The 72,089-nt window shown below is 37.9% G+C and overlaps 1 pseudogene; it reads right to left on the reverse strand.

Annotated features, from left to right (window-relative positions):
* Positions 1-43,414: 43,414 nt before the first annotated feature.
* Positions 43,415-47,115, reverse strand: LOC100344916 (ZZ-type zinc finger-containing protein 3 pseudogene; annotated as a pseudogene).
* Positions 47,116-72,089: the final 24,974 nt, after the last annotated feature.

The following is a 72,089-nucleotide window of genomic DNA, read 5'->3' on the forward strand; positions in this document are numbered from 1 at the left end:
ATTGGGACTTATCTCTCCATCTCTTCGCTCCATGCCATGAACACTGAAGCCAGCAACACAAGTAGTGGGAGTAGACATTTGGACACATTACTATAACAGATTTCCACATGTCCCACTGGTAAATTTCAAAGTCTCATTTTCTCATTTACAAATTCTCATAGCCTTGATTTTCCTTGACTTCTATTCAGCTTCACCATTGAAAGATTCCTCTTTGTATCTAATTAACAACTTGTATTGTGGTTCTTTGAATTCTCTTATCATTCTTCTCCTTCATAACTGTTTTGCTACCCATTCCTTAATTGTGGTCATATCATAAACCCCTAATATTCTTTATCTTCTTAGCTATTCTTCCTGAGTTAGGCAACAAAACTCTCACATATTTGTTACCTCTCTTCATTAACCTTAAATATTTCTCTAGACTTGTCTCGATAGCTGGAATTTCACCAGTCTGTCTACTCTGAGGATATTTAGGGTGCCATTATTACTATTGTTGCATTTACTTCAAAACATACTGTGTAGGATATTTAGTGGTATTTGTCTTTTAGGTTTGTATTACTGTCATCTTAATGTCACAAATGGATAAAGGCATTAAATGAATCAGATTTCCTTTTCCCCAAATCCAAATACTAGTGCTATTGACAACAGGTACAGATTCTACATTTTGTATGAAAATATTTTTATCCATTGCAATCTGGATTTTTAAAGCAAATTATTCTAATAAGTATACTATCAGTTTGAAATAAAATACAAATTTTTAGATTTTTTATCATTTCTTTTCTGTACTAACTCTCCTCTCCATGCTCCAAAGAACTCCTAAGGGGTAGCTATTTATTCTAACTACTGTTGTGCCCATATTGTTTGCCCTATTTGTGTAATATTGTTCTTGTAACAATGTTATCAACATTTCTTAGGTAATTAAGAGTATGATTCATTCTTGACCTTTTGACTAAGATCAAATGTAGTGTGCAAATACTCAGTTATATCTTCTGCTTCATTTGTTGAAAATCCAAATTTTCATGGTTATCAATAAGGATATACATAGGTATATATATGTATATATACATAATTATATATATGATAAACCAATAATATATTTAAATAGTAAACTCTTTTTATTTCTATTAACTAACTTTAAAATTTTTCTTACACCATACAACACAATGTAATATAAAACAATTCTATAATATACTGGCAAATCAGGAAAATGTCTTTTTCTCAATATGGCCCACTTAACAAATTAGCGAAGGTAAAATTCAGGATGAAGGAGGTTAAGGAAGGCTAGTAAGAATGGTACAGGTGCAAGGATTAATATTGTCAAGGACATTGCATGTCTCTTTTTAAGAATGGGGGAAAGATAGATTTGTCATTTTTATGCTGTTTGAGATAGCTTCATTAGTAGAACTGAATTGTGACTTCAAACTCCATTCTTCTAACTATTATCCAACATAGAGAAGAATTAGGTCTTCTTGATTCAGAGCTTTAGTTAAAACCTTTACTTTTCACATCATGTTTCTTTCAGAAGACTTCATTTGGGGCACAATGTGACTGTTTCCATGCTTCCAACATAGACTTATTTTGTGATTAATTTAGCCATAACCCCTATTAACTCTGAAGACATCTAAATGTGATAATAAAAAAGAATCTGCCTTTTAGGGCTTTTATGGGGACTATACCATAAAACAAAGCACGTAATGGCAAACAATAAATTGTGATTCTAAAAGCAGTAATTCATTAGGAAGGTAATGAAGTCATTAAACAACAGGGAAGTAATATTCTTTTCAATTGCAGCATGACTATTTCATCATTTTTAATCAGTAAATGATTTTGGGATTCCTGAAAGAAAATCCATTGCTGCCTTTTTTTGTGGAATTGTCTGTGAAGATTTTTTTCCATCTCTCCAATCAGGATAACAGACATCATTCTTTTATGCTGTTTTTCTGTTCCTTCCTGAAATCTGGCAAAATCAAATTTTCCAGACTTTCATCTGAAAGGAATTTCTTTCACTCAGTTTGTCCATCATGAAATTGGAATCTAGAACTTTCTAACCAAGGGCAAGGGTGTAATTTGCTTATCAGAAAGTTTCTTCTATGGGAGCACCATGAACCAGAAAAAAAGATAAAATCCTTGTCCCCTGGGTTAGGTGACCTGGCTTTCGGCATCTGGTTGAAATCCCCAGTGAGGGGTTGGCACCGAAAAGGCTAAGAGGATAAAACTGGAAAGATCATAGTAGTGCATGAAGGGGCATGAAAAGCAATAACATCCTGACATTCTCAAACTTTTTAGCAATTATCTCATGGCGAAGGACAAATTCACCTTTCTCTCCAAATACTCATGTTTCAGTTTCTCTGAATGACATCATCTTCTTCCCTGTCATTTAGGCTTATAATGTGTACCAACGGCTGTTGATTTTACCTCTGATATGTCTCTGGCTTCTATCAGTTCTCCTTTACTTCTATAGCTACTCTCCTAGAATTTCAGAGTTGATAACCTCATCTCTGAACTGTAGCTTCCAGCCCTATGTCCATTGACATTAATTGCTCCCAACTGGGGTACCTTTAGTATCTCCTCCAGCCAATATATATTCCACACTTGCAGTAAATAATTTTTGTTACTGCAAATGTGTTCAGTTTGAAAACTTCCAGTGTCTCCCTATTGCCATCAGAAAACAAAAAAATCCCTTAGCAAGCACTTAAAGCCATTCATAGTCTGGCTTCAATTTAATAGTGTGAACATTTTTGTTTCCCAAAACAGATAAACTCCACTTTTCTACACTGAGCTATTGTCTGTGCTCTTATTGTCCTCTCCTCCCAAGAAAGTTTTTTTTTTTTTTCTGATGAAATTAAACACACTCATGAGGTTTAGCACAAATGACATGTTTTCTATGAAATATTCTGTAATTCCTCAGGTTAAATGCAATCTCCCTTTGCATGGTTTTGTCAAAGTTTTTCGAAGTTCTGTTACAGCAGTGCTTCTCGGACTTCATTGTGCATCAGTTCCCCGAGGGTTCTTGTTAAAGTGTAGATTTGGATTCAGTCATTCTTGGATGGAGCTGAGATTGCAGTAAGTTATAATGTTGGATCCACTTTAAGGAGCAAGATAGCAGCATTTATTGAGGTGGAGCTTTTACCACCATTCTACCTTGTTTTGAAGTCTGCTATTAACACAGTTTCCTCTATAAAGAATTCACTATCTCAGGGCAAGCCTATTTTTGCTATATTTGTGTCTTACATGCTTCCCACTCCAGTTCTTTGTTGGTAAACTTGGTTCAGGCAAGGAAGCAGTGGAAATTAAACTAAATTAAAATCAAGATTGTGACTTAGTTAAGAATTTATGTCCCATTCTCCAGATGGGAGGAAACTCTCTAATAATACAAAGATTATATGCCTTTGCTGGGTAAGCTCTTTTTTTTTTTTTTTTTTTTTCACCAACTGATCTGTGGGCTTACCATTCAGAAGACAAGCTAAGAAATTCATTCACCTATGGTATCAAGGTTTTGTCCCTGAGGGATTCCATGCAGCAGCTTAATGCTATTTGATAATTTTTCTATTTGTTTCGACAGAGCCCTGTAGAAATAGCATTTGCTAATTGAAGAAATCTCTGGTATTTGCTCAAGTGCCACCAGCTAACTGTGCCCAATATATCAACTTTTACTTTATTCTCTCTAACATTTTTAATTTGTTGTCTTTTATAACTAGACATGCAGTTTTCTCAGGAAGATTACTTAAGCTTGTAAAATAAGTTTTACCATTTTTTTAAAAAAGGCATGCATTTAAAAGGCAGAGTTACAAAGACAGACAGGGAGGGATGGATGGGTGGAGGGAGGGAGAGAAAGAGAAGGAGAGGGAGACGGGGAGAGAGAGTAAGAGAGAGAGAGAGAGAGAGATATCTCCTATCCATCTGCTGGTATACTCCCACATTAGATATTTTTGTCACAACTTTCATAGATAAGTCTGGTGAGATTCCAGTATGGATGTGGTAGGCAGCTTCTACATTGTTCCCAGTGATCTCCAGTTCATGGTATTGATGCCCTTGTATGATCCCTCCCTTTAGTATGCCTGGACCTAGTGACCTGCTTCTAAGGAATGGAATATGAGTGGCAAAATTGATGGGATGTAGCTTCATATTTGCTTTATAGTCCCTGTGTTTATCTACTACTTAATTTCAATTCTTATGCTGTTTCTTATTCATCGAAAATTTTGATTTATTTTAGCAACAGAGAAAGACACACAGATTCACATACACACACACACACACACAGAGAGAGAGAGAGAGAGAGAGAGAGAAAGGGACAAAGGAAAAAAGAGACATACAAAGAGAACTCTTTTCTGCTAATTCAGTCTCCAAATGCCACATCAGTAAAGGGTCGAAGCAGTGAGCTAGGACTTCAATGTAGTTCTTCCACAATAGTGGCAAGAACTGCATTACTTGGCACATCGCTGCTGCCATTTAAGGTCTGCATTAACAGAAAACTGGAATCAGAAGCCAGAGCTCAGAACTAAACCCAGGCATTCCAGTGTCAGACCAAAGCTTCCTAGCAGCATCTTAACTGTTAGACAATTGCCAAGCCTGCTTGCACACTTTGATGAAGCAAGTTGTCATGCCGGAGATGCCTCCTGGCAAGGAAGTGGCCAACACTCAGTGAAGAACTGAAACCTACAACTCATGAGAAACTGAATCTTGATGACAACTGCATGAGTGGGCCTGGAAGAAAATCTGTACTCAGTCAAGCCATGAATAGAATGTGGCCAAAATATCAACTTGACTGTACCGTATAAGACACTCTGATCATCATCTAGGATGTGGCTGGCTTCCTGGCCCACAGAAACTGTGAGATAATAAATGTTGTTTTCAACCACTAGGTTTTTTTTTTATTTGACAGGTGGTTATAGACAGAGAGAGAGAGCAACCATTAGGTTTTGAGATGATTTGTAACCCAACAGTGAATTACTAATACAGTGGGTCTGATTTTGTATGTATAAAAAGATTTATTGTTTGTAGGAATAAAAAGATTTATTTATCTAGTTATTTGAAAGGTAGATTGACATAGAAAGAGCCACAAATGACCTAGGCTGAAGGCAAGATTCAAAAATTCAATCTGGGTCTCCCACATGGGTGGCAGGGGCCCAAGTACGTGGGCCATCAACTTCTGCCTTCCTAGTGCGTTAGCAGTGAGCTAGCTTGGACACAGAATAACTGGACTTGAACTGGCACTCTGACATGGGATTCCAGCTTCACAAGTGGTAATTAAACCCACTGCACAACATTGGCCCCTCTTTATATATTTATATAAGATCTCCTTACCTCAACATCATAATTTTCACTAGTATTCCCAATTTTTACATAGGAAACCATGGATACTAATACATAGTTAACAAACTGTTCTGCCAAATATGATTTGTTGGAAGTTTAAAGGGATGTAAACAGATTAAATACACAAAAGATTGTGGTTTCAAGTCTCTGTTAGGCCAAGGGAATCAGAAAGAAAAATAAGAATGTGTACCTGTGGGCCTAGAGACACATGTAGACAAATGAAACAACAGGTGTAAGAAGAGGGATGGGTGCTTAGAGAGCAGTGAAGGCTAAGATGAATGAATAACACTTTCCATGAGACTGATGCATAGGGAGGCTGACATTTGAAATTGATATACAAACTACCAGGCCTTGTTTCCCCCTCAAGGATTCTATTTTTGCTAAATAAACTCCCACTTCTTAGAACACTATGATGTCTCTTCAGTATAACTGAGATCAATTTCCTTGAAATTTCTATTAAAATGCAAACTACTGCTAATATAGCCCAGACTTCTGAACAATGTTATTCAGCTGAAGTCTTTTCATATCAGATTCTAATCCATTCAGAATACTTGACTACCAGCTATGTCCCAGGGAAATTTTATTCAAGTAAATGCTAAATAAGAATAGAAGTCACTGCCAAATCTGAACGGAACATTCAGTGTGTTTCAAGAATGCTAAAATACCTCCATTCTGGGGTTCTAGTACAACTGAAGAAATTGACATGGTAACATTTAAACAAATAATTGTCTTTTTATTCCAGTCTACAAATCTCAAAGTTGCTTAGGTAATATTAATACTGCGTGTGAAAAAAAGAGACAATTAGAGGCATTCTTAGAATCACTTAAGTCAACTTCAAAGTGATATGTTTACTGATGGGAGTTCAAAATCTAGGTTTATAGAAGTTAGCATCTCAGACTTTGAGAGATCATCTTCTCAGCTTGCTGGCACTGCAGTCTTTCCTTTTTTATTTATTTGTTGACATTTAATAAGACTTGTTGTTTTATTTGGACACATGTAGACTTTCTTATAAATCTTGATTTAGGTGCTATAAATCTTACATATTTGTTGCAGTATAATTCTTTTCTTTCTGATTTTTATTTGGTCTGGAGATATCGTTTTCATATGGACCATGCCTAGAACTTACATGTACTTTTGACCTTGTCATGGTTTTTCTCAAATTAATATTTTGCTTATTATTTTTAGATGACATATTTTAACTTACTTTATAGTTAAAGTCTTAATGGTCCACCAAATAAAGAGTTCAGCAAATAAAAAGTAGAAAGACTGTAGTTCAGGAGTAGAGGTAAGGGTTATAAACAATAATCAAATGAAAAGATGTTCAACTTCACTCATACAAAGTAAGTTTGCAAATAGTTACATATCATTAAAACTATAGTAGTATATACTTATTAAAAACTGTTGAGCAGAGGTTTAAAATAAAGTTTGACAAAATGCCATATTTGTAGCAAAATATGATATAGACATTTCTTTTTGTTGTTGCTTTTTGCTTTTTCATTTAAATTATTTTTAGGGAATGTATTAATGCATTAGATTCTTAAGATCATGGTAAAATGCATGATAATTACAGAAAACAATTCTCATCAATACTCATGTTACTGTGATGCTAATACAAATAGAACAGATTCAATGTAGTTCATTGAACAATACTAAGAATATGATACTTCCTGTCTTGGTTTTTTGACTTTAAATATGTTAGCTCTCACATATAAGGGAGAAAATTTAGTATTTGTTTTTCTGTGTTTGGCTTTTTTCACTGGTAGGATCAAGTCTTGGGGTGAAACTCAGAATAAGGCACATGTGAAGAACAGCACAGTTAAAGAGAAGTAGGTCAGCAATATCAGCACAAATGTAACTCTTTAAAGAAATTTAGATGCTATAATGAAACCAGTAAGGGCAACAGGCTTCGTGAGCTTAGAGCTTTCCTAAGAACTGAAGGCTCTGTGTGCATAAATGATCTAAAAGACGTGTTGGTTTCACATTCTAATAAATCAACTCTACATACATTTAAAATGGTCTCTATTATAAGTTTTCTTTTGAAGGTATAGAAGTAAGAGTGTACTATACAAGAGAATCCTCAGTGTACTCTTCTATCTACCTTTGCAATCTCTTTTCACCATGATAACCTTATCAGAGCTGAGCTGGTAGATAATGTACAACACAAATTTCATCCTCATCTTGTGAAGGACAAGACTGAAATCACTCAAATAATCTCACAACTCACCCAAACTAGTTGATATCCAGAGTTCCTCACATTGAGCTTGATGTGATTTCGACAGGCTGATCTCACAGTATGGGCCATTGCCTTCCATATCTTAGAGTGGTGTTTGAATGACAGGAGATTCAACCTTGTAAGGAAGGCTTCTTGCAGTCTGGACAAAAACACAATAGAGGACTGTGTGGCAGGCACACTGGACATGTTTTGACTTTGCCAATATAGCAGAGAACCTCAAGCCAGTCACTTAAACTCTTTGGGTCTATAAAATAACCTGGATGATTATAAAATTGTTGCTAGTTCTAAGGACCTTCAATATCTGTTCCATAAAACTTGTCTGCACACTAAACAGTAGTATATTGAAAAGTGTGGACAAATCACAAAATTTTTTCAGGGAAAAATTGATGGATCTCATTTTCTGAACAAACAGAAAGCCCTAAATAGTTCCTGGAGGAGAGAAAAAATGGAGACTCCAGCAGATACATTATCACAAATCTATGAAGATCTGTAACATTCTTGTGGCTTATCTGGTCTCCTACCAACATTGCAACATTATTTTTTTGCATGAGAGAGAGTGAGAGAGAGCTAGAGTGAGAGCAAGAGAGAGAGAGAGATAAAAGTACAATCACAAATTGATGCTCCATGCCAATATTTCTTACCAAGAAACAGAGCTAAATAAATTCTTATTGGTAGCAAAAACAATTTCTTGAATTAATTACAAAATGGAAATTGTATTTACTCATTTCTGGATACATATAAGCAATTGAGTGAAAAAATCATTAGTCATAGAGGAGATACATTTTCATTCTTTTCTTGGTTGCAGAAAGTTGCAAGGAAGAACAGTTCTGTAACTTCTGTTTTTCCCGTTTGGATACACACAGTGCAATAGAGAAATGAATGCCTCATAGCTGTTTATAATGAAATGTGACTTAGAAATTACTGATCCCACTCCTGCCCTATCTCTCAGGATGTGTTGTCCTCATTAACCTTACACTGAGTTCTTGACCAGCAGGGCTCAGTCAGGAAGATTTTTAACTGGTCCCTATGGGTGGTATGAGAGAAATGTGATGATTTAGTACTAGACAATTGAAATGACAAGAGAGTGACCATCTCTATAGGTGATACTAAAAAGCCATGAAAATGGAGGTACTGAGTTATGATAATTTATGAAATTGTGCCTAATTTGAAATAATTATCCATCATTGAATTTGTTACTCTGGGATATAATGTTGAAATAAAAAGCCAAGGAACCCAAAGAAGGTGTCCTTCACAAATTCTATATAGAAAATGTCTCAGGAAATTAGATAAGAAGAAGCTGACAATTTTCCCTCACTTTGGTGAATTTGAATAAGTGTCTGTGAGCCAGTTAGGCCAAAATATGTGTTTAATGTAACATTTTGATCTTGGGTTGGACAGCAGGATTGGTTCATTTGAATATTTTTGCCCACACAATCCAGGAGCCTTCTGTGATCATCTGACATTAAGGGAGGAAAAATGGACACATTTATTTTGTTCAGACAGTAGATTAGGTCAAAGGGAAAGGTAATTTTATGGGCTATATGGGGACCACAATGTCAGCAAGTTAATCTGTACCTTGGAAGAAGAATTATTGTAAAAGTTTCAAAAAAAGCTAAGTAGTAGTTAAAAAAATCCTTAACAATGATTTTGTTTGTTTAAATCACCAGTCTTTTTAAGGCATATGGTCTTCATGTTTCAGATCCTCTGTAATGTACCATGGAGATCAAATATGTGTGACTGAACCACGTTGAGACAAAGCCACACTGATGTACAAGTGGAATAGCAAAATAAAAGAAAGTGTAAAATTAAAGCAACCCATGCTCACTCGGACTTACCCCTAATGGTAGAGCTTGAAATTTACCAAGGGATCCAATTCAATCCCATCAAGGTTGCATGTACCAATGCCATTTTACTTGTTAAAGTGATAAATTTAAGTTCATAACTGATCAAAAAGATAGGATTAAGTGTCAAAGGGATTACATAAATAAGACCAGTGTCTGCAAATAATTGATAGAATTAAAAAGAAGAGAATGATCCTACATGGGAAGCAGGATACACAGCAGACTGCTAGAATGGCAAAAGCCTTGAACAGCGCTCTGGGCTCAGAATCAGCCCTTAAGGCATTTGGTTCTGGCTAAAAAGCCCATGAGAGTTTTGCCGGCATGGAAAGCCAAGACATTCCAGCAAAAAAAAAAAAAAAAAAAAAAAAAAAAAAAAAAAAAAAAAACACCTAAACGAAAGATCTCTGTGAGAGAAATCCCAGCGGAAACAATGGGCCATCAAAGAAGGCAGTACCTTTCTCTGAAGGGACGAGAGAACTTTCACTTTGACTATGGCCTTGTCTAAGTTAAGGTCAGAGTTGGTGAACTCAGGGGGCTTCCATAGCCTTGGCAGCTCATGACAAGAGCCTAGGGTGATTACTGACCTCATAAATAAGAGTGTCAATTGTTAAATCAACAGTGGGAGTCACTGTGCACCTACTCCCCATGTAGTATCTCTGTCCTTAATGTGTTGTACTATGAGAATTAACGGTAAAATTACTAGTCGAACAGTACTCTATACTCTGTGTGTCTGTGTGGGTGCAATCTGTTGAAATTTTTACTTAGTATATACTAAGTTGATCTTCTGTGTATAAAGATAATTGAAAATGAATCATGATGAAGAATGGGATGGGAGAGGGATTGGGAGATGGGATGGTTGCGGGTAGGAAGGAGGTTATGGGGGGAAAATCTGCTATAATTCAAAGTTGTACTTTGGAAATTTATATATATTAAATAAAAGTTGAAAAGAAAAAAAAAACAGTTGTTTGTCACAATTGTCCATGAAGAAATGAATTGCACCTATGGAATGCTATTCACCCCACAAAAAATAAAAATAATGCCACCATAGAAACTTCGACAGACTAAGCAGGAGACCATCAACAATCCAGAAAGGATGAAATGGTAACCATCACATAGAAGCTCAAAGAACAGCTTCATGTACCCAGGGAGAACACTCTTTAGGGATGTCTGGAATTTCAGGCGGCTGGAGTCTCAGAAATGCTGTTTGGGTTTCATTAAACACAATCAGATTTTTACTCTAAGCTACTGTGGTTATATAACAAAGAGAAGATAAACTTTATGCAAGTTCATGAATGATTTCCTCCATAATGCCATAATCCTGTTGCCTTTTTTTAGCAAAGTAACAAAACAGCTTTTATGAAACTAATAAAAATGATTTTCCTGCAAAAGGTTGTTAATCTTCAGCTTGTGACATCAGGTCCTTGCAAGTTCTGAGTTACTGAGTAAGGGAATTAATTAGTATTATGTTAGATACAAGGGGGATTCTCCAGGGTTCTGTAATAGTGGCAGAAGCATATTAAAAACCACAAACAAAAATAGCAGCATAATTAAAGTATAATGCAAAAGCTATCAAGTTCAAACTCAGCCTGTTCCATTGCTCATGCTCAAGAGTGACAGTGAGTGTCAGAGATTTTGCTTTTTGAAGAAATCTCATTTTAACCTTTTATAATAGTCATTTTTGTGGAATTGGAACAATGTTGGAATAATAAATATCCTAGTTTGATTTACGTTTCCCTGAATGTTTTCTTTTGACCTGGTAGATTGACATTATGTTACCAGAACTAGGTCATTCACTGAGTTCCAGTGGCTGGGAGAGACCCCGGGTAATGTAAAAGGATACAGAAACCTCTATGTATATCATGTATGTATAACATATCCTGTACTTGTTTGAATCACACAGTATCTATTTTTCTGCTGAATGTATTCCAGACCCTCATTCAAACCTGTCTTGCAAATTTCACAAAATCATATTATCTCTGACATTAGAATATCCCCCTTTATCTCATCAGTTTTATTTCCATCTTCATTGTCACACATACACAATGAAAGGGGAGAAATGAAAAGACTTGAATTCTTCCCTGGTGTGGAGTCTTGCCACCTTTGATGTGCCATGATTTCTATAGCCTCTACTAAGTGCAGTGTTCTACATTTTCCTCCATGTTTACTGAAGCATAACATGCATAAAGTGAAATACCTAAATCTGAAATGTGTATAGCTTAATGAATTTTTATATACATTTATAATTGGGTTAACAATATATATCTTATATACATAACATTTCCCATAAGATCTCTTTATACCTATTTTCATTTAATACAACTGTCTCAGAGCTAAGCATTATTTGGACTTCTGTACAAATAAAACCTATTATTGGCCAGCGCCGTGGCTCAATAGGCTAATCCTCCACCTGCAGCGCAGGCACACGGGGTTCTAGTCCTGGTCAGGGCACCGGATTCTGTCCCGGTTGCCCCTCTTCCAGGCCAGCTCTCTGCTGTGGCCCGGGAGTGCAGTGGAGGATGGCCCAAGTCCTTGGGCCCTGCACCCCATGGGAGACCAGGAGAAGCACCTGGCTCCTGCCTTCAGATCAGCGCGGTGCACTGGCCGCGGCAGCCATTGGAGGGTGAACCAATGGCCAAAGGAAGACCTTTCTCTCTCTCTCTCTCTCTCTCTCTCTCTCACTGTCCACTCTGCCTGTCAAAAAAAAAAAAAATATTATTGTGAGATTCATCTAAACTGTTACATATATATGTTTGATATTTTTCTTTTTTTTTTAACTTTTATTTAATGAATATAAATTTCCAAAGTACGATTTATGGATTACAATGGCTTCCCCCCCATACCGTCCCTCCCACCCACAACCCTCCCCTTTCCCACTCCCTCTCCCCTTCCATTCACATCAAGATTCATTTTCGATTATCTTAATATACAGAAGATCAGCTTAGTATACATTAAGTAAGGATTTCAACAGTTTGCTCCCACACAGAAACATAAAGTGAAAAATAATAGATGATTTTTTTTAAATGATGATGAAATCAGAGCAGACCTATTGTCATGTTTAATCCCAGTAAGAGTCAAGTTGGGAGTTGATAATTTCTTTTTTTTTTTTTTTACAGAGGATCAGTTTAGTATACATTAAGTAAAGATTTCAACAGTTTGCACCCCCATAGAAACACAAAGTGAAATATATTCTTTGAGTACTCGTTATAGCATTAAATCTCAATGCACAGCACATTAAGGATAGAGATCCTACATGAGGAGTAAGTGCACAGTGACTCCTGTTGTTGACTTTACCAATTGACACTCCTGTCTATGGCATCAGTAATCTCCCCATGCTCCAGTCATGAGTTTCCAAGGCTATGGAAGCCCTCTGAGTTCTCCGACTCTTATCTTGTTTAGACAAGGTCATAGTCAAAGTGGAGGTTCTCTCCTCCCTTCACAGAAAGGTACCTCCTTCTTTGAAGACCTGTTCTTCGTTTGATATTTTTCTAAGTGCTATGCCATATTCCACAGTATGAAATTACATGTATTATTTATTCATTCTCTAGTTGATGTATATTTGGATTGTTTGCATTTTGTAGGTCTTCTCTGAACAAGACTAGATAATAGATACCAAAACACAGTTAGAGGGAATGTGTTCTAGTGTTCCACAGTAGAGTGAGGGGACTACAGCTTACAATAACCTATTACATGTTTTGTGAATAAGTAGAGGAGAGACATTCAAAGCCTTCAAGCACAAAGTAATGGTAAAGAAGTGGAAATATTAATTGCTATGATTCGACCAGAACATACTGTAAAATGTTTCAAAATATCAGATTGTATCCCATAAATATATATAATTATTATATTTTAATTGAACTTAATTGAAACATATTTAAAATATTTGTGAAATGTAAACAAAATAAATTAATATAAAAAATAAAATTAGTTCAAGTTTAAAAAATCTTTTCTGAATATTCTCATTTTTATCTTTTGCTGGACATATCATTCACTTGTTTTCAGTATTTAACTAAGACTGGGATTGCAAGATCATAAGGCAGATGTAAGTTTAGTTAAGTAGTTACTGATAATCTCCAAAGTGTTTTAAACAATTAAATGCTCCTCATTTTCTGAAATATATATTATTTTCCTTTTTAAAATTTTTAAAGATTTATTTACTTATTTGAAAGTCAGAGTTACACAGAGAGAGGAGAGGCAGAGAGAGAGAGAGGTCTTCCATTTGATGATTTACTCTCCAATTGGCTGCAACGGCCGGAGCCGAACTGATCAGAAGCCAGGAGCCAGGAGTTTCTTCAAGGTTACCCATGCGGGTGCAGGGGCCCAAGGACCTGGGCCATCTTCCATTGCTTTCCAAGGCCATGGCAGAGAGCTGGATCGGAAGTAGAGCAGCTGGGTCTCTAACTGATGCCCATATGGGATGCCAGCACTTCAGGCCAGGGCGTTAGCCCACTGGGCATTAACCCACTGAACTACAGCGCTGGCCTCTCCTTTTTAAATTTTAAAATAATTATGGATTCACTGTTAGTTGTAAAAATAGTACAAGGGCATTCTTTGTCAATTTAATGAGTTTCTCTCAATATATACATGTTATATGGCAGTAATGCAATATTATAAACATGAAATTGATATTAATAGTCATATATACTTATAGTTCTAGGGCATCTTACCATACATGTAGATTTTCATAACCTATGTCCCAGTCAAGATACAGAACTCTCTTATCACCATGAAGATCTCCTTTGTGTCATCTCTTTGTAGCTGTGCTCACCTCTTTTCCCCACCAACTCTATGCTTTTGCCATTTCAAGAATGTAATGTAAATGTACTCATACATAGTGATCTTTCGAGAATAGTTTATTTCACTCAGCATAATGTCCCTGAGATGCATTGAACTTGTTGCATGTACCAGTATTTCATTCCTTTTTATTGCGGAGTAGTATTTTACGATATGACATGGCCTCAGGTTCTAGGGCCTTTGTCCAGTGGATGAGAGAAGCTGTGGCTGTCTATGATAAATATACTTTGTGTAGTTTTCATCAAAAACTTACAGAAGTCGTGACAGATGAACAAGACAAATGATGACTGTGGCGATGACAATGACAATCATAACATGTTCACGTGAAGAAAAATCTATAACAAAGTTCCATGGAATTGTTGTCAATGTTTTCAAGGAGTCTATATGACATGTCAGTCCCATCAATCACAATACTAGATATTTTCTAGAAATAAAGATGAAGATGACCCTGAAGAGTTTCTCACATGAGCTATTAGGTGTGAGAATGCTTCTTAGCATATATTGAATTGCTGACATAAAAACAATGTAGAAATGACAAGTTTATATACAAGTTTGATGAAACTTGATCTGTTAAATAATTATTTTAGATTTTTTTCCTTTTTTCAAGAGCAACTCAATAAGCACAATATTATTGCTATAGTTTAAAAATTAAGAAATTGTGGGGTAGGCATTTGCTGTAGAGGTTGTTTCCTATATCCCAGGTTGGAGTGTCTGGTTTGAACAGCAGCTCTGCTGCTTCCAACCCAAATTTCTGTTACTGTACACTCCAGAAGGCAGAAAGTAATGGCTCGAGTATTTGGGTCCCTGATACCAAATCTGAGACCTGTATTGAGTTCTAGGTTCTGGCTTCAGCCTTGACCAACACTGGGTGTTACAAGCATTTGAAAAATGAATCAATATATGAAAGATCCCTCTCCATCTCTGTTTCTCTCTCTCTCTCTTTCTGTTTTTCAAATAAAATGAATGCATAAGTAAATAAATGTTTTTAAATGAGAAAACTGAAGCTTGGAGGATTAAATAGTTGGCCCAAGAAATGTAGCTAGTAAGTAGCAGCGTCAAGTTATTTTCTATGAGTTTCAGCTGAGGCTGCAGTTATTGGGAGGCTCTATGAGCCTGGATCACCCATGAAGAATAATCATTTCGTGTTGGCATCGAGGAAGTGTTCAGTTGGGATTGATTACCAGAGTGTCTTGATTCTCCTCCAAATGGCTGGTGCTTAGGGCTAGGGTTTTGAGTAGTATGGGAGCAAAGGAAATGTTTTAAGCATGAAAGCAGAAGCTGCAGATTCTTAAAGCTCAACCTCTAAGATTCTACAGCATCACATCTGCTGTATCCTATTGGTCAAAGTAAAATTCAGATGGAAGGGTTATTGGAAGGACTAGGAATTCATCACTGTCTTTAGTCAACCTTGAGTACAGTAAAGAATGATTCAGACAAGCATAATTATCTATAATGACAGTTGCTTTAGTTATCCAGAACAGTTTCGGCTTCTTGTATATCACTATACATTTCATATCACTTTATGTTGCTTTAGCTGACAAAGTCTGAAATTTAAAACGGATATTAAATTAATCACTAAAATATAATTAATAGGATTAATATTTCCAAATATAAGATGATTTTGGGAGAATCACAGTATCACGGCTCCCAGTTTAAATAGCTTTAGGTATAGACCTCAGTACATATCTATGAGAACTTGAGGTTATGAGAGATTTCGTTTTGTTAAAGCAGCACTGCTAAGCATTAGAACTAATTTTTTTTAAAAATAATCATAATTTAGTAACATAAATGCTACCATTCCTATCTAATAATTTTCTTGGAAAGTTATACTTTTGTTACAATGATATAGCTTCATTACAAAGAACTTATGAAACTATGACAAGCATAATTGCAACTGAATTGCTTTCAGTGACTGTAATAGTCACTTTGAAAAACCTGGAGTTATCTGATTTTAGTGTCACAATTTTTTTATGTGATATGAGACAAATTTTTTAAATAATATGAATAGACCTAAGTCCAATGAATGTGTTGGAAGATCAAATGAGGAATACTGGTTTGGGTACTAAACAAGATTTAGTGGCAAACTAATAGGATTCATTTCCTTGTTCCCAGTAGGTTGCTTTTTTTAGTAGCAGTACCACATATCCAATTTTAAACATGCTTTGAACAGTAGCATCCTATTCAGTAAGTGTGCCTCTTCAGGTGTCTACTGTGAAACTGTGAAGAAGAAAGAAAGCACACATTTGGATATAAGCTATGATTTATTTATGCAAAAAATATCTTAATTACTTCATCATTACCTTGTATCACTTCTAGATTAATTGTATGTTTTTTTATGTTCAGAGTTAATATACCATATATGTATATATGTATATGTATACATATATGTATATTACGTATATACATTATATATTACTTATATACATATATGTAATATATCATATATGTATATATGTACATATGTATATATGTACACCTTAAATGGTGCTTTTAACTTTTTAAAATGTTTCACTCTTACTAACTTTTAAATATTCTCAATAATATCTTCATGAAGTTGTTATTTGGCTTAGAAATGAGTAAATTAGGGACTGGCACTGTGTTGTGGTGGTTAAAGCTGCCACCCTCAAAATCAGTATCCCATGTGGACACCCATTCAAGTCCTGGCTGCTTTTCTTCTTGTCCAACTCCCTGCTAATGCACCTGGGAAAGCAGCATAAGATGTCCCAGGTGTTTTGTCCCCTGCCACCTGCATGGAAGACCAGGAAAAAGCCCCTGGCTTTTGGCTTTTGTCTGGTCAAGACCTGGAAATTGCAGCAATTTGGGAGCGTGAACCAATAGATTGAAGATCACTGCCTCTCTTTTTCTCTCCCTCCTACTCTGTAACTCTGCATATCAAATACAAAAGAACAGAAAAGAAAGAAATGAGGAAATCAGTTTACAGAAGATTTAAGGGACATTTTAAAAGGCATATTTGGTGACAAATACCAGAACTATAATAAAACCAGTATTGTTTTGTGTTATATTACAGAACTACTAATGTATTGCATAATGAAACAGGTTACTTCACATGGTGTAAGGAATAGAAGAAGGTAGCTGTTTCATGAAGATGTTTGAATCTGGAAGAATTAAAGCAAAATAATATTTCTGTGGGATAAAGTTTAAAAATATGTGCAAGGCTGATCTAAACAACTAAATTTTCTCACAGCAATTTTAATTTATTCAATGTATAATTGTATTTTTATCACTTAAAAAGTGTTTTGAAAATAAATCCATTTTCAAAATCCACTTTTATAAAGTGAATTTTTTGCTTTTTCTGATTTCGTAGGATTCTGAACCAATACCTTAATGGCACTATAAACCAGGGCATTTGATTTTTCAAAACACTACTCCCAGAATCAATAGTACCTGCACTCTATGGCTTCCGTGAACATAGCTGTTGTTCAATAAATGCCTATGGAAAGAGAAATCTACAGATGCACCAGAAACGGTCTGTCCTTTTATCAGAAGAAAAAATTGCTATTTAACATGAATGTCTGTGCCACTGTATTTTATAATCATTGAGTCTGTCTTAAGCACTTCAACTACTCTCTAATATTTTACCATATGTTTCCCAGTGTGCTAAAGGATATGGATCATTACACTAAACCTTAGCTCAGAAGTTGTTGTGTTCATCAAGGACATAGCTATTCTCTTTACTTTGTCTGCAATTGCCTGTGTTAACTGAAGTATTAGAATTTGTTAAAAACATTAGCCCCAAACTGTAATCAGACAACTTTAAGGCTCTCTTTCTTAACTCATGTTGGCTATACTTAAAACTTATAGGTAAAACAAAACTGATATCTTTAAATTATGCATGACCTTAATTTTGTTTCTGGTATGACTCAACAATTTCTACCTTTAATTCTGAGTTTATCAATGAGTCTCTGTCTTTCTCTTTAATCCAGAAAGTTATTGGGTTCTAGGTATAGTGAGTGAGGAAGGGTGGAGTACGTGGTCCTTTATACCCCCTTGAAAATATTCTGCAGGTGGGGAATTTGCAGAATTACAAGACAAAAACCAAAATTCTCATATTGTGATAGGTTCTGGTTTATAAGTTGTAAATAATAGCACAAATTTGTTAGTTTGCCTGACAGCACAAACAAATGCAGACTTCTGTATGAGGAAAAATGGAAAGATTCTGAAAGAGGAAAATATCTATAAACTGTGTATCAAACTGGGTTCATATTTCTCAAAATTCTGTTCTTAAGCTAATGGTTTAAAACTTTTCTTTGGTGAAAACTCTCAACTATTTAAACCATAGTTTGGAAGGGTCAAGTTTTCCTAAAATCATCATTTTGTGTTTATCAGGGGATACTTGTTCTCCAAATTACATCACATTTTAAAGTGTATATGTCTGGGATGTATGACTAAAAGATAAAGTTTATAAAAGTATAATAATTTTCTCTGAGTTCTAAGTTGATCATATAAAAATGAAATTAGTGGGGAGTAGAGTATTTGTATGTGTCAAATAAGGAAGAGTAGGAGTTGAAACAAAAATGAAATAGGGCTAAGAAATAGGTCTTTCTTTTTGCCAAAGAACAAATACAGACAGCCAACAAATACATTAAAAAAAATCATCAGTGTCACTAGCCATTGGGAAAATGCAAATCAAAACCACAATAAAGTATCATATCACTCCAAATTAGAATGAGCCTTGGTAGCTCATGACAAGAGCCTTGGGTGATTACTGACCTCATAAATAAGAGTGTCAATTGTTAAATCAACAACAGGAGTCACTATGTACTTACTCCCAATGTAGGATTTCTGTCCTTCATGTGTTGTACTATGTGAATTAATGGTATAACTAGTACTCAAACAGTACTTTATACTTTGTGTTTCTGTGTGGGTGCAAACTGTTGAAATCTTTACTTAATATATACTAAATTGACCTTCTGTATATAAAGATAATTGAAAATGAATCTGGGAGCCGGCGCCGCGGCTCACTAGGCTAATCCTCCGCCTAGCGGCGCCGGCACACCAGGTTCTAGTCCCGGTCGGGGCGCCAGATTCTGTCCCGGTTGCCCCTCTTCCAGGCCAGCTCTCTGCTGTGGCCAGGGAGTGCAGTGGAGGATGGCCCAGGTGCTTGGGCCCTGCACCTCATGGGAGACCAGGAAAAGCACCTGGCTCCTGGCTCCTGCCATCGGATCAGCGCGGTGCGCCGGCCGCAGCGCGCCGGCCGCGGCGGCCATTGGAGGGTGAACCAACGGCAAAGGAAGACCTTTCTCTCTGTCTCTCTCTCTCACTGTCCACTCTGCCTGTCAAAAATAAAAAAATAAATAAATAAAATAAATAAATAAATAAAAAAATAAAAACAAACAAACAAACAAAAAAAAAAACAAAATGAATCTGGGCCGGCGCTGCGGCTCAATAGGCTAATCCTCCACCTAGCGGCGCTGGCACACCGGGTTCTAGTCCCAGTCGGGGCGCCGGATTCTTTCCCGGTTGCCCCTCTTCCAGGCCAGCTCTCTGCTGTGGCCCGGGAGTGCAGTGGAGGATGGCCCAAGTCCTTGGGCCCTGCACCCCATGGGAGACCAGGAGAAGCACCGGGCTCCTGCCTTCGGATCAGCGAGGTGCGCCGGCCGCAGTGCACCAGCCGTGGCGGCCATTGGAGGGTGAACCAACGGCAAAGGAAGACCTTTCTCTCTGTCTCTCTCTCTCACTATCCACTCTGCCTGTCAAAAAGAAAAAGACAAAAAAAAGAAAGAAAATGAATCTTGATGTGAATAGGATGGGAGAGGGAGTGGGAGATGGGATGGTTGTGGGTGGGAAGAAGGTTATGGGGGGAAAAAGCCGCTATAATCCATAAGCTGTACTTTGGAAATTTATATTTATTAAATAAAACTTAAAAAATAAATAAATTAAAAAATAAAATCTAAATTGCAAAAAAAAACACAAATTAGAATGGTTATTATCAAAAGGACAAAAATAACAAGTGCTGGCAAGATGTGGACAAAAGGGAATTTAAATACACTTTTGGTGGAAATGCAAATTCATACAGCTATTATGGAGAACAGTGTGGCCTGGGAAAAAGCAGCAGAACACTGCTGGAGTGCTTGGACCCTTACTTCCCACAGGGAAGGCATGAATGAAACTTTTGGATCCTGCCTTCACACTGGCACATCACTGGCCATTGCGGCTATCTGGGGAGTAAACCAGAGGATGGAAGATCTTTATCTCTACCCCTCTCTGTAAATCTGAATTTCAAATAAATAAACACATACATTTAAAAAATAAATGTATTGTCCCTGGAACAGGTGTTTTGTGTACTGGTTAAGTCTCCCCTTGTAGTACTTGCATCCCAGTAGCAGAGTCCAGGGTTTGAGTTCTGACTCTGCTCCCAATTCCAGTTTCCAACTAATATGCACCTTGGGAGACAACAAGTGATCAAATACTTGGGTCTCTGCCATATGAGATACTCAGATTGAGTTCCTTGTTCCTGACCTCAGGCTGGTCTAGCTCTGGATAGTATGCCCAACTGGGGAGTGAATCAGTGGATGGAAATATCCCTCTGTCTCTCAGTCTGTGTGTGTGTATGTGTGTGTGTGTGTGTGTCCCTCTCTTTCTGTAACTCTGACTTTCAAATAAATAAATAAATCTTTAAAAGAGCATGCATGAATTTTCAAGGCATAGTGTCAAACAGAAGAATTTGGTCACAGAAAATGTTATTTGCTTATAGGACTTCAAAATCCTGCAAAACTAACCAATTTGGTTTGAGAATGCTTGACCAGAGAGTAAAACAAGTTTTAGAAAAAGGATTATTATTAAACATAATTACATATTAATTAATGATTAATAAAAACCAGGACTGTACATCCCAGCGAAGGGGCAGTGGGACAGCACTAATAGAGAGGACCTGTGAAGTGGATCTCTAAGGTGCAGCCTTCTATTTCTTTTTTTTTTTTTTTTATGCTTCAAAGGCATGTTTGTTGTGCGTTAACACTTAGAACAGAGCTAGTCCTTACCTGGAGGACAATGATTTTTTTTTCTTTTTTAACTTTTATTTAATGAATATAAATTTTCAAAGTACAGCTTATGGATTACAATGGCAGCCTTGTATTTCTTTAGTGAGATTATGCTACTTACATGGACGGTCCCTTGGTATAATGTATTAACCTGTTAAGTTTTTGCTTTAGCACTTTTCCAGGTGTTATGTTTCACAATAAAAAGTACTAAAGGATAAAAACTATGCACACTTCCTTATGGATTTTTCTTTCTTCTGGCTGTCATAGAAAAGCAATAAGCTGAATAGAAGGGAAAAAGTCCAAGCAACTCCATTTTCAGCACTCTCATAAAACAGATATAATCCTGTCTCTTCAAGTGTTGAGGAGCTTCTAAAAGAAGTGAAGAAAGGCTCCAAGAATTGTGCAGGTCACCTCCTGGGAGTCACAAAGCGGGGAGGAAGTGCTGGTTTCATTTTAAACCTCAGAGAACTCATTGACTTTTTTTTTTTTTTTTTTTTTTGACAGGCAGAGTGGACAGTGAGAGAGAGAGACAGAGAGAAAGGTCTTCCTTTGCCGTTGGTTCACCCTCCAATGGCCGCTGCTGCCGGCGCACTGTGGCCGGCGCACCGCGCTGATCCGATGGCAGGAGCCAGGAGTCAGGTGCTTTTCCTGGTCTCCCATGGGGTGCAGGGCCCAAGCACTTGGGCCATCCTCCACTGCACTCCTGGGCCACAGTAGAGAGCTGGCCTGGAAGAGGGGCAACCGGGACAGAATCTGGCGCCCTGACCGGGACTAGAACCTGGTGTGCCGGCGCCGCTAGGTGGAGGATTAGCCTAGTGAGCCACGGCGCCGGCCCGAACTCATTGACTTTTAAAATGTGTATTAAAATGTGTGTGTGAGAGAGATATCACTGACACAATTTTTAAAGGATTAAAAATAAATAAAAATGTAAAAACATCAATCAAACACAGGATACTCAGAAAATCCTTAAATGTAGTGGCTTAGTCAAACTCATTGCTGGCTTTATTTTTCAGCTGTGGGTGTCTCCAGGGAGAATGAAAGCCCACTCCTCCCACAGAACTTTAAGTTCTCTCCTCCTAGGATCTTCTGGAAGCTTCATGAATGGCTTCATTTCATTCATGAATAATTCCATTTAGTGACTGTCTAAATTGAAATAGAAGAGACATCTTTTCTTAGAATAGGAATATAGTAATTCTGAGAAAAATAGCTATGAATTTTAAGAAATAAAGATACCCCTCAGCCCTGAAAGCTGTATCCCACTACAGGGCTTTCGAGAAGTCAAAGACACATCAGACTGTGTACACTCAACTCTTGAGGATGATCTCTAACCCTCACCTCTTACCGGGTGCACGGAGTGCTGTGTGGCTTTTCAGCAAGAACTTAGGTAAAAGAGATCTTAGCAGCTAGAAACTTCGAAATTGTGTTTTATTTCTCCTAATCAATCCCTCCCTGGAGTAAGGGGAAATAAGAAATTTTCAGGGCCTGAATTGTGGCAGAATAGGCTAAGCCAATGCCTACAGCACCAGCATCTTATATGGGCCCCAGTTCATGTCTTGGCTGCTCCTCTTCCAATCCAGCTCTCTGCTGTGGCCTGGGAAAGCACTGGAAGATGGTGCAAGTGCTTGGGCCCCTGCACCTGCGTGGGAGACCCAGAAGAAACTCCTAGCTCCTGGCTTCAGATCGGCTCAGCTCCAGCTGTTGAAGCCATTTGGGGAGTGAACCAGCAGATGGAAGACCTCTCTCTGTCTCTCCCTCTTTCTGTCTGTAACTCTACCATTCAAATAAGTACATAAAATCTTAAAAAAAAAGAAATTTTCTGCATGGAGAGGGGTTGGTAGTAGGCAGAAAACCTATATAATACATCTTTCGTCAAAGACCAGAATACTTTGCAGAAGTGCTAAAACCCCTAGAACCTGCCTGAATGATGCTGGATTGTTTTGCCACCTGGATCTACTTCCTAAGAAGTAGGAAAAGAAAGGGAGAGATGAAAGACAAAGAGAAGAAGACCAAAAACCCTTTTTTGGGTTCACAGTCTTGCCTTCCTATAGCCTGTCAGAAATACAAAGGCTTTTGTTCACAGTAAGGATGTTAACAATTAATATTACTCATAATTTCAAAGGGGAAAATGTTTTTCTCTAAATTCCCTTTTAACCTTTAAGCATCAAGATTTGTTTGCATTCCTAGATACACTTGGCTGATGACAAAAATTTAGGCTCATGTTATTAGATAACAAGTGTGCAATGCAATTGATTATTCTGCTCAAGATCTAAAATTCAAGCAACATTTTGTACACATTTAAGCTATTCAAGCAAAACAGACTTTGAAAGGAAAAAAGGTTCTGCTAGGAAAAGTTTAATGTTGTTCATGACGGGTTCTGTTGCTACATGAAACATCTTTTCCTGTAATTGCTATTATCAGAAGATATTACTCATTTTATTTCTGAACAAAGACAGTAAGGGAAAGTGGCAAAATGTATTTTAGAGTCATACATTGAACCCTTTAAAACTAGATATAAATTCATTTAAATGAAGCAAAATTAAGCCCATGCTGATTGTTGCCTTTAAGTTCAAAGGGAGAATATACATGATATTTCAAAAAAATGTAATCCTACTAATTATGCCACATTTTATATCTAGTTGAATTAAAACAGTGAAGTTGGAGCCAGTACTGTGATGCAGCAAGTTAAGCCACTGTTGATAATGTTGGCATCCCACATCAGAGCTCCAGGTGGAGTACAGGATGTTCCACTTTTGATCCAGCTCCCTGCTAATATGCCTGGGAAGGCAGCTGCTACCCACTTGGAGACCTGGATGACATTCCTGCCTCCTTGTTTTGGCCTGGTCCAGCTCTGGGAATTGTGGCCATTCAGTGGGTGAACCAGCAGATGACAGATTCGTTCATTCGTTCATTCTCTCTCCCCCACACCCTCACTTTTAGCTCTGCTTTTCATATAAATAAATAAGTAAATCTTAGAAAAACAAAACCAAACAATGAACTCTTTACCAGGCAGGGAAAGCTATTTCAAATGGGATGAGTTTCAGATTATATTGCTATGAGAATACAAAATTTCTACCAAAAAAAAAGGGGGAGGGCTCAAAGCAAAATAAAATCACAAACTCTTACCAAATTATGTAAATTCTTTATTCCATGCTTCACTGCTTATGAAATTCAGCATCCATCTACCTCTTTCTGCCCATCTTTAATTTTCAGGGTTTCTGTAGACATCCTGAAATGTATTTTCCTACTCTCAAAACTGAATTCCTGGGTCCCAGTGTTCACTGAGTGTTTTAGGCTCATGTCTGACTCATGTTGAACTTCTGAGAAGTGATTTGGCTTTCACCCTCAGCATATGACATTGAATTATCTAATGACATTTTTTCACAAAATTATCCACTGTTTTGAGCTTTTATGGCTTACTGCCATTCTTAAAGACACCAAACTGTTTTCATGAATGCAAATGCTATTTTAAAAATGTGTTTAAATGTGATTTTCCATTTCTTGCTCATTTGATCTGTGTCCTACTTTTTAACCTCTTTCTTTTCTTTCCTGAACTGAGTTAAACTTTGTGCAATCCCTTTAGAGCTGTGGTTCTCAAGCAGCTACAATTTTGCTCCCACAGAGCAGTTTATTTGGCAACATCTAGAGATACTTTTGAAGGCTCCAGGAGGAGAGAGGGAGTACTACTGGCTCCTGGTGAGAATAATTAGGATGTTGTTAAACATCCTAAAATGCACAGGACAGCCTTTGCCCCCCGGAAAATGTGGCTCAAAATGGCCCTCATGCCATAAGGCCTAGGTGGATAACATGGGAGAAAAGAAGATAAGGATTCTATTCAAGGTGATCAAAATAAAACTCAGGCCATTAGTACAATATGCAATCAAGACAACCAGAAAAGCTCCTCTTGGACTACTGGGAACAAAATATTACTGGAAATTCATTGGTGCTAAAGCTTCCTCAGTATCCATCAAAAATCCTAAACAAGAACAGATGCCTCAATGGAAAAAAGAAAATTGAAAAAAAAAATGAGATTTAAAAATTGCAATGAGTTGAAAATTTGAGAAATTTAAGGATTAGGAGGAAGTGAAGCAGCAACAGGAGAATTTGTTTGCATTAAAAGTGAGAGATTTGGCAGTATGAATGAAAAACAAAAACCTTAACTAGTAAAGGACAGACATGAGATGATATTTATGAATGTGAAGGAGGAAACCCTTGGTGGGTGAGTAAGAGGCTCTGGCAATTCCCTCCCCATAGAAATACCATTGCAAACAGCTATACACACACCAAGTCATCTTGACAAGAGCTATGGAAGGCAGGTGAGAGATTCAACTTGCTATAGTCAAAAGAAAAGTTACATTGAAGAAAGCAAGAAGGAAGGAGTTGCTCATGTCACTCCTCCCCTGGTTCCATAGAGTACAGCCTGGAGAGACACCTCTTGCTTGAGAGAGGGCATGCAAACTGAATCCAGTGCCAAGTTTACTGTGAAAAAATGCAGAGATCTTCCATCTGCTCATTCACTCCCCATATTCCCACAGTAGCTAGGGTTGAACCAGTCTGAAGTCAAGAGCCAGGACTTGTATCCAGGGCTACCACATTGTCAGGAACCCAAGTACTTGGGGCATCATCCACTGCCCCTAGGCACATTAGCAGGAAGCTGGATGAGAAGCAGAGGCAGGACTCCATCCCAGATACTCCAATATGGAATTCAGCCAAGTGATAGCTTAACCTGATGCCTCACGACACCCATCTCAGCAATATGGCCTTCATTTAAAAAAATGTATTTAGATGTACTTCAATTTAATGAAATTGGTCAAAATGATGACAGTGATAATGTCTGCCATTTTTTAATTACTGACATAGAAAAAGTATACATATTTATGAAATACCAGATGTTTTGATACATGCATGCATTGTGAGATATTTAAATAAAGTTAAATGTACCTATCTTTTCAAATGTTGATCTTTGCTTTATAGTGAAAACATTCAAAACCTTTTCTTCCAGCTTTGCTAATGAATAATATGCAATACATTATCAGTATCTATGCTCACTCTATTATGCAACAGAATCTCAGGATTTCTTACTCCTGTCAGTTTGGTCAATTTTTGTGTTTTTGGTATTCCTATGCATTTTCCAAATGTTCTACAAGAATGGTTCTTTATTTGACTTAATTGATTTTTGATTTTGCTGAAATTGCTTAAGCATATTAATGACCTGTCATGACACTTTGGGAAAATTAACATACAACAATAAATTGAAGTTCTCAGGGACCCATGCCCATGAGCATAGAAATTAGTACAGTAATTTTGCACATTTTTAAATCCAGACTAATACTATTAATATTGTTATTATTGTTGTTGCTATCTCTTTCTGATTACTAATTACTAGGAAAATCCCTGGAATTCCTTTCTGTTGATATTCCTGCATTTCCACCAAGTCCTGGTGTTGCTTCAGTTAGCAGCAGCCGAATCTTCTTTGATGCTCAAGTTAATTACCAACAGTATAGTAAATGTATTGGAAGAATTAACATGAACACAGGAAGGGTCTTCTGGAAAGAAGACATATCAGTGAATTTTATTACATTAAAAATTGTGTGGGGTGGAACATTTAGAAAGGTGGTTAAGACACTGCCAGTCTTCCATGTTGGAATACATAGGTTCACATCCTGGCTCTAGCATAGGCTCTGATTCAACCTGGCTCCTACCCTGGTTCCCCATTCCAGCTTCCTGCTAATGCACTTTGGGAAGCAGAAATCATGGCTGAAGTAGTTGGATCTCAGCCAACCACATGGGAGACAGGGTTCCTAGCTCCCAAGTTTGCCCTGGCCACAGCAGACATTTGGAGAGTGAATTAGCAGATGGGAGTTCTCTCTTTTTCTGGTATTCTCTATATGTCTATTGTACTCAATTTCTCTCTCTCTCTCTATCTCTCTCTCTGTTTCTTCTCTCTCTCTTTCTCTCTCTCTCTCTTTGCCTAACAAATAATTCAGTAACAGACTTTTTAAAAAGATAAAGAAAATCTATATGGGAAAATTCAAAAGCATAGGAAGTGATGACTAATAAAGCATAAGAAAAGAAACCTAGAATTCAGAATATATATATATATATATACATATATATATACATGAAAGTAAGTAACAGAGGTAGAATGAAAACTGAGGGAGAATTTTGCAGGTCACACTGACTTTCAGTCTGGCCTGGAGTCCCAGCAGGGGGAAGAGTACCCACCTAGTCCAGTGAAGGAAAAACATATTTCTTTCTCCCTAACCCCCACCAAGGGTGCCTGGTGACCAGCAGGAGAAAGCACCATCTCAGCACCAATAGAGGCTGCAGTGGCTCTCACGCACATGAGATCAGAGGATTTTACCACTGGGAAAATTCCACATTTCGCACTGACTTTGAGTCTGGCCAAGAGGGTTGGTAGCAGGCTATGCAGCCACTTAGGGCTGTGAGGTAATATCCCCTCAAGTTTTCACAGGCTATGGGACTCAAACTTCAAAGTTGGAGTACAAATATGCAGCTGGCTTTGGGAACATCCTGCTTTCTCCATGGGAGGGACAGGCTTGCAGCGCCGAGTGGATCTTCTGCGCTCTGTGACTATGAGAGCCTTGTGTGCTGTGACTGTGGGAATTCTGTGATTCCATGATAGAGCATGGGGTATAGCTGGGTCTCTGGACAATCACAATCTCAGGCTTCAGAGATTCAGCACCCCCTGCCTCCCGGGGGTGTGTCATTGCAGAGGATTCTGTGCTCACACTGAGGACCACATAGGTTCCCTGTACAGTTCATGCATCTGTGTAGGTGGGGTTGTACCCACTGTGGACAAACCATAGGCACTGATCACATCCGAAGAGAGAACATGAGGTTGTGATTACACCAATAGGTGTGATCATATCTTCACACATATTAACAATAGAGATCTACCATGCCCAACTTAGGTGTCACCCTATCTTCTCACCCCACACTTCAGCACTGACCAGAACTCCCTGGCCCAACTCAGCACACACTTCTGGCTATCCACTGAAGGAGCAGACACTCCAGGACACTGCAGACGCATAGTTCAAAGATAGAAGCCATCAGAGGAGAAAACTAACAAGTGTTTCAACAAATTCCTTAATAAATGCAGAAATAAAGAAACAAGAATAAGGAAGACAACATGACTCCATAAAAGAAAAACAACACTTCAATATTAGAATGTGAAAAGAGATTGATGAAAGACCTGAAAATGAATTCAAAAAAGGATCATAACATTACTCAGAAACACAGAGAAATAAATTCATGAGATAAAGAAATCCATACATGATATGGATGAATGATTTTGCAGAGTGATTGAGATTTTGAAAAGAAATCAAATGAAATATTAGAAATGAAGAATTCAGTATTTCAAATAAGAATTCAGTAGGAAGCCTCAACAGTCTTGGTAAGGCAGAAGAAATAATATTAGAGCTAGAACACAAATCTTTGGAAATATCTCAGAGAAAAAAAATTAGAATCACTGGAAATTGTATTTAAGAATTATGGGATACTATCAAATGACCAAACATACCTATTTTAGGAGTTCCTAAAGGTGTGAAAAAAGAAAGGATGAGAAGACCTATTCAGCAAAATAATAGCAGAAAACTAAAATAATTTGGAAAATGAAAGGGACATCCAATACAGGAAGCACATACAATTCCTAATAGAAACTATCAGAAAAGATCTTCACCATGCCACATTATACTCAAACTTTCAACAGTAAAACAAACAAACAAAAATTCTAAAAAGTACATGAGATAAATGTCAGATTTGCTTCAGAGGATCCCCAAATAGACTAACAGTTTATTTCTCATCAGAAAACTTACAGACTAGGAGAGAATGGAGAGATATAGTCCAAGTGTTAAAAGAAAAAAAGTTGGCCGGCACCGCGGTTCAATAGGGTAATCCTCCACCTGTGGTGCCAGCACACCAGGTTCTAGTCTCGGTCGGGTCAACAGATTCTTTCCCGGTCACTCCTCTCCCAGTCCAGTGCTCTGCTGTGGCCCAGGAGTGCAGTGTAGGATGGCCCAAGTCCTTGGGCCCTGCACCCACATGGGAGACCAGGAGAAGCACCTGGCTCCTGGCTTTGGATCAGCGTGGTGCACTGGATGCAGTGGCCATTGGGGGGTGAACCAACGGTAAAGGAAGACCTTTCTCTCTGTCTCTCTTTCTCTTTCTCACTGTCCACTCTGCCTGTCAAAAAAAAAAAAAAAAAAAGAAAAGAAAAGAAAAGAAAAAAAGTGTCAACTCAGAATACTGTACTCAGCAAAGTTATCATTTACAAATGAAGGCGAAATAATGACATTCCAAAATAAACAGAAAAGGGGCCTGGGATGTGCTGTAGCATGCTAAGCCTCTGCCTGTGGTGCCAACAGTCCACATGGGTGCCAGTTGGTGTCCTGGATGCTCCACTTCTGATCCAACTCTCTGCTATGCCCTAGGAAAGCAGTAGAAGATGGCCTGGGTTCCTGAGCCCCTGAACCCAAAGGGGAGCCTCTGAGAAACGCCCTGGCTCCCAGCTTCAGATTGGCCCAGCTCTGTCATTTTGATTATATTAATTCTTCCAATCCATGAACATGGAAGATTTTTCCATTTTTGTGTCTTCTATTTATTTCATTAATGTTTTGAAATTTTCATTATAGATAATTTTTACCAGCTTGGTTAAATTCATTCAAAGTTATTTTAATATTTTTTTAGCTAATGTGAATGGTACTAATCGTACAAGTATTCATTCTCAGCATTGGCATTGTCTGTGTATACAAAGGTATTGATTTTTGTATGCTGATGCTATATCCTGCAACTTTACCAAACTCTCTTCTGAGTTCCAATAGTCTCTTAATGTATATAACCATGTCATCAGCAAACAGGGGTGATTTGATTCCTGCTTCACAATTTGTATCCATTTGATTTCTTTTTCTTGCATAATGACTCTGGTTAAAAATGTCAGGACTATATTGAGTAGCAACATTGAAAGTAGGCATCCTTGTCTGATTCTAGACCTTAATGGAAATGCTTTTAACTTTTCCCTTATTCGATATGATGCTTGCTGTGGGTTTGTCATATATTGCCTTGATTGTGTTGAGGAATGTTCCTTCTAAACCCAATTTACTTCAGGTTTGTATCATGAAAGGATGTTGTTTATTATCAAATGCATTCTCTGCATCTTTTGAGAAAATCTTATGGTTTTTATTCTTCAATCTGTTAATATCATGTATCACATTTATTGATTTGTGTATGTTGAACCATCCCTGCATATCAGGGATAAATCCCACTAAGTCCAATGAATGATCTTTCTGATGTGTTGTTGAATTTGATTAGCTGGTATTTTGTTGAAGATTTTTGAATCTATGTTCACCAGGGATATTGATCTATAGTTCTCTTTATTTGCTGCATCTTTTTCTGGTTTTGCTGCCCTCCCTTTCAATTGTTTTGAATAGTTTATTCACCAGAAGTAGGGACTGAATGACAGTTCAGTTGATTGAGTGACAGTTCAGTCAGGGATCCATGCTAAATTGACAGGACTCTTCTGAACATGCCTAAAAGAGCTTTTGGTAAGATATTAAGGATCTGGTGTTACAGTATCAGAGCGCTACACTATCATGCCTAGCATCTGGATTGATTGAATGACACCCTCTGATGAAAGGTTATTGTTTGACTCAATTGCATATATATGAACTCTCACTTGTAATTCTCATCATCCTGAAGTAAATATCCAGTTTGAGGCTGAAGATTAAGGAAGCCTATAAAGAAAGTCTGAAGATAGTGAAATCAATGTTTTAGGTTTCTAATTATTAAACATATCACCCTGTCATCAAAAACAGGAGTCATTACTGCTAAATTACTCGTGAAATCATTGTCTCTGATTCATGCCAACCACTGCTTTTCTGACTCAGCCGAAGGCACAGAAGTAAAAACAGAACAAGGAAGAATACCTTCAGGATTCTGTAAAGTCCACGTGTTCTCCACTCATTTGGCTTTTTCTTAATATATGAAGCCCCAAGATAAGTTAGGATCTCCCACAATAATGGAGGTCATACAAAATTGAAGTTATTTAAGCTCCAGGCTGCAGATGGAATTGAATAACTTTTGAAATATTTCAGGTAGCTGGCAACAACAGATTTGAACAATGACCAAAAGAAAAGGTAGATTTCTTCTCATAGAGCATTGCCTGGTACATAGTAGTAAGCATTTAATAAATATTAGGCAAATAAATATACTTGTAAATCAATCCTAGTCAGTTCATAGGGGTGACTATATGAATTGAAGTGAGAAGATTCTACCAAAGAGTAGAATCTTAGAAGAAAGGAGTAACATGATTATCACCTGTGTGTGCCATGGCCTCACTTGCACTACAAAACCCTAACAGAGAGGCATGTAAGAAAGGAAATAGAAATTTAAATCCCAGTGACAGATTATGCAAACTCAGTAAGAATGATTATTATTTATCCAGGGGACTCTGTTTCTGGGCTACTATGTGTGCCTTTCAGTTGTGGGCATCCATGAACTATCAGAAAGGAGAGCGCAAGTTCAGCTGTTTCTTAAGAGTGATGGAGTTTTTCTGGCTCAAGTATACTCATATTCTGGTTATCAAGTTCCCTAAACAATGAAGATCTTTTACTAAAGCCTAAAATGATAAAATGCTGCACATTTTAACTTAAGACCACCAATAAAACGTCCTGAAATTCCATAAAGTAGCTTACAAATCAAGAATGGCTTTTTCTTTAAAATGGTATTTTTAGAGAGATGTTTCACTATGTCTTTTATAAGAAGGAATTAAGAGGGATATGGTAGCAAGATATATATGTGCATATAATGACTAAACTATTCTCAGTCTCAGTAAGGATTAGAATGAATATTTAATTTGTATGTTTTTCTTTTTATACAATTGTTTTTTAATAACTTTAGAATTACTACAAGCAAACTTTTTGCTTCACTTTTGTGTTGTGATTTTTTTTCCCTAAGTGTTGTTAAAAACCTACACAAATAAAAAGACTCTAATGCCAGCAGAAATAGCTGGTAAAATGAACAATAGCATGTTGAATAATGAGTGAAATACTTGAATACATCCAGATTGTAATTTCGATTCCATCTCCTGAAGGCTGTGTGACTTTAGGCAATTTATTAAACCCTCTGTAAAATGAGGATAACAACATTAACATTGCAGGATTTCTGGGAGAACTAATTGGGGTAATGATCATCAACAACAGCACCTGTCATATAGAAGTTGCGTAAATACAAAAGGTACCATTATGATGTTAAGGGAGACAAATAACATGCTTTTAAAAAACTGACTGCATTGTCCTATGTACTCTGGAGATAATGAAGAGGAAGAGAAACATATCTCTTGCATTTTTGGGATTTATAATTTATTGAGGCAAAAGGCAAAGAAATCAAGCAATTAAAATAGTACGTGTTGGGGCTGGTGCTGTGGCTTAACAGGTAAAGCCACCACCTGAAGTGCCAGCATCCTATACGGGCAGCAGTTTGAATCCTGGTGGCTCCATTTCCAGTACAGCTCTCTGCTATGGCCTGGGAAAGCAGTGGAGGATGGCCCAAGTCCTTGGGCCCCTGCACGCATGTGGGAGACCTGGAGGAAGCTCCTGGCTCCTGGCTTCAGATCAGCCCAGCTCTGGTCATTGCAGACATCTGGGGAGTGAACCAGCAGATGGAAGTCTCTCTCTCTCTCTCTCTCTCTCTCTCTCCCTCTCCCTCTGCCTCTCTGTAAATTTGCCTTTCAAATAAATAAACAAATCTTTTAAAAAAACTGACTATAAAATATGCGGGAAAATCTAAAATTGTAAAGCAAAGAATCAATCCCTGACGCTCCATTTGGAAGTAATGGTGTTAGTATTCCTTATGATAATAAGGCAGCCTGATTTTATGGACAATTTTTCTGGTGAAATACAGAGTTGAGGAAGTGGAGATAGAAGGGAAACCCTCCAGGTGATAACTAAGAAAGAAACTAGGGAAATGAGGAAACCTGGTAAATGTTCATATCACTGAGCTCCGTTGAGTCACTATCTCTGTTCCTGAATGAATTGAAATTAAAAGACTCTGGGCAGGAAGAGTTAACAATGGGCACATATTATAGAGCAAGAGGAGATGTGGAAATTGGCTGGCGTTATTAGAGGCTGTACACATCAGGTAATCTAATCGCTATAATAAAAAAAATAGCAAAACTCAGTCATTTACAAAATAAAGATTTATCATTCACATTAAATTCCACTGTGGGTGAGTGGTAGGGTGAAGGTGGGGAAGGCTTGGATTTCTGCAGTTACTTAGAGATCCAGGGTTCTTCCATCAAGAGACCTCACAACTCCCAGAGCCTTGGATTTCACCACTGAGTCCTCCACATCTGGCTGCAGATAAGGATAAGAGAGAATGTTGAGGATTTCACAGTATAAAAGAAAGAAAAGAAAAACAGGATTTTATAAACATATTGTACTATCATTTCCATAATGCCAAAATGATGTTCGTCATCAGGTAAATGAAAACACATCAGAAGCCAAAAGATTCAATTAGAATAGCTTGCACAGAAACAAAACCTGGATAAAGAAAATGTGAGATCTGAAAACAGCTCCTGGCTATCAGCAAATCAAAAGATCATCATAAAGCAGGGGACTGGCATTGTGGCATCACTTGGTACTCCAGCATCCCATTCTGGAGCACTTGTTCAAGTTCTGGCTACTCTACTCTGAATTTAGCTTTGTAGTTACATCTCTTGGAGGGCAGTAGCAAATGGCCCAAGAACTTGCACTCATGCCAACCACATGGAAGACCAGTATAGATTTCCTGGCACCTGGCTTTGCTATGTCTCAGACTTGGCTATTGAGGCCATTTGAGGACTAAGCCAGCATGATAGAACATCTATCTCTCTCTGTCTCCCTTTCTGTCACTTTGCCTTCCAAATGAATGAATGAATACCTTTTTTTAAAGGGGAGGGATAAGAGCCAATGGGGGCTGGCGCCGCAGCTCACTAGGCTAATTCTCCACCTTGCGGCACTGGCACACCGGGTTCTAGTCCCAGTCGGGGCGCCAGATTCTGTCCCGGTTGCCCCTCTTCCAGGCCAGCTCTCTGCTGTGGCCAGGGAGTGCAGTGGAGGATGGCCCAGGTCCTTGGGCCCTGTACCCCATGGGAGACCAGGATAAGTACCTGGCTCCTTCCATCGGATCAGCGTGGTGCGCCGGCCGCAGCGCGCCAGCCGTGGCGGCCATTGGAGGGTAAACCAACGGCAAAGGAAGATCTTTGTCTCTCTCTCTCACTGTCCACTCTGCCTGTCCAAAAAAAAAAAAAATAGAGCCAATGGGTTTCTGTTGCTGAAAATCATCTACAAGGAGGAAGGCATGGTGATTGCAGATCAGCTAAAACTCAGAAAGGAAATCAGGGAAAACAGCATGCATTGCCTTTTTCCTGGAGGGAAATGGAAGAAGAGAGACAGAGAAATGAGAAATGAGTCCAAGTGAACACTTACGCCTGATATCCCAAAAAGGACTCCAGAAAGTCAGATGATAGTGGGTGTTTAATGACCAACGGATTTTCACAGACTGTCAAGAAAATGATTTTGAAATACATCACAATACATGCACACACACACACACACAGAGGAAGTGGTCACAACACCTAATCTACTGTTTTAAGGACTGAGAAATTTAGACTATGCTGGACTGGATCAAGCAGATTGATTTTCAAAGTATACTCAACGGTGTTTTTAATCATATTTTCATTTTAAAATATTTTTTAAATTTTCACAATGAGCATGCATTTGTGCATGGATCATTCTTAAATTCTTTTAGAAACATAAATAAAACATAGAAATGGTTATGTAATCTAAGAAAAGAACCAAGTGATCTAGAGAAGAGGACAAATGTATTTCTTTTGAGATTCCTGAGGCCTGAAGCAATTTCAGGATATGTGAACTATTCCAAGCTCTCACTGGTGTTTGTCATTTTTGGCCAACCTTGTTGGCTTCCCTGATGTGACCAGCAGTAAAAACACTTAACTCTAAATGGGGTTTCTTTGCTTATTTCAGAAACAGCAGGGAGAAGTGAAAAATCGTTCATTTTTGCAGCAAGTCTGGATAGAAAAGGAAGTTCAGAAAGTAAAATAAGGTAACGGCATCAGGGAAGAGTGGAAGAGGAAGAAGCAAAGCTCTAGATTACCCCATACAGCCACATGCAAACTCTACTTGGCTCAAAGGTGACTGAGCAACCTAACTTGACTCCTGTTGCTCCATCTAAGATGACTGATGCTGGCTGTCCCCACATGTTTCGTGTCAACAAGGACAGGCCAGGAGTGGCATTGAAAGTAAAAGACACTTTGGATTAATTGGCTTAATGGAGTTTGGGGACATTCAATTGTCAAACTATCTCAAGAGTCATTAGAAAGTTCGTGCTCTGGGGCTGGCGCTGTGGCATAACTGGTAAAGCCTCTGCCAGTGATGCCAGCATCCCATATGAACACTGGTTCTAGTCCCAGCTGCTCCACTTCTAATCCAGTTACCTGCTATGTGCCTGGGAAATCAGTGGAAGATGGCACAAGTACTTGAACCCCTGCACTCAAGTGAGAGACCCGGAGGAAGCTCCTAGCTCCTGGCTTGGGATCAGCCAAACATCACACAGTGTGGCCATCTGGGGAGTGAACCAACAGATGGAAGATCTCTGTCTTTTCCTCTCCCTCTCCCTCTCTCTCTCTCTCTCTCTCTCTCTTCTCTCTCTTTGTCTCTGTAACTCTGCTTTTCAAATAAATAAATAAATATTATATAAACAAATATGTCATTAACCTAGCAATTTCCTTCCGTATCATTTTAATGAATTAATTAATCAAAAAATGAGAAAATGTAAATACCAAGGCATATGTTGTTTACTAGGAATAGATATTTTATTTATCCAGCACTGTTCATGGAGGAAAGCACTCCTCAATTTTATATACTTTCCAAAACAGCAGTCATTTTGTGGATGTGGACCTGCCTGTAACTCCCACTGTTGCCAGCTCCTGGTCACATGTGCTCATGGTCCAGAGATAAATACCTGATTTCATAATGACAATTTTCATCCTTCTTTTCTGAGTGGAAAACTAGAATTAAGAAATGATCTCTCTTCAGTGATTAAAACAGCAATGTGTAAAATTCTGAAATTTGTAGACAGCTGTGTTTTCTGACATTTGGGCTGAAAATAGTAGAAAATCTGGCTGAAGCAGGAGAGAAAAATTAAAAGGCACACTTAGAGGCAGGTGAGGAAAATAGGAGAAGGCTTTGAACTTCCCCACTGACTGTAATACTAAGCCCCATTTTTGCCTGTTTTTAAGGCTTGATTATTGAAATATTTATGAAGTCCATGAATTTCCTTAGTACCCATCTCACAGTCAATTTTTTTCAAGACGAATTCCTTTTAATCACAATAAACAGATCCCAAATTAGTAAATCTAGAATATTTTTACAAGGGAAATGCTTTCATTGCAATTAACATAGGTGTCAGTGGGAGAACTATAAAGTAAAATATCTTGCATAATTATGCTTGTGTTAAAATCATTATCATGAAAAATGTAGCAACATAGCAAACATTTATAGGAGAAAATCAGAACAAAAAACCTCATGAACAAGTTCATTGAAATTTTGAAGTCCATGCATAGTATTATCAAAATATGTTTTTCCCATGAACATTTTGTACACCCTATACACACACACATATACTCAAACACACACACAAAGTCTAATATTATTAAAAATTATCAGTTAACCAACGTTCCAGGAAGGCTAGTAGAAAGAACATGTCAAATCAAAAGTAAAACCACACAGTACAATGTAAAACATGATTCATGTCTGTCCCACTATTGGCTGAACCATTCCAGTGTATTCTGACCACTTTCAAAGGCTCTCTTTCATTCTTTCCACCTGAGAATGTGAGCAGTGCTTGATTACTGCATATTTCTAAAAAATGTACGGCGTTCCACTGACATAACAGATGAATTTGCCTTAATCTCACTCTTCTTACAAGCAAGGAAGGCCAAAATTCTATTTCTTCTTTCTAATCCCAGTTCCAACTACATCATGGATGCATGAAAACATGCCACTTCAATGTAGGAATTAATTATCAATGCACACAGCATAGCCATAGGAGAAAAAAGATCAAGATTTAAAATATGTTTCCCTCATCCTCCAAATAAGAGAAAATCTCATAACATTTGCTTGTTTTCAGACATCCACGGAATTATCATTTCAAATATTCATGCATACTTTAATATATCACTGTGAGAATAAAGAAAATGCTTTAAAAACGTTATCCCACAAAATTCCCAGACAATCCTCTGTTGCAGGCATCCTTATTCCCATTTTACAAATGAATATGTAATACCTAGGTGAAGGTATCTACAGATGATGATGAAATACCTAGGTGGAGAACCAGAATTTAAAACCAGAAATTCTCTCACTGCAAAATTGATTTACTTCTGTTATAACCTGCCACATTGCATACTTAATAATGAGGAGGAGGAAGAGAGCAAGGTTTCTTGTGGCATCTGAGTCAGACTCATTCTGCCTGGTCTCCAAAGACATTCAATGCTCCATTTAGGCTTCCTTGAACCTATGCTTCTGAGAGTCTGTGATGATGATGGGCCAAGGTTTTTAGCAGAAAGTGAATTGACCTCTTAGTTTCCTCCTCTTCCACCAAGAAAAGAGACCGCTCATTCCCTCCTTTCCAGGTGTTTAGATGGGGAGCCAGGCTGGTTACTAAGCGAAGAACTGAAAGCCCTCATCCTATTATAATCATGGTAATTTTACTTTTCCTTGTTTTACGTATTAGATTTGATAGAGGAATATATTCAGAGAAAAGTTTTTTCTGCTTTAAGAAAATGTTTAAGTAGATATAGTATTTGAGTGGGCATTTGGCACAGTGTTTAAGACACTTTTTAGGACAACTGTATCCCCTGTCTGAATGCCTAGATTTGAGTCCCAGCTTCATTCCCTATTCAAACTTAGTTCCTAACTCTGGGCTTCAGTTTATCCCAGCTCCAGCTGTTGCAAGCATTTGAAAGAGTAAATCAGTAGATAGGAAATACCTCTCCTTCCATGCCTCTTCCCCCACCACCTCAAATAAATTAAATATATTAAAAACATTCTTACAGAGGAAAATCTCCCACTTTCAACAGCATTTGCCTGGACAATACAACTGAATGCTTCATTTTAACACAACTGAAGCTATCAAACAACCATGAACTTTGAGCCATCTACCAGCCAAAGCTGTTAAATGGTCAAGAACTTTGAATAACCCAATATGTCATTATACTTCCTGGACCATTAGGGAATACCTAGTGTGCAATATGACTGACTTACTCAGTCATGAGTAGTCTTCTGTCTAGATTATAGGACCTACCCTTCCTTAACAGAATGCAAACTTCCAATCATTTTCCAACACATGAAGCATCCTAACTAAGCAACCCACTAAGCAACCTAGGAAATATCTTCTGTGGATTTTGTTTCTTCTTCTGGCGAATAAGTGAACCCAGTTTTGTTATCACTGAAATTATCATTGCTATCCTATGTTAGTCCATTCTAACTCTGCAATGATGATACATTCTTGGTCATACTATTGAAGCAATCACTGTGTCCTATGCTGGTCTTTACTACGCCATGTGTACAGGCATTGGCCACTCTCAATTGGCAGATTCCCAAGTCAATGAGCACTCATATGTGTAGCAGTGATACACGTGTAATTGCAAACAAGGCAAACGTCACTATAATGAACTATTCACAAGCATCACTATCACAACTCCATACACAAGATATGATTACTTACTGAGAACTTTTAACTTTTTACAAATTGACTTATTAATTCAAATCCAACTAAAGAATGGAAGCAGTGTTTTATTTAAGATGTCTGGACAGTTAGAATCGTATTTTTAAATCCAATTTTTAAAATTTCTTCTGCAAAATTCTTATTAAAGTTTTATCTTAAGAAGATAAATGAATTTAATAGAAAAACCAAAACAAGTTTTGAAGTTCAGGAAGACTTTCCTGCTTTTTGTCTTATCTTTTTCACCCCTGCCAACAGTAGACAGCTCCGTTGCCCTCATAAAAGTTAGACTGGTTCCCCTCTGTGAATTCAAACATCTTACATATTCTCTTTTTAAGCTCTGGCTCTGTTAGCATGACCTAGGAGAGCTGGCCTCCCTCCCACTCTGACTACTCTCAGATTCCCTGTGGGTAATATACACCTTTGGGTCCTTATGTGAAGAAAAAGAAAAATGGTTGGGTGACTAGTAGGTATTATATTCTGACATTCTAAGGGTAACACCTCTAAGATAGAATGATAGGTAGTTGATAGTGTGAATTAATGGCAGAATTTGGAAATGCACATTGGGATATTTCATTTTATTGCTTAAAATTTCATAAAATAATATTGTAGAAAAGGAATAAATGCTTGTCTTATTGTTCAGCTAATAGAAACTCTAAGCTCACCTCAGCAACAAGAATTAGTGAAGGAAAAATCTATAAATATCGATCTAAACTTTGATCTAGCAGTGGTCAGGTCCATTCTTGGGTGTCTTAAATGAGACTAAGCCACCTCTTTTCCTGCCAAGCAGTACACTGGCATAGAGGAGGAAAAGAGGAAGCTAGAGGTGGAAGAGTGACGTCTCTGCTTTCCTCTTTTTTTCCAGGTACTTCCCTTGACTCCCCATGCTTTGTATCACTTTCCCCTTCAGAGACTCAATACCCTTTGATATATAAAACACACCCTCTAACAAAAAAGAGGAGGAAAATCTCCAGAGGAAATGTTCTGAGAATCTCAGTTCTTTGTATCTTATGCCCTTCACTTTTCACTACTTCACCAAAAGTGGTGTAGCATTCAGATAAGTTGATGCTGAAGATCTGTGTGTGATTGTGTTAAGCACTGAAAATGTTTTTCCTACTCATGACACCCAAAAAAGTCCATGATATCATATAGAAGAGAATGCTAAAGGTTATAACTGAAAATCTCTTGAAATTTTCATAGTCCAAATGACTAATTTCTAGTTTGTGTGACCCTCTAAAACAAATATGAGCTATGAAAACCAAGACAATATCCGTGCTTTTTAATGAGTTCTGTATTGAAGCAATAGAGTAAAAATCAAATAACTTGTCTTTTTCTTCCACTCAAGCTAAGTGGATACAAGATGTTGATTAGAACAAACTGTTCTAGTGAGCTGTGGAGTTCTGTTGGGTCCTTAAGGCTCCATCTAGAACATTTTTAAGTGAATTTCTATGGAATATAATGTGAAATAGCAAAATGATCCTAGAAAAGACACTGCTCCTATAAAATAATAAAAAAAAAAACATTCAATTTCTCCAACTAAGAAGTTTTTAAGAATATTTATATTACATTGGGTTTACTTTGCTGAAAAATTTATTTAGCATCTCAGAAGCATTTTGCATAATTTGTTTACCAAAATTGTTTAAACCCAGTGCAGAAAATGATTCATCTAGGGCTGTCTTCCTTCCCAAACAAGAAGTCTTAGGTCTTTTTGACTTATGGAATATCTTTTTTTTCCACTGTGTCATATGTTAGGTTTATTTTTAACTCTCTGAGGCACCACCACACTGTTTTCCATAATGGCTGAACTGATTTACAATCACACCAACAATATGTGAGATTTTCCTTTGCTCCACAGCCTCACTAATGCTTACTTCTTGTCTTTTTTGCTAGAGACTTACCAGAGCTGTAAGAAGAGGTTAACAGAGGAAGACACGAATACCATTAAACAGCTCCAAAGAACATAGAAACCTGCTCTGTGGGTGGATTGACACTCAGAATTTGTAGCGACAAGGTTCATACCAGCTTCATGTGGAAGGAGATGTACAAGGCTCTGAAATGGGAGATTAATAGTGACTACTCTTTGTTGGTTTTGCTTCTCAATCATCACATTTCTGACTGCAATTGCAAGAAACATTGGAATAACTTATTCATCATTCATTTCTTCATCTTTAGATAAGATATTTTAGAAAGAGAAAAGTTAAGTAAATTTCTCAAGGTTAAAAGTAGGTGACAGATTCAGGAGTACAAGTTAGTCTGACTCCAGGTTCTATATTATCAACTATTATGTCACATTTTAAATATCATTATCAATCAAAAGTCGCGAGAGTCTGAAAAGGGATATATTAGAACAGAGCATCCAGCTGAACTCATATTCACATTCCTAGGCAATGGCTGGATGTCTCTTACTAGGTCAAGATGGTTTGCTCTTTTTTACCTTGGTAAAAGAGCTTTGCTTGAAAGCTGTCAACCCCTTAAGCAACCAGAATTATGCACGGCACATTACTTTCATCATCCATGCCTGGCAAAATGTGATAGAGCTCCTGTAAAAGCTCAGTATGGAAAGTGGAAAGGAGATCTCGGGAAAATATTGCCAAAGGGAAGAATTCATGTTTTAAGTAGTTACATGAGGGAGTTTAGAGAAGTACAGTGAAAATTAATGATACATTGATGTTTCCCTGATGACTTCATACCTACCCCAATTTGAAATAGATAATCCATCAAACTGTGTAACCTTGGGTAGGTATTCCTTTCTCTACCTCAATGGCCTCACATAAGAACTGATATCAAGGGATAGTTGTGAGTATTAAAAATGCCAATACTGAGGCAGATGGTTGACATAGCAATTGAAATATCGCTGGGGACACCCACATGCCATATTGGAGTGCTTGGTTCAAATATCAGCTTATCAGCTTGTGGTCCAGGTTCTTAATAATGAATACCTGGAGGACAATAAATGATGAATCAAGTACGTGGGTCCCTGCCACCCATGTGGGAGACCTGAATTGAGTTCTGAACTGTTGGCTTCAGCTTAGCCAAGCCCTGATTATTGTGGGTATTTGGGGACTGAATCAGTGGACAGAACCCCCGTGGTCTCTCCTTCTCTCTCTCTCTTTCTCTCTCTCTCTCTCTACCTTTTAAATAAAATATAGTTTTTTAAAAACTAAAAAAGAAAGAGATACCTATGTGTATCTATATTGCTGCAAATATAGTTTTGTCAAACTTTGTTTTATATTTTTGTCAAACCAATTGATAAGAATGATATGCGGCTGGCGCCACAGCTCACTTGGCTAATCCTCCGCCTGCAGCGCTGGTACCCTGGGTTCTAGTCCTGGTTGGGGTGCCGGATTCTGTCCCGGTTGCTCCTCTTCCAGTCTAGCTCTCTGCTGTAGCCTGGGAGTGGAGTGGAGGATGGCCCAGGTTCTTGGGCCCTGCACCTGCATGGGAGACCAGGAGGAAGCACCTGGCTCCTGGCTTCAGATCGGCGCAGTGTGCCGGCCGCAGCACACCGACCACAACGGCCATTTGGGGGGTGAACCAATGGAAAAGGAAGACCTTTCTCTCTGTCTCTCTCTCACTGTCCACTCTGCCTGTCAAAAAAAAAAAAAAAAAAAAAAACAAACAAACAAACAAAAAAACCAAAACGGTATGCTACTATAGGTTTAATGATCTGTGATTATTTTAAAATTTAGTGTATATGAGTTAAACAGCCATCTTTTCATTTGGTTATTATTTATAGCCTTTTCCTATATTCCCAATGAACTAGGGTTTCGTTATTTTTGCTTATTGATATCTTTATTTAATGGAGCATTAAGCTTTTGACTATAATATAGATAAAATATGTTATCGTAAAATTTTAAGATATTTTTAATTTATATTCTTAGAACTGTATCTCTGAACTACATTGAATACATTCCCGTTGAATTAATTTCACATTAATATAAAAATTGATGATTTTGCTGTAGTAATTATCCTGCATTTGCTTTGACCCGAGAATCAAATGTATTAATAAATTCCTGAAAAAGAAAAAAGCTACAGCATGTCAAACTTCGTAGTCACTGCTTCCTACAGCAATTATCCCTCATTATCCATAACTGCCTGCAAATTTTAGCTACCACACATCAAAACCACGTACATCTTCATCTTCTTGTTTAATGTTTTTCACTAATTTCTTGACAAAATCTGCTGAAATAGGAAATTAATGATATAATGATGTATATTCAAGGCATCTTTGAAATGTAGAAATACAGTAAGTAACTGTGTTTATTTGGAATAAAAATTTCAAATGAGAAAAAATGGATTGAGCGGCAGATATAATGACTGTCTCTGCACCATGAAGTACTAAAAACAATAGAAATCTTACAATTAAGGAAACACAAAAACAAATTGAGGAAAGAAATAAGTGAATGTAGCTTATTTTTTTATTTTTTTATTTTTTTATAATATAAACAGACAGTATCCACATAGTTTATTTCTCACAGTTCTCCTGACAAATGAACATTATTCAAGAACATACTGTATACAGATAAGAAGAAACATACAAAATGTTTTAAATGATACACAACAAAATCCAGCAGTATAAAAGAATGCAGGTGAACTCTTGCTCACTGCGCAGACTAAATTTAATCACTTGTTTAAATAGTAATAAAAATACAATCTTTTATGGATCTTGTGCAGACTACAAAAGAGGGAAATTATTACCATATATATGATTTTATATTAGGCAGTTTCTTTGATGAGTTGTACTGACAACTCCAAATACAGAGGCAGAAGGCTGTGTATTTTAAAGGAATCAATGTTGTGAATTAGACTTTACACAGTCACTACCACTGGCACTTTCACCATAGTCTGTACACATCACATGATCATCTTATTTAACATTACATTTAAAAAATATATCTGAGTGACGACTTTGTAACATTCACACACCACGAGCTGGTTAAGGAAGCAGTGCCACAGTTGCTTCCTGTAGTGCTTCGCTGTTGGTAAGAAGGACAGTTCATTGTGGTTAAAAGAAATTAGATATCAATATGGTTAAGCAGCTCCAATTTACTAAAGGCCATCAACGACCACCACTGGGACAGTGAGTTCTTTTAAAGTGGATATCCTAGAAGCAAACACCGTCATTGGTTAAAACTTTGTCTAAAGAAGTCAGTTTCTGTGCTGAAAACTATTTTCACAAAACTGAAAGCTACTAAACTGCTTTAATATAAATACTTTTTGTCTTCTCCTTATCATACTTGTGATCAAGTTCTCTGAAACCTTTGGAATTTAATCTCACTTTAATGTGTGCTCTCATTTCCATCTCGCCCATTTGAGATCACCACCTAAAGGCTTTCAAGGTGGTGGTGAGAAATTCACCAGGGAAACCCTTTGCTCACCAGGAATGTTCAGCTGCTGGGCAGTGATCTAGAGCCACAACCATGCAGAGCTGTACTTGACGAGAACACTCAGGAAGCTCTCATGCTGTGAGTGTCATTTCAGGGAAAGGAGCGAATCTTTCCAAACTGTGCACATACTTAACAATGATACCATTGCTATGTGTCGAAGAGGACTAGGAAATGATGTTCTCTTCCATGTCATCTGTTTGCTGGAAAGTAGTTGGGGTCCAGGTAATTATAACTGGTGCCCTGGGACACACAGTAGTCTCTGTCTAAGAATGTCTCTGACCTATAAATAGGTTCTAATTGCTGATCTTCCTTGTGGATTTCTGTTTCATGTAGGCAGTCAGAACAAGAATCACAGAAATCCAAAGACATTTCTGGAGGACAACCCTGGCAGTGCCACCGAACACCCTGGATAGGTTCTATGCCACAGTTATCACACTTGAAGCCAACATGCTGCACAAATCCACTTTCAGCCTGCATTTGCTGAAGTTTCTGCTTCTTTAACTTTTTAAACTGTAGTAGTTCTTTATATTCAGGTAAATTCCTATACATAATAGGAATACTTTCTTCATCGGATGCCTCTTCAATAGCAGTGTTCATATGGCTGTGAAAACAGGATCGGTCATCATCTTCATCCATATACACTGGTGGTTCATGAGAAGTCATGAACATGGAAGGTTTGAAGAGATGCTTATTAAGGGGGTGCTGCCTTCTGCTTGACGAAGACTTTTTGGAGTATATATATAAGTTAGGTGTTCTGCCTGGGACTGGAATGCCAGCTTTAGTTAACTTTATGAAATACTTCTGTACTCAGCTCGCAACCTGTTTTGCCGTCCTATTGCCCAGTTCATCTGCTATCTTCTGCCAGCGTCGAGATTCTACTTCTTCAGGAGGGTATTTCAGGAGTAGCTGTTCAAGTTTTTTCTGTTCTTCAACAGTCCACAGTTGGTTAAATGTTTCTGGTTTGGTATCATCACAAAGGCAGCCTCTTATCATCTGAGGACGACTGTGTGAGCCTTCCGGACCATCACTCAAAGGCAACACAGAGTATGAAAGAGACTCTCCATCCTTCTTAGGATCTAAAGGACTTTTTGGTCTAGCGGGTAAACCTACTTTATCAAAAACTAGTTTAACTCTCCTAGTATGTCTTTTACGATTTTTAAATTCCCTTTCAAAGTTTCCAAGGCTATTGGTATATTGATCCCATACAATTTCAGGCAACTGAACAACTCTCTGTGGATATGGAAGCCCTATATCAGCCTTCTTCTGGAGTTTTTCCACAAATCCAATGGGATTTTTTAGAGCTTCTCTCTGGTGTTTGCCTAAACTTTCAAGGTCTTGGACTGCTTGAGAACGCTGAGCCTCGAGTACAGCAATCGTCTGTAACAGTCTCTGATAATCTTTGTTGTGTTTCAGAGCCACATGATCTGATTCAAAGTAATAAACATCAGGATCATCATCTTCCTCTTCTGTAATGTGCTGATTGGCACTCTCTTTGGCAGATGGCAAATGTCCAATATTGAGTCTTGCTTCTGAGGATGGCTTACTTAGTCCATCACTTCCGTAATTTTGAGAGTCACAACATTTATCTTTTTCATTTTCAGAAATTTCATCAGGATTTGTGAGAGACTCACTTCATTATCACTAACAGTTGGATTTGTTTCAGTGGGACTAAGATTATTCTCCTCAAATTGTCCATTTTCTCTGCAAGGAGAACTGTTTTTAGTGGGACTACCTCTGGGTACCGCCCTTCGTGGTGAAGTTCTCAAGGTATAGCGATGTTCTTGAGGTTCTGATAAAGACATCATTTGAGCTGAAACACAGTCTAGAACAGAAGATGGTTCTGATTCTCCAGAGACTGGTGTACTTTCAAGAGCTGTGTCCAAGACGTTATTGGTGTTTTCGTTACACTGCTCTTTTGAGGCATTGCTATCTCCCACCACATCTACTTCTTCCTCAGAATCCCTTAAAGATGACTGAATTTCAGAAACAGGGCCTGTAGCTGGCTCAGTAGTCAGCTGATTAACATGTTCCACAGGCAGGCAGGCAGTTACTATTTTGTGGTCCTCCAACTTGACCTGCACTTCTGAATTTGTGCAAGGCACGTTATGGTCTACGTAACTGTCCTCCTTCCTACTACCAAGGAACATTGAAGTTTGGGTTTCGGAATCCCCATTTTCAGTTACTGATTTTTCCTGCAACACATAGGAACCAGTGCTATTTTGCTTAGTGTTCCCATCAGGCTGACAGTCATCACAGTTTATAACAGCTGAATCACTGTCATCAACACCATTGACAGTCAAATAGCCTGTGATTTCTTCAACTATTGCAGAATTAAGCGGCCCTTGCTCACTGAGATTCACCTTTTTAATTTCCCTTTTCTCACAATCATCCAGTATAAGACATAGAGAAGCTCGTTTCGTCCCTTGAAAATCTGCATCATTGTCCACTACTGTACTCCTCTGTTCTACTGACTCCTTGTCTGATTTTATAGGTGAATCTTCCTCTGAACTGTTTGGTGCTTCAGATCTAAGACAATGCTTAATTCTTTTTAAAACTGGTGAAACAGGTTCTGTTTGCTTTCTCTCACAATTTTCTACAGCCTGCCTTTCTAAGTTATCCTTTTCTGAAGAAGACAGTCCTCTTTTCCTAGGGCTTACCCATGACTCCCGAGCACTTTGCTGTTTTAAATCAGTGGTTCTTCCATTGTTGTTTCCTTTCTGAATTTGCACAGGCTCTGGTCTCTTCTTTGGTGATGAGAGAGAGACAGAGAGAAAGGTCTTCGTTTGCCATTGATTCACCCTCCAATGGCCGCCACGGCCGACGCGCTGCGGCAGGCGCACCGCGCTGATCTGAAGGCAGGAGCCAGGTACTTATCCTGGTCTCCCATGGGGTGCAGGGCTCAAGTACTTAGGCCATCCTCCACTGCACTCCCGGGCCACAGCAGAGAGCTGGCCTGGAAGAGGGGCAACCGGGACAGAATCCGGCACCCCGACTGGGACTAGAACCCGGTGTGCCGGCGCCCCAAGGCAGAGGATTAGCCTAGTGAGCTGCGGCACTGGCCGTGTATGTAGCTTATTAGTATATACAGATTATTAATAAGAATCGTAACTAGCATTCAGGATTCCTTCTTAAATCTGATAGTGAAATCTCTGGCTATAAATCACAAAACCTGAGAGAATTTCCAGAGTGACCATTTACTGACAATTTGATCTTGAGAAAATAACTCACTTATAAAACGGAAACATAGTCTCCCAAAATTCCTATGAGAACAAAATAAGATAAAATCATACCAACACAGTGAAGAAAGAGAGAAATAAAGTGGGAGAAGAGATATGAGTTGGGAGAAAAGCAAGCTGGAGGGAGGGAGAGAGGAAGGGAAGGAAGGAGGGATGGAAGCAAGAAAAATAAAGAATTCACAATGGCAGTGATTTCTAGGCTGAGGCGTAAGTGAAGTGTTGGAGCTCTCTAAGTAGGAAGAAAAAAAGGGATTGGAGATTCTCAGACAAGAACCCAAATGGTTTTGTCTGTCCAGATACTGATGTGCCTGAAGGAAAGCAAAGGGAAGTTCTGCAAAGAAGTTGGCAGGGACTAAGAAGAGAACCCAGAGGCTTTTATCCTGTGAAGTTCTGTATGACTTTTGGAAAGAGGTATAACACAAGCACACGTGTGTCTAACACCGATTGAGACACAACCAGAAAATTTTAAGGAACTGGTATGCAACTTGAGGCAGAAAGGGCAAAGTATTGTTTATTTTTCTAGAAATATATGTTCTAAGTTTAAGTTGAAGGTGCAGAGGATGAATTTTTCTCAACCAAGTTCTGAAACCAAACCCACTTACCCTAACTCACCTTCCTACTCCACAACAATTTCATGTCCAGGTCGTCTCTAATGTGAGATAGTAATGAAGAAGAATTAAGTAGGAAAGTCTGTAATGAGAGAGAGATTGGAGAGCAACAGAAATTTGGAGCCATTAGAAGTGTCTAAGCGACAGGTGTTCCTTTGTTAATGGGCTAAATTCATAAGAATCAGGCTCTTCCATAGTGACTGTCCCTGTAGTGCGACAGCAGAAGTATCAGAGATGGGGAAGCTATTAGCATCTGTGAAGAAGCCAGGACAAGGGATCTGCAGGAGGTAGAAGGCAGCCAGGACCTCCAGCTCCTCAGTGGCAACAGTGTGGTTTCTGAGCATCAGCCACTAGAGGGGAGCTCTTCAAAAGCCAGTAAATACATGACATGGAATGTTGAAAAGCTGGACCATTTGTATTGAAGACTAGTTTCTAACATTTTTCTCCTAGCTACCTCAACAATAACACTAAATTATTGAAACCATTAATTATTTTGTTTCTACTCTGAAACTCTACAACAATGTGGGAGATCAAAATGTTCTTGTGATTCTCTTAAAATGGCAACACACTTTCACAGATCTTGCTTACAGTCATATGCAGAAAGTCAACCAGTCAAATGAGAAACAGGTATACATTGGAGCCAGTCCAAAAGTAAATCACTTTTGAAGCTATGGTTTTCTAGGTTTGATATACATAGAAATCACCAGGACTGTTGTACCAACAATATTTCCTTGGGTTTTATCATCATAGATTTTAATTTTCTAGTCATAGTAGAACCTTGAAATCAGAATTGTTAGCATGTATCCACACACACACCAAAGTGACTCTCATGTACTACACATTAAGAACTGCTCCACCACCACCAAAGAAAAAGAAAAAAGAAAATTCCACATAGGGATGCTTGCTTCTTATGAGAAAACACACCTGCTTTTTAAAAAAGAATTGTTAGCATAAAAAGAATAAATTTTATGCATTCCATAGGTATAGTCCTTAGAAGACAACCACACTTCCTTGCTCTCCCTAACCCCCCTCCCCTCTCTTCATCAGTTATTGCAGACTTACTTCTAATACACTCTACATCCACATGCTTAATTTGACACTAATCATAATATCAACAAGTAAAAAGTAGGAAGACCACAGTTCCACAGAGTATAAACAAGGACTAAAAATGACAATCATATCCCAAAATGGCCATCTCATTCCTATACATTTTTTTGGCATAAACTGCAAAATATCAGACAAAACATATGATATTTGTCTTTTTGAGGCTGGTTTATTTCACTAAGCATAATGATTCCCGGTTGCATCCATTTTGTTACAAAAGACAGAATTTCATTTTTTTTATGTCCGAGTAGTATTTCATCATGTATATAAGCCACATTTTCTTTAACTTCTTGATGTAATGCTCTTATGGAGGTGAGACAGTATATCAGTGCTAAGAACCTCAGTGGCAAAGGGCCAGTGGGACATAGAGCACCAGTCAGCAAAAAGCAGTCATGAGAGATAGAACAACCAAATCAGGAATAGAGAAGAGATGACTCTAATAAATGGTCATACACAAGGTGGTCATAAAAGAGTATGAGGCAGACATCACTCAAATGCCATGGTCACCCCTGCCCCAGCCTTTGAGGCAAAGGATGCTGTTTGTTAGGCATATGATTATGGTAGAGGACTGAAACTTGTAATCCTTGTGAATCAGACTGAAAGACTGTGTTTTAGATGTTTGGTATTTTAACTTCTGCCATTCATATCAAAAGAGTCAAATTATCCCCCACTTCTCTAGAGCTTAACTCTTTTATTACACATGTGATACAGCACTTGTAATCTGTAGCAGGTTTAATGTTGTTATAAACCCTTCCTAGTTCTTTACAATAATACTCAGAGTGCAAGTGTCTGTCACCTAAATTAGACAAGTGAGAAAACCCCACTTACAAACATACAAATATTTCAATATAGCATGCTTAAAATTAACCAGATGATGAATCTTCATTTGCAAATATGCCCTATGGCAATAAAGGCCTTAGATACAATATGCATATATTATATATATTTCAAATCAATAATTTTTGACATGCAAACCACTGTATTACCGTCTCTTTCTTCCTCATAGAACTTATAACAAAGAAAAAGAATGACAGTTACAACTGGAAAAATATGACAATAAATATGGAGTTGTGGGAGAAACACAGAATACTATAAGGGACAGAGGAGGGAGAGCTCAGGACACCTTCATGGATAAGTTGCTGTTTGAGGAAAGTTTTTAGTGCTATAACAGTTTCAAAAGTCAAATGATGTGAGGGGTGTGTTGGGACTGTTTCAAATTGGTGACAAATACATGAAAATGATAAAATATAAGACAATTTAAGGGGACAGAAAGTGACAGGGAATGTATATAACTTTTCAGGAAACAGTGGGAAAATGAAGCCTATATTTTAAGTAACCTGAAATGCTAGGCTGAGCAGTAATCTCATACTCTTTATAACGGGAGTGTAAGTGATCTCTGCATTGACATTACTCTGGCAACAGTATGTAAGATGAAGTGGAGTGTGAAGAGAATGGGAGCAGGGAGACTAATTAGGAAGCTGTTATTCTAGCACAGGGAAAGATATGAGGTTTGAACTGAAAAGGGAAGAGGTAATAGGAGTGTATGCATGCATTAGACATTGCAAAGGTAACATCTGAGTATTAAGATATTTGTGGTTACATGGATTAACACGAGGTTTGCAATATAGACCAAAAGTAGGCTCAGTGTAAGAGAGGGACTAGAATGAAAGAAATCCAAGGCCAAGAAAGTAGAGATCAGCATTAAAGCTGGTGCCCTAAGCACTCACCACTCTATACTCTGCATGTCTGGACATTTAATACCCTATAGATGATCTCCCAGAAAAAGCTGGAGAGAAGTGGTACAGAAATACATCAGTTTCCCTATCTCAGGGTATAACTATGAAACATTTTCTACACTGATCACCAGTGTGATGCAGCCTTAACTGTCCACAGTGGTAACTACTCAACACCTGCTCTTTTTATTGGCTTCCTTCCTTAACAATGCATTTGCCCACTCCAATCAGTGTTTCCTGGGATCATCACAAAGTAATTTCTTAATTTGTTAAATTTTTCTCAGAATCTACTTCTAGAGAAACCAACTCTTGGAGATAGAATTGTTTCAAGTGATAACCTAAGCAAAATGTTCCCTAATGGTTGAAAAGAGAGGTTAAGAAGAAGTTTATCCAAATCAACTCAAGATGGCTCAAACTACCTTATTTTAAGAACCAAGGCTATGAAATTTCTATAAGAAAATGTAGGGGAAACACCTGAAGACACTGGTGTGGGTTAGGACTTCTTGGATAAACCCCCCCTAAGCACATGCAATGAAAGAAAAACTAAGTAGTTGGGATTATATCAAACTAAGAAGCTTCTGCATAGTAAACAAAACAATCAATAGAGTAAAGAGACATCTGACAGAATGGGAGAAAATATTTGCATGCTATTTATCTGGCAAAGCATTAATATCCAGAATATATCAGCAACTCAAAAAACTCAGAAACAAAAAACAACCAATCCAGTTAACAAATGGGAAAAGGGCATGAATAGACAGTTCTCAAAAGGAGAAATACAAATGACCAACAAAAACATGAAAAAATGCTCAAAATCACTAGCTATCAGGGAAATCCAAATCAAAACCTATGACCTAATACCCTGTCTGAATAGCCGTTATTCAAATATAGACACCAGCAAATCCTGGTGAGGATTTGGAGAAAGGGAAAATCTTATACAGTGTTTTTGGGAATGTAAATTCGTGCAGCCACTATGGAAAATAGTATGGAGATTTCTTTAAAAAATACTAGAAATAGTAGGTTTCCCTTATAGGTGGGAGCTAAAATTAAAAAAAGAAAGAAATACCCATGTACATCAGTTTTGCTGCAGATACAGTGTTTAGTCAAAATTGGTTTGAAAACTTTGTCAAATAAATTTATAGCAATTACATACTGCTACAGTTTTAAAGATCTTCTGACTATTTTAAAATTTACCTTAAGTGAAATGGAGCATCTTTTCATCTGATTACTGTTTATAGACCTTGACTATTTTCCTGCTGGACTATGGTCTTTTTACCTTTTATACATTGAACTCTTTATTTACTAGAACTATTAAACTATTGAATATAATGTAAAATATATTATCCCAAATTATAATGTAAAATATATTATCCCAAAAAGTACAAATAAAATATTCAGTTGAAATAAAAAAAAAAGAAAGAAAGAAATTAAGTCCTTGGAGAGGTACTAATATTAAAGCTGAAGAAACTGGAATTATACTAGAGGGAAAAATAAGAGTGTGAGGAATATGAAGAGTATAAGGATAGACTGAAATAGAAATGATGGCTCAGGACCATCCAGGGGTTGTGCAGAAGAATAGAACAAGATAGAAAGATAGCTTTAGTAAGTTTGTCAACTTGAAAACGAGGGATGCTGGGTGAAGAAGATGCAACAGGCACTGATCTGGTAGGACTGGATTTTTCCTCATTGAGTTATTATCTTCACACCCTTTCACTCTCAGGACACAGTGTGGATTGTTGTTAAATTGTTTTTAGTTACATTAATATTTTCAAATTAGTAGACCACACTTAAAGTGAGTTACATTCCTTGTAAATGTGTAGTAAGTGATCTAATGCTTCCTGGCCCTAAAAAGACTGTCTCTACCCTTTTACTTAGTAGGCTATGCTATCATTCAGGAAACAATTGAGGCTTCATGGAATCCAAGGATGTGTTCACACTGAATAATTTGGCTCTTTCTATACAATTGCCTCTCTATATAACTTCTATATATTTGCCCACATTTTCCTTCAGATTGTGAATTCCTTGAGATTAAGGATAATAAATGTGTCTCTGTATCCAGTGCCCAGAACATAGTGGGTGTCTAAAAAACATTTACATCTATACTGTCATCAAGTGTCGAGCTTGACAAAACTTGACAAAACAAATGCTTTTTCATCATGCACTTGCTTAACCCTCACAACAATATAATAAAGTAGATGCTATTATTATACCTATTTTACTAATTAGAAAATTGAAATTGGGAGAATTTAAGAACTTAGACGGGTTCAGTTGATAATTGACAGATTCTAAATCTAACATATAATATATATAAACTTCTACATATGAGAAAAAATTTGAAATTTTGTCTCTCTGTTTCTGGCTTATTTTTCTTAGCATAATGGCTTACTCCATATCTTGACTATTGTGAACTAGGCTGCAGTAAACATGGGAGTTGAGGAATCTATTTCATATTCTGATTTCATTTCCTTTGGATACATTCCCAAAAGTGGGATGGCTGGGTAATTTAGTAGATCTACTAGTTTTTTGAGGAATTTCCATACTGTTTTCCATAGTAGTTGCATTTCTTTGCATTCTCACCAACAGCATATTAGGGATCTCTATTCTCCACGTCCTCACCTGCATTTATTATTTCCTAACTTTTTGATAATAGCCATTCTAACTGGCATGAGATGATACTTCACTATGGTTTTTACCTGCATTTCTCTGATGCCTAATGACACTGAGCATTTTTTAATGTGTTTGTGGTTCTTTTGTATTTTTTCTTTGGAAAATGTCAGTTCAGCTCCTTTGCACATTACTTAAGTAGAATGTTTTGTTTTGAACTTCTTGAGCACCTTACATATTCTGTGTATTAATCATTTATCTGTAAATAGTTTAAAAATGTTTTCTCCCATTCTGTGAGTTGTATCTTCATTCTGTTGTTTCTTTTGCTGCGCATTCTTATTTTGATATAATCCCCTTTATCCACTTTTTCTCTTATTGTTTATGCTTTTGTGGTCTTATGCTAAAAGTCATTGCCAGGTAATCTCTTGGAATCTTTCCTCTGTGTGTTTCTCTAGTAGTTTAATAGTCTCAAGTCTTACAATTGGATTATTGATCCACCTTGTGTTACTTTTGGGTATGGTTTAAGGTAGGAATTCCTGTTTCAAATTTCTGCATGTGGAAATCCAATTTTTCCCAACACTATTTATTGAAGAGACTATCCTTTCTCCAGGGACTGTTTGTTAAATCAAAGTTGACTTGGATGTGTGGATTTATCTATGTGGTTTCTATTTGATTCCATTAGTCTATCTGGCTATTTTTTTTGTGCCAGTAGCATGATATTTTGAACATAATAGCCCTGCAGTATCTGGTATTGTGATACTTCCACTTCTGTTTTCATTGTTCACAGTTGCTTTAGTTGTTTGAGACCTTTTGTATTTCCAATTAATTTTAGGATTCTTATTTTAGCATTCTGAAGAATGTCATTGACATTTTGATTGGGACTGTGTTGAATCTATAAAATGCTTTGACTAATATGGACATTGTGATAATTTTAATTGTTCCAGTCCATGAATATGGGAAATCTTCCCACTTTTATGTTAATTCTTCAATTAGAATTTTGCTATTTTTATTGTAGATGTCTTGCACACCCTTGATTAAATTGATTCCAGTCATCTAATTTTTTGCAGTTATTATGAATAGCACTGTTCTTTTTTTTAAAAAAAAATTATTTATTTATTTGAAAGACTGAGTTGCACAGAGAGAGAAGAGGAAGAGAGAGACAGAGAGATCTTCCATCTGCTGGTTCACTCCCCATTTGGCTGCAACAGCTGGAGCTGTGCTGATAGAACGCCAGGAGCCAGTAGGTTCTTCCAGGTCTCTCATGCAGGTGAAGGGACCCAAAGAATTGGGCCATCTTGTATTGCTTTTCTAGGTCATAGCAGAGAGCTGGATCAGAAGTGGAGCAGCTGGGACTTGAACTGGTGCCCAAATGGAATGCTGGCACTACAGGTAGCAGCTTCACACGTTATGCCTCAGTGCTGGCCCCAGGACTCTTCTTATACATTCTTTCTCTTGACTTTTAATCCTGTGACTTTGCTGTATATGGAATCATGCCCTCTTTTTCTGATTTCTATCCCCTTTATTTCTTTCTGTTGACTGATTTGCAGAACTATATTAAAAAAGAGCAGCAAGACTGGATTTATTTGAATCCAGATATTACTGGAAATGCTTCCAGCCATTTCCCATTTAAAATTATTTTGGCTGTGTGATTGTCATGTATTCTTTAGGGTTTTGAGCTGTGTTTCTTGTAACACCAATTTTTTTAAACTTTTATTTAGTAAATATAAATTTCCAAAGTACAGTTTATGGATTACAATGGCTCCCCCCCCATAACTTCCCTCCCACTCGCACCCCTCCCATCTCCTGCTCCCTCTCCCATTCCATTCACATCAAGATTCATTTTCAATTCTCTTTATATACAGAAGATCGATTTAGTATATATTAAGTTAAGATTTCATCAGTTTTTACCCACACAGAAACACAAGGTGTAAAATACTGTTTCAGTATTAGTTATAGCATTACTTCACATTGGACAACACATTAAGGACAGATCCCACATGAGGAGTAAGTACACAGTGACTCCTGTTGTTGACTTAACAAATTGACACTCTTGTTTATGGTGTCAGTAATCTCCCTAGGCTCTAGTCATGAGTTGCCAAGGCTATGGAAGCCTTTTGAGTTCGCTGACTTTGATCTTATACACCAATTTTTAAGGTTTCTTTTTAATGAATCAATTAATTATTTTAAATTTATTTTAAAATTTTTAATTAGTTTTTAACTGATTCAATATGGTTAATAAACAAAATTCTAAGCATATGATGCTATTCTACTCCTCCCTCCCTCCCAATTCCTCTATCCCACTCTTCCTCATAAAAGAGTGTTGAATTTTTCTCAAATATTTTCTCTGCATCCAGTGTAATGATCACATTATTTTTCTCCTTCATTCTGTTGATACAATATATCACATTTATTGATTTGCATATGTTGGACCACCCCTGAATCACTGGGATAAATCTCACTTGGTCAGGGTGGATAATCTTTTTGATGTGTTGTTAGATTATATTTGCTAGTACTGTGTTGAGGATTTTTGCATCTGTGCTCACCAGGCATATTGGTCTATAGTTCTCTTGTTAGTGTTTCTTTGATTTTGTAAGGGTAATGTTGGCCTCACAGAATGAGTTTGGTTTTTTAAAAGATTTATTTATTTATTTATTTGAAAGTCAGAGTTACACAGAGAGAGGTGAGGCAGAGAGAGAGAGAGAGAGAGAGAGAGAGGTCTTCCATTTGCTGGTTCACTCCCCAGTTGGCCACAAGGGCTGGATATGCACCGATCTGAAGCCAGGAGCCAGGAGCTTCTTCTGGGTCTCCCACGTGGGTGCAGGGGCCCAAGCACTTGGTCCATCTTCTACTGCTTTCCCAGGAAATAGCGGAGAGCTGGATTGTAAATGGAGCAGCCAGGTCACAAACCAGCGCTCATATGGAATGCTGGTGCTTCAGGCCAGGGCATTAACCTGCTGCGCCACAGCACCAACCCCTCACAGAATGAGTTTGTAAAGGTTTCATCCCTTTAAATTGTTTAGAATTGTTTGAAAAGAGTTTATGTGAGCTCTTCCTTAAAAGTTGGTAGCATTTGGCATTGAAACCCTCTGGTCCTTGGATTTTCTTCGATGGGGGACTATTACTATTAGTGTTCCAATCTAACACTTAGCTACTATCTTTTCAGATTTTTATGTCTTCCTGATTCAATTTTAGAAATTTACATGTTTACAGAAATATATTCATTTCTTCTTGGTCTTCTAATTTGTTGGCTTATGGTTATTCATGACAGTTCCTAATGGTTCTTTGCTTTTTTATGGTATCAGTTTTAGTATCTTCTTTTTCATCCATGATTTATATTTGCTTTCTTGATTATCTTGGCTAGTGATTTATCAGTTTTGTTTATCTTTTCAAAACAGCAATACTCCATTTCTTTGTTATTTTTATTTCTATTTTGTTTATTTGTTTTCTAATTTTTATTATTTATTTCCTTCTACTAATCTGTGTTTTGAGTTGTTCTTGGTTTTCTAAGTCCTTGAGATATATTGACAGGTTATTTACTTAATACCTTTCCCATTTTTTATGTAGGCACTTACTGCTATAAATTTTTCTCTTAATGCTGCTTTTGTTATGCCCAATTAAGGTTGGGCCAGAAAGCTCAGTCAGCTGTTCATAGGATGGGCAACAGGCAGAATCATGTGTGAGATGGGTATGCACAGAAATTCTGGCTACCATTAGTGGAAAGGGAGGGAGTTGGGACTAACTGGTGCAGAGGTTAGTCTAAAGGCACTTCCCTGTGCTGGCATTAGAAGTGGGATGGTTTTCTGTTCTGAGTGGACACACTGTCACCTCACCCATACATGCACATGGTCCAAAACATTCTACAGATGTGAATTTCCCATAAAATTGAAGCTTAAATACTAATCATTAAAATGTTTACTACATTAATTAAAAAGTTTCTAAAACAAATTAGACCATCCTACCATTTTTAAATCCGGGTTTTGAATATAGTAACTGTCTTAGTCAAGGTATGTTGACATCTATTGCTCGTTGTGATATTGTCTACAGTTCCACTGGTCAGCTGGACACATTGCTGGAGGTCCCACAATCCATACATTGATGACATCATGTTAATTGGATCTGGGAAACAGGAAGGTGTGAGCTCTCTAGACACACTGGGAAAACACATGCCTTCCAAAGTAAAGGCAATAAACCCAGACATTTACCAAGACCTGCCACAGTGGAGGAAATTGGAGAGGTTCAGTGATTTGGGACATGCCAGGACATCTCAAAGATAAAAGAATAGGTTGTTGCACCTCACATCTCATCTAACTAAAATTTGGTACAACTCTTTGGATTTCAGAGAGAAAACTTCACTTGAGAATAACATTCAAATATATTTTTCAGGAAATGTGGAATGCTGCCTGTTTCAGGTAATACCCAATGTAGGAATGGGTTCTACAACAGGTCCAAGTTTCTTTATTCAGTAAATAAGATCTAACAGCTTATATAGTTCTGCAGGTAGCCATAATGGACAAAAAACTGCCATGTAGTGCAGGAAGATTTGTGTACAGGACAGTTTCACATGAGACCTCTAGGGTTCTGAACAAAGGCTATGCCCTCTGTGTCAAAGAACTATTCAAGGGAAAAGCAGTTCAAATTTGTTACACAACCCCCATAGAGTCTGAACACCTCGCTGAAAGACTAAATGACCTGATATGTCCCTTTTGTACTAGGTATCATTCTGAGCTAGGTTTTATCCACTGAAATGATACCTCTGTGTTTAGGCCTCAGAATGCCCAGAAAGTACAACTAGTATTAGCAGCTGGGTCAGACTCCCAAATTACTTACTGCTATTCATCAAGGTTTTTCTGTCACAATAATCATCTAACTTTTATATTACATATTTTGTATTTTGTCATTGTCTTTCAGCACTTTGACTTGTCTAGGATGCCTTCATTATTATCTGAACATCCTCAGAACTCTATACTCAGGCTCTTGAACTTTTATTTAAGGACTCTTGTTAAGCTGTTGTTGAACTTCATCAAAGAACCAGAAATCTAAAAGTGCTAGAGGCTAGATAGACATCCCTATCATCATACAGTCGTGTGTTCTCTCCATGTCATCTCCTCATATAAACTGGTTTGGTCTTCCTCACAGTATAGCAACCATCAGTGGAGGCAATACTCAGGCTTTTCAATGCAGGCTCCCTCTGACCAAGGCTGAACTAGCGACTGCCATTGTTGAATATCTGATTAGCCAACAGAAACTAAACAATAAGACTTTAATAGGGCATCATTATGTGCAGACAAGTCAGCCACTTGATCATAAGGCTGATCATATCTTGTCATCACCATAATAAATACTTCCTTTATATATGGGTATTTTCTCCCCTGCCACCTGTACCACCATTTTAAGGCTTACAGAATCCTTGATCTATTGATACAGTATCCTGTACCATATTGTTTCAGATCAAGGGGCCCATTTTACACCTAAGTATATACAATAATGGGCATATGACCACAGGAACCAAAGAATTTAACATGTACCTGTCAACTGGTGGAAGTCAGAATAGAATATTGTGGAATGACATATTAAAGACTCCACTAAGGTATCAACTTGAGAATAATACCTTGTAGAATCAGAGTGCTATCCTCTAGAATGTGGTATATAATTTGAACTAATGGCCAATATGTATTGCTAGGTCCCTTATAACAAGACAATAAGACTACATGGGTCCAACATCCAAGGAGATGAATTAAAATTGTTCCCTCACTATCACTCCCAGTGACCCTTTGTTTACTATATACTTGCCTATCCCTATGATGGTAGTCTGTACTTGTTATGATTCCTGGTTCCTGGGAAGGATTTTTCTACTACAGGACAATAAAGATTTCACTGAACTTGAACTTATTCCTGGAATCTTCATGCCATGGAACAACACACAAATAAAGAGTAATTAACATAATTATCATGGGAACCTAGGTTTGATATTACACAATGGGAAGAGGGAATAATATTTCTGAAAGGCAAGAATGAACATCTCAGTACTTCTATATTAAGGGAAACCAATGCATGTAGAAGTATGATAACTCAATAAGGACAAGGCTGTTAAAAGTTCAAGAGCCTGAGTATAGAGTTCTGAGGATGTTCAGATAATAATGAAGGCATCCTAGACAAGTCAAAGTGCTGAAAGACAATGACAAAATACAAAATATGTAATATAAAAGTTAGATGATTATTGTCAATCATAAACTTGCAGCCAGCTGCTCAAATGCACTTCTTATGCATTACTTCATATATCCTCCAACTCACCTGCCTCTTGCTCTAGTCACTCCCGCAGAACCAATTTCATGCAGGCAAAACCTAACAGCACTTTAATCTTACACCCATGCCTGGTATCATTCATCACATCTAGTATTTCTGTGTTGAAATCAAGAAGTAGGGATGTTGCTGGAGCCCATCTGATGGAGCAGATGCAAACCAGGAAGGAGGGCAGGTAGAGTCATACAACTAGCATTTTTCATCCTGGATGAAATACCTTGAGATGCATTTTTGTGGCTTCTCAGATCGCAAATCCATATAATCGAGCAAACAGGTGTGCTTAATGATGACCAAATAGGTAATAATGCCTCCTTGTGTTGCTTCTACCTTCTTCCTTGCCTCACTTCTCTTGTATTTCATTCCTGCTCCCTGGAATTGTACTCTTTCATAAAGTATTATCAGGTGATTAAGTGGCACAGCAGTTAAGTAACTGCTTGGGACATCTGCATCCAATATCACAGTGCCAAGTTCAAGGCCCAGCTAGTCTATTTCCAACCCAGCTTCCTGCTAATGTGCACCCTGTGAGACAGAGATGATGGCTCCAGTACTTGGGTCTCAGCCATCACATTAAAAGACCTGGATTAAGTTTTGAGTTCCTGCTTTCAGCCTGGCCCAGCCTTGTCTATTGTGGACAGAAGATGGAATATTTCTCTATGCCTTTTTCCCCTTCGAATAAAAGTAAATTTTAAAAAAATTTAAAAATGTATTGTCTCATAAGTCTTTTGCCTAAGGCTTAGCTTTATGGGGACTTAAGGCTAAAATATCTGCTTACTTTTCTCTTATGTTCACTGAAGTTACAAAGAAATAATTGTAAATAGACCCTAGGTTCTGCCTAACAAGATAAATAGTAAGCACATCCAAGCATCCATTTAAGAAGGTTTGGTCTCTCTGTGACTCTCACCTCCCCTACGATTTTGAATATAAATACTTTTCCTGTTATACTTCCTTCCCCCCTATCTCCCCAGGTAGAATAGCCCCAATATGTATCATGGACAAAATAGAATCCTAGTGACATACATAAGGCCATCATGTAGACGGCTGGGGCCTACAGTAGAAAAAGAAAAGATTAAAAAAAAAAATTCTTTCTCAACTCCTGCCACTATCCTTTCCATTTCTTTTACCAGTGCAATATTAAAAGGGTACATAATGCATTTCACTTGGAAAACCCCCTCAGTTCTAATGACTAGGTAGGATCAGATGGAGTCCAAGTAAATGGAAGCCTAATGGACTATTTAGACCTGGTATTTCCTAGGTGTTAAAGCTGCTGCTGCTGCAAAAGGATTTCTGAACAGTGTTTATTCCATGGGTGGGAGGATATAAAAGAGTTTTTAGAGAGAATTCATTGTTGAAAGCAAGTAGAGGCCGGCGCCACGGCTCACTAGGCTAATCCTCCACCTTGCGGCGCCGGCACACCAGGTTCTAGTCCCAGTCGGGGCGCCGGATTCTGTCCCGGTTGCCCCTCTTCCAGGCAAAAGGAAGACCTTTCTCTCTGTCTCTCTCTCTCACTGTCCACTCTGCCTGTCAAAAAATAAATAAATAAAAGAAAGCAAGTAGATAGAAATTATAGGCAGTGAACACTTACTAATGATGAAGACTGTGCCTTTCACCAGAGCACACAGCTGCTCTCTATCTCAGAAATCTAAGCACTATGGAGAAACTAACATCTGACCAACTATAATCACAGCAGCTCATCAGTCCCTTTACTTGTTGCCTAGTTTCTCTCCATGACTATCACTTATTCCTGGAGTCATGGCAGGCAGATCCCCACATAGCATTTCAGATACATCATTAAAGCAGCAGCAGATCATAGAGTGCAGTGTTTGGATCTTGGAGTGAAATGCTCTTAAGTCCAAATTCCAACTCTGGCTTACAGCACCTATGCAGTCAATGTGCACATTTCCATTGTTAGTTAACAATGCCTTCACACTGATAAATCTTTAATTTTACAGTAGGAACCAAAAATTCTCTATAGACATATTTAATGCTACCAAGTCTGGGAAAGTCATAAGAATGGGAGTCCTGGTAAGGAATGTTATACACATCCAAAGAGACTCAAGTTTGTTAGGTTTATTGGAATGTGCTGACCAATTTCTATCATTATTTTGTTTTTTTTTTCTAGGAGGTCAGAGTAAACTTCTGTTCCAATTCCTTCTAAGTTAAATAATACTATTCTGTCTCCTTCAAGTTGATTGTAGACATTTTTTGATTTTGTGGAATCTAGGGAAGATGCGCAAAAGTTAAATCTTTGGGTGATAAAAAAATTAGGATCTTTAGTTTTGGAAAAATTAGTTTCACCATCAAATTGGAGTGTGTACATTTTAAATATGTGAAACCTAATAACCTAAATGTGATATCTAGTGAGAATGGTATTAATATAATTTCAGAGAAAGATACATAGTAAACACTAAAGTGAAAGTCAGCATTTGGGACATAAAGGTGGCAAAACAGTTGTCTTTTTCTACATAGACAAATAGCTCTACATAGCTCCCTCATTACACAAAGTTCCATGGTAAAAACATCATCAAGGAATATTAAGGGAAACTTTTCAGGGGGAAATCCATGATGAACAGTACTGTATGAATCATGTCAAAAACAAACATATTTCTGTAAATGCAGCAGGTAAACAGATATTAAAAATTGCAAAAAGGTGTCATTTTTACAGCAAACATAGGTATATAAATAATTTTCCAAATTGTACCACAAATGAAAAATTAGATTGGAAAATAAACCTCATCTGTACCTTCTGAAAAATCTATTAATTTCAATATCTGTCCATTTTTATAGCGATTATTACCCTCATTTGTGTTACAGGTTTTAGAAAAGCAGAAAGAAAAAGGATTCATGTGGCCTCACAACAGTAGGGAAACACTGAACTTCCATGTGTGTGCTTTAAATCTAGGTTGTATTTGCCACCCTGGGGGTTTCACACTTGATTCCAAGGGCATGGAGTATTAGACAACCTCTCTGAGCTGCTGCATAAATCAACTCTGTATCAGATTGTACTGACCCCACCTCTGAAACGTTTTTTAAGTCACTCAACTGGAAATGCTTCTGGCCTTCTGCTAAACCTGTACCTCAGCAAGGGCCACCATATGTCTATTTCCTTCTGATTCCCCATCAGCAGCAGCACTGATAGAAACATAAAAGTATGTTTGTTATACTTCAAATCAAACTTAAGCGCAAAGCTGTCATCTGGTTAAAGGCACATTCACTAGTTCAGAAGGTGAAATAATTAGCAGGCTCTTCTTTTTTTTCTAACCACATGATCCCACACAAAGAGAAGTGAGATGTATCCCACTGCCCTCCCAGACCAAGCAAGGAGAAGTTTAAGCCTTGTCTGGGAACAGAAAATGGTATAGCTCTCATCATTCCACCTGAGTGTTTGTTCTCACTCAACCATGCAGGTAGACTTGGTCTGGCAGTTTGTGGGTCTCCAAGAGCACTGAGTCAGCCTCACCTGATCATGGGAGCTGCAGGATTTAGATCAAGAGTGTATAAAGCGGCAGGCGCCGTGGCTCAATAGGCTAATCCTCCACCTTGCGGTGCTGGCACATGGGGTTCTAGTCCCAGTCGGGGCGCCAGATTCTGTCCCGGTTGCCCCTCTTCCAGGCCAGCTCTCTGCTGTGGCCCGGGAGTGCAGTGGAGAATGGCCCAAGTGCTTGGGCCCTGCACCCCATGGGAGACCAGGATAAGTACCTGGCTCCTGCCATTGGATCAGCACCGTGGTGGCCATTGGAGGGTGAACCAACAGCAAAAAGGAAGACCTTTCCCTCTGTCTCTGTCTCTCACTGTCCACTCTGCCTGTCAGAAAAAAAAAAAAAGAGTGTATAAAGCACTATAGACATGGTCTAGATAAAAGATAGCAAGAGACAGAAGTAAAGATCAACTTAAATAAAGAGAGTACTGTTAGATTAGGGTAACCTGAGAGGAAGATCGAGGGGCTACTCCTCTTTTGGAGTTATTGAGTATGGTCAGGATTCTTCTTGAGAACATGCATTCACAGAATGCATGTATTGTCCTGTGATATAACAATCAATCAATAATTATTGAGTGTGTACAATGACACTATATACCAATATAGATGCAAAATTTGTGATTTCTATTCTTATTTGGTGGGGGTAGAGAGACTCTTTGACAGATAATTGCACAACTTTAATAAGATTTACATTCTAGTTGGTGGAGAATGGAGGCAGATTTTAAGATGGTAAATAAGTAAAGAAATACATTTTCAAAATGACATGACCTGATATGGTAGATGCTATTTTAAAATGGTTCTATGATGTAGGGCAATGAGAGTATGTTATTTAGATTGAATCAAGATATAGAGCTAAGACCTAAATGACAAGCAGAGGAAGGACTCAAATATAAGAGGGCTTTCAAGATAAATGTTCCAGGCAAAGAAGACAGAAAATTCCAAAGCCCTAGGGAGGAACAGCAGGGAAGTCATTGTGGACGAGGAAATAGTGGTGGAGGATGTTGGAAAGGCAGGAGCAGCGTCACACAGAATCTTGAAGATCATGTTAAGGAATTTGGATCTTAATTCTAAATAAAATTTGCAGACACTGAAGTATTTTAGGCAAGGAAGTAAACAATTTTATTTGTTTCTAAGAGAATCCCTCTGTTTGCTGTGGAGAAAATGGATTGTGAAAAAGCAAGATAGAAATATGCAGATGGTGTTGAGAGCTCCTTCACAGTTATCCAGGTGGGCAAAGATGATTTTTAGCTAGGATGGTAGTACTAACATTTAGCAGAACAGTACAATGATTTTGTATGTTTTGGAGGATCTGGTGCTGCTTTGGTGCTTAAGGCAATCCGCTTTCCATTCAAACTGCCATACTAGATAGTGCGAGTATGACCACATCCTAGAAACCACCATTTATCTCCTGTGGGCAGGTCCTTATAGGGACTATACCACCAAATTCATCCACTGAAGCTTAATCTCAAATGTCGATTGAAAGGCCAGTCTTGGCCGGTGCCACGGCTCACTAGGCTAATCCTCCACCTGCAGCACCAGCACCCCGGTTCTAGTCCCAGTTGGGGTGCCAGATTCTGTCCCAGTTGCTCCTCTTCCAATCCAGCTCTCTGCTGTGGCCCCGAGAAGGCAGTGGAGGATGGCTCAAGTACTTGGGCCCTGCACCTGCATGGGAGACCAGGAGGAAGCACCTGGCTCCTGGCTTCAGATCGGCACAGCTCCTGCCGTAGCACCCATTTGGGAGGGTGAACCAACAGAAAAAGGAAGACCTTTCTCTCTGTCTCTCTCACTGTCTAACTCTGCCTGTCAAAAAAAAAGAAAAGCCAGTCTTTACCCACTGAAAACCTTAAGCACATGATGACCAAATTTTCACTGTCCTCTGCTTTTTTTTTTCTCCAATTGAGAAAGCATTCTTTCCACCACCACACCTTGTATAGGTATATTGCAATGGCTTGAAATCGCTTTTCTAACTTTTGTGATTATATGATATCTCTAGTATAAAACAACATATTGGTCACATATTCCTTGCTGTAAAACACACTACACAGGTTTTGTTGGAGGCAGTGTCAACTTCTGATGTCAGCGTATTTTTTCCTAAGCAGGACAGTGCCTACACACAATGATCTTGGCACCACCTACTCCTTTATAGTTGCCTTCCAGCACAGGAAAAGTAGAACTAATTGCCAATAATTAGGGCAAGGGAATCACTCCAAACTATGTTGCCTTTACTTAACCAAAACAACTGGTCAGTTCTGTTGCAAAAATCAAGGTGTAATGAACACCACTGACACAATTTTTAATGCCAAATGATTGAATGGAAATAGAGTTGATGACACTGTTGTACAGCCCTACATGAATCATTGGCCCTTCACAGTGGTGAATGATTCAGGCAGATTAAAGATCTAAGTATAATACAAGGAAGAGATAAATAAATAAATATTTAAAAAATATTGGAATCATAAAGAAACACACATATTGTTTTTGAGATTGCTTTTATGATTGATGCATGGATTGAAATTTTCTAACCAAAATTTTCTTACATTTTTCATATTTAAACTTTTTAAAATGTAAAGTATATGGAGTTTTCAAATGCTTATGTGTTAAAAAACCTCATCTCTGGGGGCCAGCACTGTGGCATAGCAGGTAGAGCTGCAGCCTGCAGTAATGGCATCTCATGTGGTCCCTGATTCTGGTCCTGGATGCTCCACTTCCAATCCAGCTCTCTGTATGGCCTGGGAAAGCAGCAGATGATGACCTAAGTCCTTGGGCCCCTGTACCAATGTGGATGGGAGACCCAAAGCTCCTGGCTCCTGGCTTTGGATCAGTACAGCTATGGGCATTGCAGCCATCTGGGGAATGAACCAACGGATGGAAGACTTTCTCTCTCTCTTTCTCTCTCCCTCTTTCTCTCTCTCCCTCTGCCTCTCTGTAACTCTGCCTTTCAAATCAATAAATTAATTAAAAAAAACTCATCTCTGATGTCAAGGTTACTTGGTCAGAGTCCCGTATTTGAAATATAGCTTAAACTGATGAAATGTGATAGACATCATCATAAGGCCCCTTTGTGGGTGTTGTTGAGAGCTGTTTCACATGTGCATTAGAAAAGATAGGTTTCTCTCCTCACAATGAGCCTGCATTGTTTCATAAAGATAACAAATGAGAAGTAACTGGAATAAATTAAAGGCACTGACAACTTAGAAATGAGATATAAGTAATCCTGTGGGGGAATAACACTTTTAAGTTTTTTAAATCTGCTTGTCTAACATGTCACTAAAAGCTATAATCTTTCATTTTCCATTAACATCTCCATCAGTTCTCCCCTAGTGTTTTAAATTAGCTGTCATTCTCCCAAACATGATGCTGTTCAACATTTGAAAAAAAAAATGGTCCCTGTTTTTTTCTCTTTATTATGGATATGAAAACAGAAATATACATTGCATTTATATAAAAGTTCATTCATGCAAGAGGTTCACATGTTTCCTCTCATTTGAAATTTCAGGGCACTGTCCAAAAATAAATGTGCCTGTTCTTTTATAAATTCTATGATACCTGTGATGGTAGAATTATTAATATGCCAACCATGAGAAAATTTCATTGTTTTTACAAAGATACATCATTGTTATACAATGCTACAGCTCACCTCCATTGTCTTTTAACCGATCTTATCCTTATTTCCTTGTTCTCTTACTGAATGTTTCCCTTTGATAGCAACTTTCTTGGGAGAATGAGAAATCAGAGGAGAGCGTGATAAAATTTCTCTCACCTAATACTGAGGGCACAGTGTACATCTGTGAGACGACAGAGCTAACCATATCCCAATTAGTTGATGGAACACACTTGTCTAATGAATGAGGGAAATGTACTGTTCACAAACCAGAGAAAATCTGAATTTTTATATCGTTGTAACAAGCAGCCACTAATTATTATGTTAGGAAAGATTTTAGACATCCCCTATAAGCCCTTCCATGGCTACTTTGTGTTGTTTTGTTTTTACTTTAGAATGCTTGCTGATTTGTTGCAATATAACAGATTGTAATTGTTATAAAAACATACCAGAGAGGAGTTCTTTGTAAAGAATAGAACTTTATTTAGCTCACTGTAGTGATGCTGGCAAGTAGGAGAACATGGAGCCAAACATCTAAAAAGAGCCTTTGTGCTGCGTCACAATGTGGTCAGGGCCTCCCACAGAGGGACAGAACCAGCATTCCAACTCAGGTATCTCTTCCATCTTTATAAAGCCACTAATGCTATCAAGGGCCCCATTCTCATGACCTCACTTCGTTATCTAAACACCTTTTAAAAATCTTACCTCTTCTCAACACCATCACATTGAAAATAAACATGAGTTTCAGAGGGTAAACACTATATGTGAACTATAGCACAGATACTTAGTATTTACTTTTTTTTTTTTTTTTTTTTTTTTTTTTTTTTTTTTTGACAGGCAGAGTGGACAGTGAGAGAGAGAGACAGAGAGAAAGGTCTTCCTTTGCTGTTGGTTCACCCTCCAATGGCTGCCGCGGCCGGCGCACCTCGCTGATCCAAAGGCAGGAGCCAGGTGCTTCTCCTGGTCTCCCATGGGGTGCAGGGCCCAAGCACTTGGGCCATCCTCCACTGAACTCCCTGGCCACAGCAGAGGGCTGGCCTGGAAGAGGGGCAACCGGGACAGAATCCGGCGCCCAGACCGGGACTAGAACCCGGTGTGCCAACGCCGCAAGGTGGAGTATTAGCCTAGTGAGCTGCGGCACCGGCCGTAATTTATCTTCTATTATATCCTCAGTTTCTTATGTGGACACAGAGTCATGAGAAACGTAAGAAAGACTATAAATACTGTAGAGCCTAATCCCTCATTATGCAAAGTGATTTAAGGGTGTCATAACAAATTTTAAGCGCTAGGAGGGCTTTGGACATATACTTCAATCGAGCATTGCTCCTCTGTCTTCTGGCATTCAGAGTTGCAATTGCAAAATCCAATGCCATATTGATACCCAAGCACCTCAAGGATTGTTTTTTTTTTTATCCTTGGTATTTGAAAATTTTATTTTATGTGCTTTAGGATCTCTTAGTTTTAGGTAGAGAGAAATTTTCCACCCTCTGGTTCACTTCCAAATGCCCACAATAGTAAGGACTGGGTAAGGTCAGAGATGGGCCTGGCCAAAGTCAGAAGCCTGAAGTTCAATCCAAGTTTCTTCATGAATGACAGGAACTCAACTAGTTGAGCTATCACCAGCTAAAATGCTAAATGGTCTGTGAGCCTTCCAAACAGCATCTAACCACAGTGCTGAATGTCCACTCCTCTTTCTCTTTGATTTCTGTGTTAAACTCAGTCTTTTAATTATTGGAAATGTCTTATGCCACTTGTTCGCAGTTTTTCTACATTTTTGTTATCTTCTTAGAATTATATTTATGAAATATGTGAAATCTGTTCTCTTTATATTAAAAATTTTAAAAAGAAAAACAAAAAATTGAAGTTACTCAGAAAGTTGGGCACCTGTTTATCTTTATTTTACTTCTATTCTTTGGGAAATTTCCGTAACATTGTCTTATGATTCTGTTTTTGTAGTAGTATATAATTTTAAATCACAGGAACTTTCTGTCAGAATAATTTTGATTACTCCTTTTCCATATCAACTTGCTCTTGTTTCACAGAAACATTACTTTTCCCTTTATAACGTTTGTTCTGCTTTCTAATTTCTCTCTGTTCCCTATGATATTTTTTGGTTTGTTAGTTCATTAGTTAGTTGCCTTTGTCTATGCTTTGCATATAAGCTTATACAATATGTCAAATATCTTCAGGGTTTATTTCCAACTAGGTCATGGAAAGGTGATCGGAATCTCAGCAAAATCAGTGCTTTTGAACACCAACAGAGTGAAGGGTGCCAAACCGGATTTTCAAGTGGATAATGTACAAATGCCAGTTCAATTGGGACCAAAAAAGTTCTACAGATTCATCTAGTTTTCAGGTTGATGATTGGTACCCAGTAATATAGGAGTATCAAAGCAAAGAGCATATACTTAAAGTCTCATTCTTCAGTGCACAAACTCTCCCTAACCCACTCAAGTGTATCATTTCACTGACACTTTCCATTATTTCCGCTGTTTCCTAGAGCCAGAGACTTTTGGGTTATTGTTTCCTTGGATTTGAACTTAGACTTTGTCTTTACTCATCTCCAAGCCCCATGATTTTCTTGGATCCTATGTCTAATAGTAACTTTCTTATTTTCATAAATTTGGTCTGTAGACACTTTGGCAGAAAGTGTCTTTACCAAATAAACTATCAACCTGCTGTTTACTTTTTTGTATTCAATTTAATTTTTAGTTACTTTATAGTATTTGTATCTTGTTGATTTTTCATTCAGGGTTAAAAAATATTAAGTACAAAGAGTTAAATGTGTATACACATACTTATAACACATCACAACTATTAATCTAGGAATAAGGGGGTACATTTGGCCAAGTGGTTAAGACATCATTTGGCATGCCTGCATCCTATATCAGAATGATGGGGTTTGAGTACCAGCTAGATTCATGATTTCAAATTTCTGCTATTACACAACCAGGGAGGCAGCAGATGACGGTTTAAGTAGTTGGGTCCCTGCTTCCCACATGGGAGACCTTGGATTGAGTTCTTTGCTCCCAGCTTGAGCTTGTCCCAGCATCAGGTATTGTGAGCCTTTGGGGAGTGAATCAATAAATAGAAATATTTTATTTTTTTCCTTTCTCTCCCTCCACACCAATAAAATAAATAACTTTTAAGTTCTTAATTTGTCAAATGTTCATAATATTTTCCTTTAAGAGGGAATTTATACATTTACTCAGGTGGGAAAACAGATGCATGAGTTTTGAATATAATGAGTATACACATACACATACACATTGGTATGCACACCTGTGTCATATGGAGTAGCTCATACTACTCATCCTTGGCTGGTGGCTGATTCACTATTGTTAATAATGATAGAAATAAAAGCTACCATTTATTGGATTCTGTGGTGACTGTTCAATATTCTTAATCTCATTTAAGCCTCACAAAAACACCGTGAGACAGGAATCCATGTGCTATCCCCATTTATAGATTTAAAAAATCTGCTTGGAAGAATTAAATAGTTCATCCAAGGTCAGGCAGCAAGTGAGCAGTAGAGCTAGAATTCTCTCTAAGGTGTCTCTGCCCTGCCTCCTTTCTGGATGTGATCCAGGAAAGCAGAAAGCAGTGTCACGTGCTGTTCTTGATCTGGAGTTATAACCCTGCAACTCATCAGACACAACTTGGGCTTTGACTGTCACTCACACCTCATGGTGCTACCATGTTCTGAGAAATGCCTCCTTGCTTAGATGTTCTATGACCTAGCAACAGTGCAAATAGTCATATTCCAATGATAGGGTTTAAGGCCAGAGACAATTAACACCAACTGAACCAGTCAGGGACCCTCATGCCCTGGTGTCATCTTATTCAAGGCTTCACTCTCTTATTTTTCAATTACATTTTCATATCAAAGTGCTTACTATCTTTTTTTACTGCAAAACTCCTGATGCTCATCTGGCAGTCTTGGAAGGAAAAGCATAAAAAATGCTATTTGCTGATCTTGGAGATTTTTCCCATAGTATTCAAGCTAACATCTTTGTAAGATAGTGCTAAGCCTTGGGAAAAGCATACACAAGTTCATTCTTTAAAAATGACCATAATGGTTATTTGGAGCATTTACAAAATGCTGGAGACCATGCAAAACACAACATAGATGATCCCATTTTATTGTAGAAATCAGGAGATCAGTATGATCATTTGATTTCATTGTTTCCTATTTGTATGTCTTTCATTTCATTCTCATGCTGAATTGTTCTGGTTATGACTTCCAGAACCAGATTAAATAAGAGTGCTAAGAATAGACATCCTTGTTTGTTTCCAAATCTTAGAGAAAATGCTTTCAGCTTTATCTCATTGAGTATGGTGTTGGCCATGGGGATGTTAAACATGGCTTTTTATATGGTTAGGTGCATTCCTTCTTTACTTAATTCATTCAAGGCTTTTATCATGAATAGATGGATATTAAGTTTTATCAGAGGCTTTTCATCCCTCTGTTAAGATGATCATATGACTTTTTAGACTTTATTCTTTTGCTATGACATATTACATTTATAGAATTGTGAATACTGGGATCAATTCCCCTTGATCATAGTGAACAATCTTTTTAATGTGCTGTTCGATTTGATTTGCTAGTATTTTGTTAATTTTTTTTAATCGGGGTGAACATTTGACCTCAGAGTTAAGAGTGCCTGGGTCCAATATCTACCTCTGGCTCCTTCCTGCTGATTCAGACACTGGGATACAGCAGTGATGGATCAAGTGATTGGGTTCTGCCAACCCCCCACGTTCCCAGATTGAGTTCTCCCAACTTTCACCACATCTGGCTTCATTCACTGTAGGCATTTAGGGAGTGAACCAGGATAAAAGTTCTTTCTCTTTCTCTGTCTCTCTTTTTTAAAAAAATTATTTATTCTTAGTGGAAAAAGTTATAGAGAAAGAGGAACACACACACACACACACAGAGAGAGAGAGAGAGAGAGAGTGACTCCATCCACTGGTTAATTCCCCAGATGGCCACTACAGCCAGGGCTGGGCTAGGCCAAAGCCAGGAGAAAGGAGCTTCATCTGGGTCTTCCATGTGGATGTCAAAGGCCCAA

The sequence above is a fragment of the Oryctolagus cuniculus genome, chromosome 5 (assembly GCF_964237555.1).
Source record: "Oryctolagus cuniculus chromosome 5, mOryCun1.1, whole genome shotgun sequence".
Taxonomy (NCBI): Eukaryota; Metazoa; Chordata; class Mammalia; order Lagomorpha; family Leporidae; genus Oryctolagus; species Oryctolagus cuniculus.